Source organism: Nicotiana tomentosiformis, chromosome 7, assembly GCF_000390325.3.
Source record: "Nicotiana tomentosiformis chromosome 7, ASM39032v3, whole genome shotgun sequence".
Classification (NCBI taxonomy): Eukaryota; Viridiplantae; Streptophyta; class Magnoliopsida; order Solanales; family Solanaceae; genus Nicotiana; species Nicotiana tomentosiformis.
The window spans coordinates 51663455-51732500 of record NC_090818.1 but is presented as its reverse complement, the minus strand read 5'-3'; the positions used below and the strand labels follow the sequence as shown (position 1 = coordinate 51732500).

General features: G+C 36.3%; 6 protein-coding genes across 12 annotated transcripts; 2 read left to right on the top strand and 4 right to left on the bottom strand.

The window, feature by feature from the left end:
• The first annotated feature begins 15480 nt into the window (after positions 1 to 15480).
• LOC104098029 (nuclear transcription factor Y subunit B-3-like) lies at positions 15481 to 16530 on the top strand. Its single transcript, XM_009604676.4, has one exon. The coding sequence runs from the start codon at positions 15814 to 15816 to the stop codon at positions 16267 to 16269; it is 456 nt and encodes a 151-aa protein (XP_009602971.1). The 5' UTR covers positions 15481 to 15813; the 3' UTR covers positions 16270 to 16530.
• A 1053-nt stretch (positions 16531 to 17583) lies between these two features.
• On the bottom strand, positions 17584 to 27193 carry LOC104098030 (DEK domain-containing chromatin-associated protein 4). 4 transcript variants are annotated; one of them, XM_009604677.3, is made up of 12 exons: positions 26865 to 27193; positions 25709 to 26458; positions 25555 to 25588; positions 25173 to 25252; positions 21078 to 21137; positions 20773 to 20883; positions 20420 to 20500; positions 20252 to 20332; positions 18869 to 19334; positions 18638 to 18750; positions 18255 to 18285; positions 17584 to 18060 (listed from the first exon to the last, which is right to left on the bottom strand). In XM_009604677.3, the coding sequence occupies exons 2-12, from the start codon at positions 26441 to 26443 to the stop codon at positions 17900 to 17902; spliced, it is 1953 nt and encodes a 650-aa protein (XP_009602972.1). In that variant the 5' UTR covers positions 26444 to 26458; positions 26865 to 27193; the 3' UTR covers positions 17584 to 17899. The 4 variants fall into 4 exon arrangements, with proteins under 4 accessions (XP_009602972.1, XP_009602973.1, XP_033512477.1 ...); XM_009604678.4 differs by having other exon boundaries at positions 26904 to 27033; XM_033656586.2 differs by having other exon boundaries at positions 25709 to 26504; positions 26865 to 27021.
• Positions 27194 to 39937: 12744 nt separating this feature from the next.
• On the top strand, positions 39938 to 42760 carry LOC104098031 (uncharacterized). The gene is made up of 3 exons (XM_009604679.4): positions 39938 to 40385; positions 42000 to 42103; positions 42224 to 42760. Exons 1-3 carry the CDS (start codon positions 40334 to 40336, stop codon positions 42497 to 42499), a joined length of 432 nt encoding a protein of 143 aa, XP_009602974.1. The 5' UTR covers positions 39938 to 40333; the 3' UTR covers positions 42500 to 42760.
• A 933-nt stretch (positions 42761 to 43693) lies between these two features.
• On the bottom strand, positions 43694 to 49635 carry LOC104098033 (cysteine synthase 2). Its single transcript, XM_009604680.4, has 6 exons — positions 49306 to 49635; positions 48126 to 48200; positions 46029 to 46172; positions 44854 to 45243; positions 44541 to 44776; positions 43694 to 44244 (listed from the first exon to the last, which is right to left on the bottom strand). Exons 1-6 carry the CDS (start codon positions 49507 to 49509, stop codon positions 44022 to 44024), a joined length of 1272 nt encoding a protein of 423 aa, XP_009602975.1. The 5' UTR covers positions 49510 to 49635; the 3' UTR covers positions 43694 to 44021.
• A 3212-nt stretch (positions 49636 to 52847) lies between these two features.
• LOC104098034 (uncharacterized) lies at positions 52848 to 55836 on the bottom strand. The gene is made up of 2 exons (XM_009604683.4): positions 54438 to 55836; positions 52848 to 54105 (listed from the first exon to the last, which is right to left on the bottom strand). The coding sequence occupies exons 1-2, from the start codon at positions 54988 to 54990 to the stop codon at positions 54071 to 54073; spliced, it is 588 nt and encodes a 195-aa protein (XP_009602978.1). The 5' UTR covers positions 54991 to 55836; the 3' UTR covers positions 52848 to 54070.
• A 7164-nt stretch (positions 55837 to 63000) lies between these two features.
• Positions 63001 to 67140, bottom strand: LOC104098036 (two-pore potassium channel 1). Of its 4 annotated transcripts, XM_033656589.2 has the most exons (5): positions 66846 to 67140; positions 66627 to 66741; positions 65704 to 65844; positions 63836 to 64764; positions 63001 to 63486 (listed from the first exon to the last, which is right to left on the bottom strand). In XM_033656589.2, exons 4-5 carry the CDS (start codon positions 64732 to 64734, stop codon positions 63324 to 63326), a joined length of 1062 nt encoding a protein of 353 aa, XP_033512480.1. In that variant the 5' UTR covers positions 64735 to 64764; positions 65704 to 65844; positions 66627 to 66741; positions 66846 to 67140; the 3' UTR covers positions 63001 to 63323. The 4 variants fall into 4 exon arrangements, with proteins under 4 accessions (XP_033512480.1, XP_033512481.1, XP_009602982.1 ...); XM_033656590.2 differs by lacking the exon at positions 65704 to 65844 and having other exon boundaries at positions 63836 to 64780; XM_009604687.4 differs by lacking the exon at positions 65704 to 65844 and having other exon boundaries at positions 66846 to 67139.
• Between the last annotated feature and the right edge of the window lie 1906 nt (positions 67141 to 69046).

Here is a 69046-nt window from a genome sequence, read left to right as displayed (position 1 = left end):
GGTGATGATTCTAGTCAAGAGGAGAGGTTCAATGGTTTGTTGACTCGGCAGTTAGTTATGAATTTCTACACACCTCTTCCGTCGTGGCGGTATTTCCAGAGTTGAAACAAGACTTATATATATCATGAGGTGTATTGTGAGCATCAGATTCGTGAGATTTCGGCTATTATGATCAGAGAATGTTATTAGGGTCATGTGAATATTGCGGTGCATGGTGTGAATTCAGCAAAGGTATGCAGTCATGTTCTGGTACATCGTGTGGTGATTGATACGGTGTTCGTATGTGGGAAGCCGGCCTGGAAGATAATTTCATATGTTAGAACTGGGCTCTAAGGTTTATTCGCCTAAATAAAAAAGAATATCTTCATATTTGATTGAGCTAATGTGCTCAACTGTGTTATGATAGCACGATTAGGGGCACGAGGTGTTAAACAGCGACTTCGAACAACTCCAGCGCAGTTCTTAGCACGTTCGAGGACAAACGTATGTTTAACTGGGAGAGAATGTAACGACCTTACCTGTCGTTTTGAGCTCTAGCACGTCGTTCAGCAGTTTGAGGCCATGAGCAACTTCACTTCAGGTATTATGACTTGTACACGTGGTCGGAATTGAAATATCGGAAGTTCAGAGTTGATTTGAAAAGAAAATTCTCATTTCGGAAGCTTTAAGTAGGAAGAATTGACTAAGGTTAGATTTTTGAGTAAACGATCTCGGAATCAGGATTTGAAGGTTCCAACAGGTTCGTATGATGAATTCGGACTTGGGCGTATGTCCGATCGGGTTTTGGATGACCCGGGAGCATTTCGGCGCCTATGGTGGAAGTTGGCATTTTGGAAGAATTTCATAATTTTGGTTGAAGTGCATTTCGATGTTGTCAATGTCCGTTTGGGATTTCGAGTCTGGGAATAGCTCCGTATGGTGATTTTGGTATTGGGAGCGCGTCCGGAAGTGGACTCGGAGGCCCGTAGGTCATTTTGGAGTCATTTGGCTAAAGCTAGAAATCTGAAGGTTTTTGAGAAGTTTGACCGGAAGTGGACTTTTTGATATCGGGGTTGAAATCCGATTTCGGAAGTTGGAGTAGGTCCGTAATGTCAAATGTGACTTGTGTGCAAAATTTGAGGTCAATCGGACATGATTTGATAGGTTTCGACATCGAATGTAGAAGTTTGAAATTTTAAAGTTCATTAAGCTTGGAATGGGGTGCGATTCATGAATTCGATGTTGTTTGATGTGATTTGAGGCCTCGAGCAGGTCCATGTTATGTTATGGGATAGGTTGGTGTGAGTAGACGGGGTATTGGGGGCCTCTGGTGTGTTTCAGGATGGTCTCGGACTATTTTTCTTAGTTTTATGATTGCTGGTTTCTGGTGATCGGGTATGCATCGCGATCGCGGAATGGAGGATGCGATCGCGAAGAGCAAATTACACTAGAGGGGTTAGATGTTCTATGCGATCGCGGAAGTGGACTCGCGATCACGTAAGAGGGAGTTCTGAGCTGGGAAATCACGTCTTTGCGTTCACGAAGTTTGGTCTACGATCGAGTTGTTCTGGATTGTTGTATATCATGAACGTGTGAGAAAGTTTGCATTTGCGAAGAAGAAGCTTTTTGGCAGCTGGTTGTTGGCCTTCGCGATCGCGAAGTGGAAAGGCCTGGGCAGTGTTCTTTTAAAATCGGGGATTTGGCTCCTTTTCACTTCATTTCTTCCATAGAAGGCGATTTTGGAGTGTCATTTTCATCATCTACTATGGGGTAAGTGATTTCTTCTCATTGAGAGTTAAATACATGGTCTATATATGGATTTAGGCATGAAAATTTGTAGAAATTTGTAATTCTGAAGAAAAACCTAGAAATTGGTATTTTTGGAATTTGACCACGAATTTGGGTAAGGAATTGAGAACAAATTATATATTTGAGTTTGTAATGCTTTGGGTAATGTTTATCTTCGAAAATTTTCAGAATCCAGGCACGTGGGCCCGAGGGTGATTTTACCGATTTTTCGGGCGGAGTTGAAAATTGTAGTAAATTGAATTGTTATGAGTAGTAGCATATGGGTTACTAATTTCGTAGTAATTGTACCCAGTGCAGCGGCATTGGATGATGTCGACATGGAGTTTCCACAGGCATTTTATCTCTTGTGAGCTGGTTAGCAGTCGCGTGGTGTTGACGAAGTTCCTACGGAGAATTTCTACTGACTATCCAGGAAGAGGTCGAATATGTGCATATGGCTAGTGATTCAGAGTGTTCGTGAAGTGTTTAATAGAAAGGTTTTGAGGAATTCGGCGGGTTGGTTGTGCAAGATTAGGTCAACGATGGAGAAAGAATCTTGGTGGGTTCCAGAGTTATGTAAAAGGTGACTTTAAGCTAAGTGGGAGACTCCCACCGCCTACGGTTGGATTGCATGGTCATCCATTTGTGAGATTTCTGGTGAACGGCATATTGGTGGGTTATTACAGCTAAGGGAAGAGAATATCAGTGGTAATCCGAGAAAAGGACTTAAGGAATGTATGCTATATTTGGGCCTTATCGATTCATGTTCAGTTTTGGGAAGACTTAGAGTTTCTGCCTCTGGTGGGAGTAATGTACAAGGGGAAAGAATTCAGTCGGCTGCTTTTCGGATAGGGTGTTCACGTGCTAGCAGAGGCACTAGAGTTTGGCTTATATTCGGGGCTAAGTCATAGTGAGTGACTCTCAACAATGGTCCTAGTGGGTTCAAGAGTTTGAGTGAAGTGCCTAAGGACTTGGAATGTTCTATGTTATCATAGGGTATGCGGCGCAGTATTGGAGGAAGGGAAGAAGTAGCTTCAGATCCATCAAGGAATTTCCAGAATGGATATACCAGTTGAAGATGCGAATATGCGCACAAGGAGGGTATGAGATGGTTCGTAGGTTTGGGACAGCGTGGTCTCGTGAAATAAGGTCACTCATGATGAGTGAAAATTTAGGTTCGTGATGTAATGAATTGAGCTATTATTATTTCTAAGTAAAGATAAGGATAAATTGGGAAAAGTCGGGTCGTCAAACGATGGTTGAATTGGCATGATGGTGGCAATGATCAGTTCCTTCAACGCATTGAGTTATGCATGTGATTTGTGGCGGTACGTGCGAGGCTTGACGGCCGCCGTAATTGATTTTATTTGGAGGAATTCAAGTATTATGGCATGTTATGTGTAGATGGATCCCGGAAGATTTATGGTGGTTTAGACCACTACTTGAGATAAGTATTTTTAGCGGATATGAGAATTTAGTCACGTGTTGTAATGGATCTCTTGAAACGAGTTAAGTAAAAGGTTTCTATGTGATGAAGTGTTTACCCTATTAGTAGTTCGCAAGTTAAGATAAAATTCTTGTACTCTTGCGCATTGGCATGACTAAGTGCAATGATCGGCATGAGATTCGGAATTTGAGGATCAAGGTTGCAGTTTGGTGTCGACAAAAATGTGAATAGCTCGGATGAGCGGGAAAGGATTCAGATGGTTAGAGTAAGCTGGTATTGTCTTTAGCGTCACCTGAGATCGGTGTCCTGTGTAAGAGGCTTTGAGTAGTGAATTCGGATTTTGATTTGCTTTACAGCATTCGTGCGGCCGGTGGTGTGGATGTGCAAACTTGTTATCTGGTGCGGAAGGTCGTGGGAGCACGTCCCACGGGAAGATTGTATAAGTGTGACATGTAGTCACTTGATTGATCGAAGATTTGAGCCAAGTATGGGGATTGCGGTACTATTGTTCATGTGAGAATTTATGCCTGGAGGGCGCTCGGATGTTCATGGTTGTTCTCGTGTGTTATGGTAAAAAAGGTTATTATGGATCCTTGAAAGGTTATTAGCCTAGTACGGTGCGATAAGAATCGGCTTGAGGTCTATGGATGGATTTAAATGTGAATGTGGGCTCTATGTCAGGTCGGATGTGTTCATTTCAGCATAACGCTCCTTATGGAAGAGCATTCGGACATTGGATGTTATTTTGTCGTCAGTTATTTCATGTAATAACTATATTGTGCGGTGTGAGTTATAAAACGGCTTGATAAATTTCATATGTGTTTAGGTTCCACGTAGCGATGGTTTTATGTGACCGGGATGGCTCTCGAGATTCAGATCATATATCGCACCTTAGTTGTGCTTGAGTTTTGTAGCGTATGGCGTTGTTTGTCCTCCCAGGGATGGTATTATGCACTTAGCATGCTTATGGCCGATATTCGGGTATTTTGTAGTAATGAGCATTCTAGCTCGATAAGTATTTCCTTATAGATTTTATGTGTGGATCGGGTGGCACGCCGCCACGGGTATGTTGTTTGGATCAGGTTGCGCGCCGCAACAGTGTGATGTTGAGTACAATCCCTTATATTCTATTTTGCGTGTTTTGTGTCCCATTTTCTGAGGAAGGTTCATGACACCTTTTCGGTTGTCTAATTAGTTGCGTGGCTTGAGTAATCCCTTCCAAAGTTCATTTTTCTTATGTATCACGTTCGAGTTGTTAGCTTGTCGGCACATTGTGGCATCACATGAGACTTTTGATCGTGTCTGAGGTGGCTTATTGCTTGAGTAGCTTGTACTGGGTGAGACGAGATTTTTGGATCTGGGATCAGTGCGATCGGATTATATGAATCATATTAAAGAGCAAATACCATTATTTAGTTCATAATGAGGTGATGATTCTAGTCAAGAGGAGAGGTTCAATGGTTTGTTGACTCGGCAGTTAGTTATGAATTTCTACACATCTCTTCCGTCGTGGCGGTATTGCTAGAGTTCAAACAGGACTTATATATATCATGAGGTGTACTGTGAGTATCGGATTCGTGAGATTTCGGCTATTATGATCGGAGAATGTTATTATGGTCATGTGAATATTGCGGTGCATGGTGTGAATTCAGCAAAGGTATGCAGTCATGTTCTGGTACATCGTGTGGTGATTGATACGGTGTTCGTATGTGGGAAGCCGGCCTGGCAGAGAATTCCAGATGTTGGAACTGGGCTCTAAGGCTTATTCGCCTAAATAAAAAAGAATATCTTCAGATTGAATCGAGCTAATGTGCTCAACTGTGTTGCGGTAGCACGGTTAGGGGCACGAGGTGTTAAAGAGTGATTTCGGACAACTCCGGCGCAGTTCTTAGCACGTTCGAGGACGAACGTATATTTAAGTGGGAGAGAATGTAACGACCTTACCAGTTGTTTTCAGCTCTAGCGTGTCGTTCAGCAGTTTGAGGCCATGAGCAACTTCACTTCTGGTATTATGACTTGTACGCGTGGTCGGAATTGATATTTTGGAAGTTCAATGTTAAGTTGAAAAGAAAATTATCATTTCAGAAGCTTTAAGTTGGAAGAATTGACTAAGGTTAGATTTTTGAGTAAACGATCTCGGAATCGGGATTTGAACGTTCCAACAGGTTTGTATGATGAATTCAGAGTTGGACGTATGTCCGGATCGGGTTTTGGATGACCCGGGAGCGTTTTGGCGCCTATGGTGGAAGTTGGCATTTTGGAAGAATTTCATAAATTTGGTTGAAGTGCATTTCGATGTTATCAATGTCCGTTTGGGATTTCGAATCTGGGAATAGCTCCGTATGGTGATTCTGGTATTGGGAGCGCGTCTAGAAGTGGACTCGGAGGCCCGTAGGTCATTTTGGAGTCATTTGGCTAAAGCTAGTAATTTGAAGATTTTTGAGAAGTTTGACCGGAAGTGAACTTTTTGATATCGGGGTCGGAATCCGATTCCGAAAGTTGGAGTAGGTCCGTAATGTCAAATGTGACTTGTATGCAAAATTTGAGGTCAATCGGACATGATTTGATAGGCTTCGACATCGAATGTAGAAGTTTGAAATTTTAAAGTTCATTAAGCTTGGAATGGGGTGCGATTCATGAATTCGATGTTGTTTGATGTGATTTGAGGCCTCGAACAGGTCCATGTTATGTTATGGGATAGGTTGGTGTGATTAGACAGGGTGTGTTTCGGGATGGTCTCGGACCATTTTCCTTAGTTTTATGATTGCTGGTTTCTGGTGTATCGGGTATGCATCGCGATCGCAGAATGGAGGACGCGATCGCGAAGAGAAAATTGGACTGGAGGGGTCAGATGTTCTTTGCGATCGCGGAAGTGGACCCGCGATCGCGTAAGAGGGAGTTCTGAGTTGGGAAATCACGTCTTCGCATTCGCGAAGTTTGGTTTGCGATCGCGTTGTTCTGGATTGTTGTATATCACGAACGCGTGAGAAAGTTCGTGTTCGCGAAGAAGAAGCTTTTCGGCAGCTGGTTGTTGGCCTTCGCGATCGCGAGGTGATTTTCGCGATCGCAAAGTGGAACGGCCCGGGCAGTGTTCTTTTAAAATCGGGGATTTGGCTCTTTTTCACTTCATTTCTTCCATATGAGGCGATTTTGGAGCAATTTTGGAGTGTCATTTTCATCATCTACTATGGGGTAAGTGATTTCTTCTCATTGAGAGTTAAATACATGGTCTATATATGGATTTAGACATGAAAATTTGTAGAAATTTGGAATTTTGAAGAAAAATCTAGAAATTGGTATTTTTAGAATTTGACCACGAATTTGGGTAAGGAATTGAGAACAAATTATATATTTGAGTTTGTAATGCTATGGGTAATGTTTATCTTCAAAAAATTTTAAAATCCGGGCACGTGGGCCCGAGGTTGATTTTACCGATTTTTCGAGCGGAGTTGGAAATTGTAGTAAATTGAATTGTTATGATTAGTAGAGTGTATTTTCATTGGTTTGCACATTGTTTGGCTAGTTTTGGAGCGTTGGGCATCGGTTTGAGGTATTAGAGTGGCGTTGGAGCCGATTATGGAATTTCGGAGCGAGGTAAGTCTCCTTTCTAACCTTGTAAGGGGGAATTAACCCTATATGTGAACTAAATTATTGTGTGCTTCTATTTTTGGAGGCTACGTACGCACGAGGTGACGAGAGTCCGTACATAACTACTAGCTATGCCTATTTCCGGGTAGTTTTAGGCTCACATCATGCCTTGTTGATATTGTTATTGATTTATATTTTTTGTCTGTCTCGAGAGGGAGCGAGATTGAGTTTGCTTATTAAATGTTTTGAAAGGAATTGAAATTCAAGAACTTAAGATTTAAAAGGTTTCATTTGAACTTCGTAATTTCGAAAAGGATTGAGTAATGCTATAATAGCTTAAGAACTTTATGTGTAACCGCATCACATGTATGTTTCGCGAGCGGGGTAATTTTCTTAAAAGGCTACAAGCTGAATTTCCCATATTTTGAAAAGAATCAAGAAAGAGATATCATCTTAATGTTAAATTTATATTTGACCGCATCGCAAGTATGATCCGCGAGCGGGAAGATTCCTTAAATTTATATTTGACCACGTTGCACGTATGATTCGCGAGCGGGGTATTTCCTTCTACCACTCTCATAGGATCGGGCCATTCGCCTCGGTAGGATTTATGTACCACACTCTCGTAGGAGCGGGTTGTTCGTCTCGGCAGATTAATAGATGCATTTATGGTTCGCACCGTTCGACCCTCGGCAATGCACAGTTTACTTTTATGTTGGATCGGGCCGTACGCCTCGGCATTTCCTATATATATATTATCCTCATGGAATCGTGCTTAACGTTTGGCAAGAAACCAGTGTATCTGAGGGTTTTTCCCTGATTTGGATTATGACAACCTCTTTGATGAAATCCACTATATCGATACATATGCTCCGGTTACGGAGGGAACTTGCTAGTTAAGAGCTTGAGTAAATTGTAAAGAGGAAAATTGTACTACGTATTTTATACTTGTTTGTTTTATATATTTACTCTGTCTCATATTCATTCACTTCTTTACTCTACCTGATATTATTGGACCACTAGTAAGTGTCGAAGTCGACCCCTTGTCTTTACTTCTTCAGGGTTAGGCGGAATACTTACTGGGTACGCGTTGATTTACGTACTCATGCTACACTTGCTGCATATTTTTGTGCAGGTACACATATGTTTAGCGGCCTTGTGGGCGCAGAGGCGCGATTATGGCGGGGACTTAGGTGAGCTGCATTCTGTATGACGCACTGCAGCCAGCAGAGTCTCCTTCAGAGTATTGTATTTTCTTTCCTATCCAAGTTGTATTCCGGACAGTTATTGTATTTTATTTTAAATTTCTAGAAAAGGCTCATGCACTTGTAACATCGGGTTCTGGGATGATTATGGGATGTTCACTGTTGGAAATGGAAAACGTGGTTATTTATTCTGTAAATTCATCTTTTACTAGATAAAATTGAGGTAAATTTACGATTTCAAAAATATTAAAATGAGGATTTAAAGTATTTATTGTTGGCTTGCCTGACAGTAGAGTCCAGCGCCATCACGACTTTTATGGATTTTGGGTCGTGACATGATCATTGCATATGCCTGATTGACATTAGGCATAGGACTCATTAACAGAATCTGGCTTCTTGCTTGACTGTATGAGTCATTTAACCCCATCAAGAACTGAAATGGTTTCAATTCCTGCAAATGCACTACAAATTCTTTTGATTTTTCACAATCATAACTAGGGGAGGGAACCAATGCTTCAAATTCTTCCCACAAATCCTTTAATTTTGAAAAATAAACAAACACGGAAGCAGTTCCTTGACTTAAGGTTGCAATTTCTTTATGCAAATTAAAGGATCTTGCACCGTCTATTTTGTTAAATCTTTCATACAAATCATTCCAAACATCTTGAGTACTTGAAGCATACATAATTTTACCTAATAATCCACTAGCTACGGAATTCATGATCCAAGAAAGGACTATTGCATTAACTCTTTTCCAATAATTTCACATTATTTCTGGGAAAAAAAATTTAGTGCAAGAACCATCTATCAACCCCAATATGTTCCTTCCCAATAGAGCTATTCGCATAGATATAAACCAAATAGAGTAGTTTTCAATACCTGCCAATTGGAACGATATGATTTGAATTTTACTTACATCTGAAGGAGACAGAAATAACGGATGATTGTAGTCTATTCCAGGTACTTGATTCACTCCCAATGTAGGAGTTGGAGCTGGTGCATGAGTATGGTGCTCAGTTGTATGATTCAGCAGATCATCGATCGCCATTGTCAACCAAGAATTCATGAACACTAACAGTAATTGGCAAGTAGATTCTGTGGGATTAAGATCGAACCACAAGCTAGAGATTACTAGCTATGCTCTAACACCATGAAATTATATTAAGAAGAAGAAGAACAGAAAGGTACAGACCCAGTAGAGAAGAAGAGGAAGAAGACGGAAGAGAGAAGAAGATGATGAAAAATAAGAAAATATTATTCTTGCATTATTTGTCAAGTGCACATACACATGTGTATATATATTAACACTTGTCTAACTAACTTAACTACCTACTTAATTCTAATTGATTGAGTATAGTAAAATGACTAATCTACCCTCTAATGAGTTATGTAACACCTTTCTCAACCAAAAGCAATGATATAACCAGAAGTTTAATTTAAGATTTTATTTCAAATTTGTCTTCTAATTTATGTGAGTTTAAACTAAGTTTAGGAACTTTTGAATTTTGAATTTTGAATAAAGTGGAAGTGTTTTGAAATACTTTTTTCCTAACATATAAATTAGCAATGACATAGTTAATGCAACTACTTTAATTCAACTAGATTTGCTTTTCTGTTATTTGTGCTTTCGTTACTTATAAATATTTGTGGCTTGGATAGGTGCTATATCTTGTTGTTATTTAATCACCAACAAGGTTTTATTTGGGAGTGATACGAAGTTATTATATCATTTTTTCTTGTTGCACATAGCTCTTAAAATCATACTAATGGCTTTGGGGTTCATAATATAAACAGCTTTAATATGTCTGGAGCAGTAACAAGCACAAACGAAACCATCTTAACATAGGCCATAGTGTATATCAATCAATATGCAAAAAATATCAGCATTATGTCCATCAAAATGAGTTTATTCAACTGAGCGTAAATAGCGATTTATATGTATGAGTGGGCGTTCCGGCAATTCGGATCGAAGAAATGACAATCCAAATCCAATCCAAATAAACTCGGATTGGATCGGATTTTTAAGTTTGGATTCGGATTAATCGGTTTGGATATTTTGAGCTTTTTATTTTAAGCTTATAAGTTGAGATGTTTCTTCTTTCTACGATAATGAATATCCAAATGAAGTATTCATGTTAAATTGCTTAAAAAGTTCCTCATTTCATCGCAATCATCCAAATAAAGTATTCAAGTAATGAAATAATCACCAAGAAAATACAACAAAGACATTAGTAAAATCGATAAGAAGTAGCAATAATAAAATCATGTCCAAGTAGAAAGTATTTTATAGTAACTTAGTAATTAATATTGAATATATGAGATTATGTTTATTGGTTAGGATATTGGACTTGTTACTATTAGCATATGAATAATGGACTAAATATAAAATATAAAATTTGAATTTTCGGATATCCAAATATCTGAAATACCAAATCCAATATCCAATTTGAAATCCAAAAATTTTTAAAATTAAATCTGAAATCCAATCCAAACAAAAAATTCAAACAATTAGGATTTCGGTTTGGATTTCGAGTTTGCCCAAACTATACCCACCCCTAATTATATGTATTAGGGGTAAATCTAGTTTCTTTTAGTAGGTATGGCTGCAAAATTACTTTTCTTTCATCAAATACACTTATATCTTAAATTATATTGTAATCCTCTATATTTTTACAAATAAAAACGTATGTACATGTTAAAATTATTTATTCCAATCCTTTTGGCCTAATACAAGTACTATATATTATTTAAAACTACGCCAAGTGTAAAGATCATACCTGGAAAACTTCAAAAATTAAGATCGTAAATGCAAATTAAGATCGTAAATGCGTTGCTAGAAATTTGAAAGAATAGCTCATGGGGAGTTTCGAAGAGGAAAATACTCATTTAAATTCAATACCAATTCAATAGATATATTACATATAATTTTGGACAAATTATTATCTAATTGTAGCTAATTATATAGGGTGCAAATGGATAGGTTTAATCAAATTTGAATGGGTCAAAATAACCAAGTTAGTCGATATTTCATAACCCGACTCGTCCAATTTTTGCTTGAGTAAGTTAAAATGGGTCAAATAAGTGGTTATAAATTCGAGGAATTTTCAGAAACTACTATTATTTAGTGTCTATTAACTTCTTATAGCTACCATATACAAAATTACTTCCTATAGCTACTATTCAATTGTTACGGTAGTGTATTCGATGTACAGCAGCAAAAAGCGCCTAAAAATCAAGGTAGTCCAGTTGTACGCGCATGTATTCGCATGTATTCGCGCCATGTATTCATGAATACAGGAGCAACTTGAAAGCATGCCTACATTTCTGTATTGTATTATTTATACTGGACTGTACATGCGGAGCTCATCACTACTTTCAGCCCAAAGGTTAGTCTTGTTACTTATTGAGTTGGTTGTACTCATACTACACTCTGCACCTCGTGTGCAGATCCAGGTGCTTTCGGACACGGTGACCGTTAGATCTTAGAGTGCTATCAGTTGGAGACTATCAAGGTAGCTGCCTGGAGTCCGCTGACCTTGACTCCCTTTCTTGTAGTTATTGTATTGTTCTATACTTTCAGACATTGTTTTGTCAATCAGACTTTGTATTCATATTAGATGCTTATGTACTCAGTGACACCGGGTTTTAGGAGTATTTATATATGTAATTGTGAGATTTCTTCCGTTGAATTTAAATATCATGTTTTCAAACTTAAAAGATATGGTGGTTTATTAAGATTGTCGGCTTGCCTAGTATTGAGATAGGCGTCATCACGACAGGTGATATTTTGGGTCGTGACACTAGTAGTCGTACCCGCGCAATGCGCGGTCAATATTAAAAAATATTAATTAAATTGTGATCGGGCTTGTTTGAACATATTAGATCGTATTGCTTTAATAAATTTTAATTTTCATCTTATTTGTCTAAATTCTCTATTAAATTAAAGGGACTTATATAGTCATTGAATAATTTTTTTGTTCTATATCTTTCTTTATTCTATTATCCAATGTTTAGTATTTTTACGAAATTTTTATTAGCATATTACTTTGTTTAATATTTTGTCTGCTCACTTTCTTTTTGTAATATAAGAGAAGATATATATGCTTTATTAATGTTGAAATATTTTTTATTTTAAATTTTATTATGTTGTTGTCAATAATATTATCTGAATTTTGATGAATAAAATATCTATTAAATTAAAGGAACTTATATAGTCATCGAATAATTTTTTTGTTATGTATTTTTCTTTATTATATTATCTAATATTTAATATAATTACATTGTTAACATAAATTTTAGTTAGCATATTGCTTTGTTTAATATTTTTGTCTACTACTTTTTTTTGTAATATAATAGAAGATATATATTTTATTACTCTTGAAATATTATTTTATTTAAAATTTTATGCTAATGTTCTCAATAATATTATCTGAATTTTAATGAATAAAATCTCTCTTAAATTAAAGAGACTTGTATAGTCATTGAATAATATTTTTGTTCTATATTTTTCTTTATTATACTTATACAATATTTAGTATTTTTACATTGTTAATAAAAACTTTTATTAGTATATTACTTTGTTTAATATTTTTGTCTACTACTTTATTTTTGTAATATAATAGAAGATATATATTTTTTATTACTCTTGGAATATTTCTTTATTTTAAATTTTATCCTATGGTTCTCAATAATATTGTCTGAATTTTAATGAATAAAATCTCTGTTAAATTAAAGAGAGTTGTGTAGTCATTGAATAACTTTTTTGTTCTATATTTTTCTTTATTATATTATCCAATATTTAGTATTATTGCATTCTTAATAAAAAAAAAAATTTATTGGCATATTACTTTGTTTAATATTTTTGTCTACTACTTTCTTTTTGTAATATAATTTAAGATATATACTCTTGAAATATATTTTTATTTTAAATTTTATCCTATTGTTATCAATAATATTGTCTGAATTTTAATGAATAAAATATCTATTAAATTAAAGAGACTTGTATAGTCATTGAATAACTTTTTTGTTCTATATTTTTCTTTATTATACTTATCCAATATTTAGTATTTTTACATTGTTAATAGAAATTTTTATTGGCATATTAATTTATTTAATATTTTTGTCGACTACTTTCTTTTTGTAATATAATAGAGGAGAGGGTGGCAGCGGCTAATGAGATTAGGATTATGTTTGGGTAAATGGGTTAAACCATTCACATATAACAATGGAATTGTATTTGCAGGTTCATCAGCAACCATTGAAGCCGAAAGGAGAATAAAAATACGCAACAATTAATTGTAGATGTGTTTATATGTATTCGGGTCCGCATACATTGATTTTTAGTTTGTACAGTGGGTTTCTCTTCTTGTATTTATATGTATTCGATAAGGCATACACTGATTTTTATTTTGTACAGTGATTTTGACTGTTGTATTTATATGTATTTGAGGTCATACAATAATATTTTTAAATACATTGTTAGTTCTATCATTTTGATGTTATTTATCAATTAGTTATGCATTTAATCTAACTGTATTCATCTATATTTTCAACCTAATTGTATCCATCTGTATTTAAAACAATAATACAATGAAATACAGTAAAATACTCTCAATACAAATAGAAAATCAATGAATACAACCAATGAAATATACTCAATAAAGCAGTAATACCATGTTGTAGGAATAAATAAAATATTATGAATACAAAAATAAACTTGAATACATTGAACATAACTGTTAGATACAACAGAATACAAGCACTAGGTTTATTATGAAATATGCAGGCAGTAGGTTACTATTACAGGTTGTATCTGGCATAAATACATGATCTATTCATATACAGAAAATCGAATTTCAAAGTATTTCTGTAGATACTTGTATCAATTCCGAGCAGAACCTCGAACAATGTCATGAAAAAAATATTAAAAAATCGAATTGTATCAGGAAAAAAAAAAAAGCGAGACTGAAACTCTGAAGAATACTTTATTTTTTAGTGTTTAGCGTCTCATAAATTTTCTCATTAATTTGATTGATAATGTTGTGTGTTATAATTGATTTAGGTGAGTTATATTAGGAGTGTATCCCGTTAAATTAGCAGCTTTCCGTTATTAAACAACTGAAGAGACCTATTATTACATTGTATTCATGAATACATGTGAATACAGTGGCTGACAGCTGGACTGCCCTGTTTTTTAGCCAATTTTTGCTACTGTATTCATGAATACAGTAGCTCGAATACACCGAATACATTATCATAACAACTGAAAGGTAGCTACAGAAAGTAACTATGTATATGGTAGCTATATGAAGTTAATAGCCACTAAACAATAGTCATTTCTGAAAAATTCTCTTTATTTTTCTCCAAAGATATTCTGTTATAAAATAAATTTTGAACTCACTTCTTTCATAGTAAGTGAAGCCCATTGGTGAAGTGGTTTCAAATTTTAACGGGTCATGAGTTCCAAACTAAACAGCAACATAATGTGTATTACTACTCTTTTCCTATTTAGATACAATAATTCAGAGAAAGATCACTAAACATATTTATTTCTTTTCCTTAATTAGTTTGTGATTAGATTTTTATTACTGCCTTTTTAGTTAATTAGTTTATGTTGAGCCATTAGAATTTTATTCCATTTACCTTTTTTTCAATTTCCCATCAATTTGTGTTTACATATTATTCTTAGTGACTTAAATTGCTTTTTGCCAATTAATCTAGGTTTTAATTTAGTTACAAGGAAAGTATCACGATGTTAGTTACAGTTGAGTTTAGTTCAATTCTTGTTTGTGATACTTTAATTCTAAATATATTTATTAAATTAATGTTCTAATCCAGAGAGATTTTACTCTCCGGTATCTTCCGAGTTGCCACAATCAAGTTCATCCTCTCAAATTGCTCCTCGTGTAAGAATCTTGAGCCAATTAGAATAACAACCACACTTCTCTACAAAAATAAAGGCAAAGAATAGAGATTTGAATTTTTTAAGACTGATGCAAAAGAAAGAATATTCATCTGATACTATTATCCAAGTGAGCTTGATGAGATCAGAAAAGCATATATCCGAAAAAGTCCTTACTAACCCTGAAATCATTAATTTTCTCGAAGAGATTAGTTTTAATAATATATTTTAATTTTTAATATTAATAACAATTTATTTTGTCAAGTTTTTTGTACATTTGCTTTTTCACATGTTGAACCTGCTTGATGAAAATCTTGGCTCTGCCACAGCAGGTAGGCGCTTGAGTATAATATGTTTATGATTTACAACAACCAAAAGAAAAAATGCTAATGATCCACGTAAGCAATGATAATATCTCCATTGTCCATTAAAAATACCATATCCTAACCGACCATGCCCCACATACGACATAGACGTCTCAGATCTTTCGGCAAAACCAACAAACCAATCATATGCTTCCACGTACTAACCCTCATACCGTTATTTAACCACTATTTCATCCAACGAACCTCATTATATCCTATTTTATCCTATCCTCGGAAGTTAGAACTCTGTCCCCTCACTCTCTACTCTACCTCTCCATCAATCTTTTCTCCATTTTCTTGTTCTGAAGCTTTTTTGTCAGTAGTTCAGAATTCTAACTCAGTTCTCTACAAAGTACACCATTAGAGCTCTTGTTTTGATCGAGAATGACAGACAGATTCGTATAGTTTGAATCTTTGACTAAGTTCAACAACTCTAGTGTCACAATATATACTTTGCCCTATTTCCTTTTTGTTCATTTTTGCAGTAACCGTTGTACTGATCAAGAAGCCTAAGAAGACAACATAGCATAAGCAATTCGAATGGCAGATTCGGACAATGAATCAGGAGGGCAGAGAGAGAGCGAGAGTTCACTAAGAGAGCAAGACAGGTTCCTTCCAATAGCAAATGTGAGCAGAATCATGAAGAAAGCTCTACCAGCAAACGCGAAAATATCAAAGGACGCTAAAGAGATAGTTCAAGAATGTGTTTCTGAATTCATCAGTTTCATTACTGGGGAAGCATCAGATAAGTGCCAGCGTGAGAAGAGGAAGACTATCAACGGTGATGATTTGTTGTGGGCGATGACAACACTTGGTTTTGAAGAATACATTGAGCCACTTAAGATTTATCTGCAGAGGTTCAGGGACTTGGAAGGACAAAAGAGCACCATGGTTGGAATACAAGACAAAGAGAATGGTGGAACAGTGAATATGGGTAGTTATGTTGAGGACTATGGCATGATTATGATGGGTCAGCATCATCAAAGACACGTGTAAGGTACCGGAGTATACAATCAGACGGCTGGAAATGATGCAGGGTCTCGATTTCCTGATGTTGGGAGGCCAAGGTAGCGCTACAGGCTACAACTATTGAAGCCCGTGATCATACTTACTTTTGTTCTACAAATATGTGTGTACATTTTACAATTTGGTGTAAACATGGTAGCAAACAGATTATAAATGCCTACATCATAGTTTCTGTCAGTTGACTTGTAAGTAACCTGATTGTGTAACATTCCTCCTGTGTCAAACCTAAAAGCTCTTCATCAAATATGTATATAGGTTAAGTGTCCACTACATGTCTGGTAGATGAAATGATCTCCAATGTCTTTAAATATAAGGAAACAATCCACAATTTATCTCAAATGTGTTAGTTTGAGTTCACCAAAAGGTTGTATAACTAAAATAACATATTTGTATCATAACGCGTTAGTAATTTTTTACGTTACATATATTTGATTTTAAGCAGCAACCAGGGAAGTTGATAGATCGCATGCCAAGCTACAAAACCTCACTTAAAGTAGTAGTTTGATATAGGACTAATAGAGTAGAATATGTTTTCCACACTGATTGTAGAACTCGCGGATACAAATGAACTGAAAATAAGTCTGTATGAGTATATTTTTTGAAACTGGTAACTTAAGTCCGTATGAGTATATTATGACAACCACTCAAGTAATAGTCCTTGGTTCTTTCTGTCTTCATTTTAACCGGTGATACAAAGATGAGACCAAAAAATGACTGGAAGCTAAAGAACACCAATGACATGGTATTATGGTAACACCTTATACTGACAAAAGCAGAGAACAAAAGAAACGGGGCACTCATCACTAGTTTGGAACTCAACAAATCACAGTGCTATCATCAAACAATAAGAGGCACTAGAGTGATTGTACCTTCTTGTTTAGTGGGTGTTCCACCAGTAAGTGGTACAGCTTGGTCTCACTTGACAGGCCTTCCGTTCTGAAGTTTAAATCTTATTTATTCTCTACGTGGGATGATTCCTTTTCCACCTCACTTGAAACATTTTCAATTCCTAAATCCAAACGCCCACAAATTTTACGTTGTAGGAAAAGTTAAAGGCATAGAAAAACATCACCATGCAATTGGCCACTAGCCAATAGCTGATCTATTAATACAGATTGTTCAAACACTAGTTAGCCTGAGGCAAGATATAGCAAGTTTCTAAAAGATTCCAGGCTTCCTTGACTGGAGCACAATTTAACAGGCAGAGAAACAAGTCATTAAGCAACCAAAAAGAAAAAGGGAAAATTCCTTAACATAAAAAATGGAAATGAAAACAGCCCCGGGTAGCCCCAAATGCATGTTGATTCTAACAATTTATACTTGTAGATTTATAGTACATGATCAGGGCAGTCGATTAAGTTAACAGAAAAATTAAAATTAAAACTACAAATGTGTTTATACAAGCAGTAATCTGGCACTGGGCTTAGGCGCTTATGGCTCTACAATATCCTACTTAAAGAGTTAATCGAAAAACGAGAAATTAAGAATAGATTACAGCTGGTTGAACTCACAAGGCACAAATTCACGAGGAAGAGAAAGGTTGGATATTGATACCGACAGTGTAGGGTAACTTTCCTGTGATTACATTCTACCCATGTTTTCAGGCCTTCACACCTTTGCCAGAAGGCTTTTTTACATCCTTCTCAGCATCGCCTTCCTCTTCCTCATCATCTTCCTCATCAGCTAGTTTAGTCAGCTCGTCCTGGATCATAATCTTTATAGCTGATTTTCTGGGTGTGAGATCTGTATCAAACCTCTTGGCTGCAGAAGAAAAAAATATTGCCATGCATTGGTTAGAAACAAGGTGAGTGCTCTTTTGGCATCCAAATATCTTGCTACTATGACCTAGCATCTTTTTTTATAACTTAACTACCAGACAATAATCAACAAGACCTAGCATCGTTTTTTTATCTTTGTTCACCGAAAAAACTGCCAAAAGAGAAATACACACTTACCAAGTTGCTTCAGAATGTCAGTGAAGGTGGCCTGCAAGCACAAACAAACGCGCTGTTAGCAATTCAGGAAATGCAAAATTTGGAATGTAAAGTACCACTCTGGAAATATTATGACTCAAAATATGCAACGGCCTAAGAGCTTCACTGAGGAATGGGCGGATGAAGAACATTATGCAAGCTTCTAATTAAGCAAATATTTTCCGGGAAAAAGAATGATCTTTGCCTTGTGTTCCATTATAGACCAAGAGTAACCTTGAAAAACTTCTGCATCATAGCAAAAGGGCTACAGAGAAGAATATATAATGACCATGAACCGCAGAAAGTACTACAACATTTATTGTCACAGCAGGAACACGCAACCTAATTACGGTTCAAATGCTCACCGTGTTGAAGTCAACTTCTTTAAGAATTTCACAAATTGCATTTCTGAGTTCATCATCACTTGGTCTCAATTTATCTTCTTTGCTCTTGTCTTTTCCCTTTACAATCTTTTTCCCTGCACAAATAGAAAAGCTCGCAAAGCAGAAAAGCACGTTAAAAAATACCTTCGATAATCATCATGACAAAACCAACCATCCTTGAACACCTCATAACAACCCATAAAAGATTCTCACCAGTATTTTCCTTGGAAGTAGACTTCTTTGGTATTGAAGATTTTTCTTTAACTACTTCAGCTTTTTTCTTCTTTGCAGACACCACTTTTGGACTTGCATCAGTACTAGCATTGTGCTTTGAGCTCTTTGGTGATTTTGAAGGGGTCTTTTTGGGAGCAGGACTAGGCAGTTTAGCGACTGCAGGTTTCTTGGTCTTAGCTTTCCCGGCAGGTTCTTTCTTTGTTGAAGATTTGTTTGAACTTTGCTTATGCTTTTTCCTGTCCTCCTCAGACTCATTTTCAGATTCACTCTCCTTCTCACTTTCAGCTTGCTCTGACATCTCAGCGTCAGATTTCTCAGGAACACCATTAGCCTTTTCCTCTTCAGATTCCTCCTCATGGTCATCTTCTTGCTCAGATTCATCTTCTGACTCATGCACAGTCTTCTTCTCAGCCATTTGAGATGCAGTTTCAGTTTTCTTTCCACTCTGTAAATACACCAGCAACAAAGACCGTGAAAGAAAAATCCCACAAAACTCACTCAAATAAAATACTGATGTAAATGCACAGCTCTCTGTAGATGATTGACGTTAAAGTATATGTAGCATTAATCCAGACAGCAAAATTTTAGCTAATTGTTTGATAACTTTCTCTCTTCTTTTTCACTTAGGAAAAAAGATCCTCTATACAAATCAGTCTTTCTGAAAGCGAAAAACGCAAAAAAAAAAAAAAAAAAAAAAGGTGAATGGGTCCATGGGACTTGAGGCGAAAAGCCAGAAGTGAAGCACACAATTTATGAAGTTAAAAATACCACATTTACGAATATAGTACTACAATTATCAAATTGCATTAGAAAAGAAGAAAAAAACTCATTTCAGCATTCAACAATCCTACTCCTCAAAGTTGAGATTCAAATAACAGACTGTTTAGGTTTGGGATCATTTAGAGCGTCATAATTCGAAGCAAACACTTCTCTGAAGCGCATGGCTTCACTTGAGAAGCGGTAACTCATCGCTTTGCATCGTTTTAAGCAACAAAGCGATGGCTTTAACTGAGTCAAATCAGATTATAACTCTGGACAATTCCCAGAAAAAGTCACTTTAAAACACCAGGAAAACTTTGCAAACAATTTGGCAACTACTACACTGTTAAGTCATATGGCATATTAACCCTTAGATCATAGGATGTGGATGCAGAAACTCAAGTTGAGAATAAAAGGTGAGAACATGTAAAACTAAAACCAAAAAGTTTGTGCAATAAATTTACAGTAATTAATTTTTTAATCAAATTTTGTCATGAAATATAATAAAGTCCACAGATAAAAGTTGCCAGTTGCAAGCAAAAAATTCTCTCTTAGTTGGTCTTGCACTGCTAAATCTCAGTTAAATGTTAATAAGAGAAATACCTTAGTTGAACCTTTCGAGCTAACAGATGCCGAGGAGGGACTTTTTTTGCTCTCTCTTTTACGCTTTTTTCCTTTACTTGACTGTTCATTTGACCAGAGAAGTGTCAGCACACTATAAACAAACAGAACAAGTCACATATGCTTTTACAACAATCAGAAGTCACCAACCTGTTCCTTCTCAGCAAGCAACTCAGAAGTCATAGCATGAGGAGCTTCCAAAAAGTCCAACAACTTTGTCACCATGTCTTCCTGATGCATATAAAACTCCTAATTAGTTAAAACACTTGCGAGAAAGACTAAATACAAGATGCAATCTTCATACAATGAAATAGGCGAGTCAATTTTCATAGGCAATTTTCAAAAGCAAATTATCAACTACCTATTTGGCCTTCACTCAGTAAAATAATTTTTCCCCTTTTTGATATGTAATTCACTGGGGTAAGGCAAATTGCATGTGATGAATTAAAGAACTATTTAAGTGAAATAAAAAGGTCTAACATGCAGCTACAAAATGAACTCACCTTTCTTGATGTAGCTTTGGAAACAGGTATATCTAGTACATCACAGAATTCCAACAGCTTCTCTTTTACGTACTTGTCAAGCTTTTCCTTTACTTTCATCTTTTGCTTTTCCTGCAATATACAATGATCTAACGTTTAGCATTTCTAAAAGCATAATGATAAGATAATGACTGAGATACATAAACAATCAGTATGAGCAAGCAAAAAGAGGTTTATGCTCAAGTTTACCAGACCACCATCCCAGGGATGGAAAGGCAATGGGATAGTCATTTACTAGTATAGGCACCAAACATGGATGTCAATACCTCATTTTCATGCCACACAAAGCCAGAAAACCGTGAAATATTGCTCTTGATCTGAGCTGCCTGCAAAGGACAAGAACTATAAGCAAAACGAATAAAATGTTGAAACTAGTAAGACGAGATCATAATTGAATAGCACTCTAGCGGATGTGAGCTGGCTGACTAGTTCCATAAGTGGGGAACTAGTAACATGCAGATAGTCCTAATTAAGTTATCAGTAGAAGAATCACGCTATGTGCTTCAAATCATCATCATTACCAGACAAAAAGAAGGGGAAATTCCGAGTATAAGAAAATGGTAGAGCAATCCCCCAAACTTTAGAATCCAATGTAGACAAGCATACTCTGGTAATAATTACTCACGGATCTTTTTTCAAATAAGGAATATATCTCTTCTTGAGAATAAAGCTTTAACTGCATGCTGGCAAAGAAAATAAAAGTACCTTATATTGTTATCTAAATAGAAGAAATCATATGGCACTTATGTGGCATGATGTGACTCCTTAGAAACTAGAAAAAAATGAACAAACCATTTCTTTTCTAAGAAATACAAACTTGTTCATAGACTAGCTGCAAATGATCTCAAAATTCTTTGCACCACTTCACTTCTCACATTGCTTCTGAGTTGCGAAAGAAGAAAAGTAGACTAACAATGTTGCTCAGACGAAATCCAAAATGCTTTAAAATACAACAAGATTTGTTCTTACATAAAATGATGCAAGTGAAATCTTCAAGATAAATGGTGAAATAATTGTAACTTCTTCTCAATGATTATATATACATATTCTATCTTCCTTTCAAGGGTAAAATATAGGAAGAGAAGAAGAAAGATGACTTTTTTGGGGAACAATTAACATCAAGTAAAACCAATCCATTTAGACTATCACATGATATAAGTGAATCAGAAAGAGCAGACTTCAAAGTTCCCCTACAGGAATTATACTTTCTACTTTTTGAAGGATATAGCCTCATCATTTTTATACGACGGTGGTGTCCGAGTGAGCTTGCTCACACCTTGATTAATTACACCGGATACCTACTATCTCACACCAACACATATCAAATTATTCTACCCACCAAGGCTTAGACAAAGGGAAGAAATCGCCTAGTGTTTTTTTGCTTCCACTGAAATTTGAACTGAGACCTCATGGTTGTCTCCCACTTTATTGACCACTAGGTCACGCCCTTGGGTGGGATATAGCATCATCATAAACAAGAGAAACTCAAGTTTTGCACTGCACTCAACGTCAACACGACATACCGAAGTTCCAAAAAATTTAAAGCTTCTTTTAAGTTTATCTTATCCGGTAAGTAAAATGTCACAGACAAGTTCATATCTTAGTTGCTCACACTTTTCACTTTCAGTACCCGCCCGTGTCGACACGACATCGACACTAGTGTAGGTGTAGAATCCATATTGCATCTGGTCAATCGATTTGGGTACTTTGACCAACCAAAAGCTACAAGGAAATTCTAGACAAGATGCACTTTGATTTTTAAAATCAAAACAAAAATTAGGGTAGATTTGACATGGATATGCCGCTATTGGGGAAGGCCTTGAATGATCCTACAGTTCTTGCTTCTTTTTCATTTTTTTGAGTGAGAGAAGCAGAGAGCTTCAGAAAAGGGCTTGGGGAAGATGACCAATCGATGATGGGAATTTTGGAAAGTGCACGAGTAATAAAATGGATTAAGTGAAAGCTTGACATGTTTGCCAAGTCTTCAAGAATTTTATTTCCATAGATTTATCCAAAATTATAAAAATGAATATTTAATTGTAGATGAAAGATAGTTGTGCAAAAGTTATTTCTTACAGTACTGATATGGCCCATAATTTAGGTATATTTTTATAACTCTATTTTCGATATTTGAATTATTTTTAGCCTCACATGTACTCATACCTGTATTTGTACCCCCTAATCTTAATATTTAGATCATGAAGAATGCAACTTCTAGGTTCACACCCGTATCGGACACCCGCACAAGTCCGAGCAACTTAGGTTTCATAAGGCCAATAAAGATTCACAGTCACAGACGTCGGTTGATAGATATTTTTTCAGACTATCTACTTGCAAGAAATATTCATGTAACGATCCAATACGTTGTTTTGAGTTTTAGTACCCTATTTCTTCTTTTGAAACTTCTCGTAGGTTTGTATGATGTTTTGGGACTTGCATGTATGGGTGGTTGGATCTCGAGGAGCTCAATTAGGAAAAAAACATGCACCAGATAGCGAGCAAGCACACCACACCTGGTGCCAAGAGCGTTAGGAAATACAAGGAATCTGCCCGTGTCTGTGTAGTTTTTGTTTTTTTTGTATAAATAGCTTTGCTTCATATGTTGGTCCATTCACCATTTTTGGATCTTAGAAGCTCGAATTTGAGGAGTCTTGAGCTAGATCTACATCTTCAACATTGAGGTAAGTGATACTAAGTTGAATCTATGATTATATCATAAATATATCATAATTTTGTCTTAAAAACATGATCTTAAGGTGAAATCAAGTGAAATTTTGAAGAAAATGTAGATTTGGACTCATTAGAATGAAAATGTAGATTTTGAATAATGAATTGAATGCCTAAATGAACTTAGAATGAAAATCTAAGATTAGATTTGGACTCATTAGGTTATGGGTCAACGGGATTGACTTTGATTTTCAAGGTTTGACCGTGTAGGCTTGGGTTTGATTGTAAGTTTGACGTTCGACCTAACCTTAGATTTTGATTGATTTAATGAGCCCAATAGCTTTGGTTGGCATCCTTGAACACTCTTCTGACTAGATTGAGGTCGTTCGGTGGATTTGGACTGAGGCAAAGGTGTTCTTCAGGAGTAGAGACTTGCTTGGATCGAGATAAGTTAAGACTTTGACCTTAATGAGGAAAGTTTTCCCAAATTGTCTTATTTGTTATGTGCTAAGCGCTTGGGGATAATGTATATTCAAGGTAACAAGCGTATTTCCATGATTGGGTAAATGATAAGATTCGTGTGCTTTACTTGTTGTATGACTACTTGAGCATTTTATTCATGCAAGTATAATGTTATAGGCATCATTCATATGCTAGTTTAACATTATAGACTTCGTGTACTTTTTTAACATGATTGAATTGTTTAGTCCTACAGTATTTTTTTAGCACCTATTTAGTGTATATTGTTCTCATTATCTATTTGAGACTCCTTATGAGAGCCGTCAAGCTATTAGGATGTGTGGATTCACGTTCCTATTGAGGTATCAGTTATGACATGTGACTTCATGTTCCTGTAGGGTGTAAAGGACTTACGTTATTGTTGCGTGTGAATATGGACCCTCATAAGTTGTCCAACCATGTTTCTTTTTTGGGGGTGCATGATATTGGTTGAGGTGAGCATAAAGGTGGAAGCTTTATTCTATTTTAGTGGTCCTTTGCGACTAATTATGTATTCTTATATGGTAAATTTGTGCATATCACGTATATATGTGATTAGATGCATTCTACATATGTATTGGACTTGCTAGAGTGAAAGCATGCCTCATAATGTCTGCTTGACTGAGCATATCCTTGATTCCTACCGAGACAAAGAAGGTTCTTCGAGGCCTTAATTATGGTATTAGATTTGGGATGGCACAAGAGATCGAGACGGGGACTACTTTTAGTAGGTTGTGGAGATAGCTAGTAGAATGGAGCATATCCGCCAACAGGAGAGAGGTGCGTAAAGCCAAGAAGCCTCTACTTTTAGTCACTCGTAACATTTAGTTTCTTTTACAAATAGCAAAGCTACAATAATAGATATTAGTGTCAAGGTTTAGTGTTAGGAACAAGTTTAATAATTGCATAGATTTAGGAGAAAAAATGGGAATTTTGAAAGATGCAATTGGTAAAATAGCCATGTTTAACATATTTTAACAATAGAGTAATCAAAATATACGCTGAAAAACTTATAAGGCTTTCTTTAATGTACTCATAAGATAAAAGTTAAATAGAACTGGTAAAGATACATATTCATTGTCAAGCAGAGAATTTAAGGGAAATGACTAGTTCTTCACTAGGAAAACCAAGGGTAAGAGAAACAATACAATTCAGAGACAAATCTTACAAAGAAAAGAACTAAGTCAGGACGTCACCTTTCCGCGCCTTCTAAAGAGAATTGTGTGCAGCAATTTGAATGTTTCTTCAGTCTTCCTTTTGGATAATTTGTATGCAACTGAAGTTAAAATAAAAAAATAAAATAAAGATGTTGAGTCGCAGACTATGTTAATTTGCAGCTATATGAAATCCAGTGAGGTCAGGGACCAAACTGAGACTTTACAATAGAGATATCACACTAGAAAAGATAATATCATTGACCATTATCAAAGTTTATTACATATATGGTTTTCCTCACATGAAAATCCCAAGAAATAGATTAGGATAATCTGAGCACAAAGAAAAGAAAGCAAGCCTGAAATAACATCAAGTAACTCGTTCAGAGCCAATTAAAACCCAGGGAATTGGCAAGTAAAATACCATTAGGAATATCTTTCAGTGCAGTTCCACGACCCTGCAGAGCACAGAAAACATGAATTCATATCACAACCAACAATAAACTTGCAGTGTGAGCCTAAAATCTGGATAAGCAAAAAAGGAAGACACAATAAATATCATTAACAGTATAACATACCTTTTCAATGCGGAATTCCTTGATGGATTCTCTGTCAATAGATGCAACAAGCCTTTCAACAGATTTGCGTTCACGTACAGGACGGTCAATTGTTGAGGGTGCAGGAGTTTTTGGCTCTATTTCCTTCTCCTTCTTCTTTACAACCTCTCGTTTCCTTTTCTTGTCTTTCTCCCCCTTCGACTTAACACTCTTCTTAGACCCTTCTTCATCCTTACGCTCTTCATTGCTTTCTTTATCCTTTTTCTCTCCACCTGCCTCCTTTTCAACCTCCTCATCATCCTTATTATCTGGCTCTTCAGCCGTATCTTCTTCCATCGTGTCGCTCTTGGGTTCCTGCTTCTCTTCCTCCCCTTTAATTTCCTGGTCAGCTTTCTCTTCTTCTTCAACTTTATTGCTTTCGTTCACCTCTTCCTCCACTTCAATTTCCTGGTCAGCTTTCTCATCTTCTTCAGCTTTGTTGCTTTTGTTCACCTCTTCTTTTCTTTCTTCTGCCTCTTTTTCTTCTTTGCTTTCTTTCACCTCTTCTTCTACATTGGTTTCTTTTGCCTCTTTTCTGTCTATATCCATCTTTTCAGCATCGTCTTTATCAGTCTCTTTGCTCTCTGCTTGCACTTCCTTACTTCCATCCTTTTCCACGTTCGAGTCCTTGGTAATAGCTTCACTCTTATCTTCCACTGCCACATTCCCATTAGCAGGCGCCTCCGCTACCTCAGTAACTGTCTCTCCTTCTCCCATAACTAAAATTCAACTCTAATATTCGAAAGATGAAAACTTTTAGCAAGTAGCAGGAACTAAACTGCATATGAATATGCAAAATTGTAACAGGCAAAACATATAAGCAATTGGCAGTATTTTTGTCGTAATTTACAGCAATTGGCATAACTAGTGCAGCTTAATATTAAGCTAGAAAACACAAAGCAACATTGTCTAGAATTAAGTGCAAATTATATCTTCGAAGTATTTTAGCACACTGAAGCGAAAAAGAAAAAGAAAAAAGAATAAAGATCCAACTTTTTTAATGAAATCTACGAAACCCTAAGCTGCAAAAACTAAATCTCTTAACACAAATAAAACATATCGAGGTACAAATATAGAACAAAAGCACGATTTTTTGTGAAATATGCATAAAATTGATGTACAATTAAAGAGTACTTACAGAGATTTGCGAACTCTAATTAGGGATTTTAGTGCTCACCTCACCGAGTTACACTCTCATTAACTGAGTTTCTCTTCTTTTTCTCTCTCTCTTCGTTTCAACGCTTTCACACACAAACACACACACAGTAGGGAGCACTTTTTGTGTTTTGTGTACTAAAATGCGTTGCGGACTCCAATTCCGGATTTAAAACCGGTTAAATGCCATGTCGGATAAGTGTGACAGAGCCACTGTTCTATCACTGGACTTTTAATTGAACGGTGTATGATCGGTTTGTAGATGGCATCTTGTGGGGAACGGTGGAGATTGCATATTCGTTTTGGACCTGCAAATGTCTTTTTACGCTACATTGCTTTAATTATCGTTGACTACCAAACTACCTTCCATCTTTTCCTCTTTCATTTTTTCTTTTTTTTTCTTTTCATTTTTGGTCTTTTTCCCGCGACACTTTCCCTCCAAAAAGACTCTTGATTTTTGAACAAATTTCAGAACACACAAGGGGCTGTTTGGTTATAGGGCTTAAGGAGGCTATTCAATATAAAATTTGAGATTAAATTGATACAATATTTGATTGTAGGTATTAATTAAAATTAAATTTATACCGAAATCATAAGATTATCTATCCTATATAAAAAGTTAGTTATCTTTGTTATAGTCTCAGCTAGGGGTGAGCATCGGTCGGTTCGGTTGTGAGTTAGTTATGCAAATTGGAGTTATGTAGGCATTTGGACAATATTTGTAATATATTTAAATTAGAAATACTAAGGACCCGTTTGTCCATAGAAAGATTTTTTTCTTCTGAAACTCATCTTTAAAATATTGTTTGGTCATATATTCGTATTGAATTTTCATTTTTTTTTTTAAAGATGAGTTTTAACTTTGAAAAAGAGTGGTAAATTCACTTTTTCAAGTAAAAAAAAAAATCTATTTTACTCATAAAAACTGTAATATTTTTTCAAGTGAAATTCATATCCAAACAAAATTTCAAATTCTAAATATCTTTTTTCAGCCTAACTCCAAAAACTAAATTTTTCAAAAATTATATTTTTTTATGTCCAAGTGCCTACAAAGTATATGAACTCGAAGTTAGAAACGAATTGTTGGAAGTTTTAAGTTGTGTGTTAACATGAACTTCACTAAGAGTTTTTAAGTTGTTTGTAAATATTTTTTCCTTTTTTTTCAAAAAAATACTTTTCAAAGCAATATTTGGTTATACAATTAACTCAATTTTTGAATATGAGTTTCAAATTTGATTTTCAAATAAATAATGTTTCAATCTCATAAATTTATAATATTTTTTTAAGTGAAATGCATGTTCAAATACAATTTTAGTTTTTAAATATTCTTTTTAATTTAATTGCAAAAACTATTTTTTTCCAAATATGATACTTTTTTATGTCCAAACGCGTACTACTAATAAGTGGGGATTTTGACTATTTATTAGCACCTTTTAACTTTTGTTTTAGTCCAAAAGTATTGAATTGTGCTCTCGGAACTAATGAAATTATACAAAATTCAGGAATGCTGAAAGTTGGACTCCCAAGATGAAATCTGACTAAAAAAGGAGTCGTCTAAGCAAAAGGCAATAAAGGGACACAGAAGCATAAAATGTGCGGTCCGCAGAAGAAATTGCGGACCGCAGAATTCCATCTGCGGCCGCAACCAAAGAGGAAAAAATCTGTAGATAATTGTGCAAATTGCGGATCGCACATGAATTGTGAGGCCGCAAAAGCTGGGCTAGGATTCAAGATCAGAGAGTATGAAAATTTCCTAGTCCATGACCTCAGTGAATTGCGGACCGCACAATATTTGTGCGGACGCAGAAGATTGCCTTGCGGCCACAACCCTAACATTGCGGACCGCAGAAGAATGTCTTGCGGACGCAGTTCTGAATCTGCGGACCGCAAAAAAGTTGTTTCGCGGCCGCAGAACTCCTGCTCCTGTCAGATGAAGAAATCTGCGGACCGCACATGGAATTGTGCGGCCGCAGAACCTCCCGAGGGATATTTTTGTCCGAGTTTTTAGGCTTGTATAAATAGACGAGTTTCACAAAATTAGGTCAGGTTTGAACATTAGCAATTACTATAGCCGTTTTTCTTTGTCATTTTTTGGAAGTTTACTTTGCTTTGGTGTATTTTACAATAGATTTAATCATTTTAAACTTTTATTATGAGTTTAATTAGTCTTTCTTCTTCATTTTCTTCAAACCAAAGTATGAGTAGCTACATTTTTACTAGGGTTGTAACCCAACCCTAGTGTGTAAACCTTATGGGTATTTAAATTAGTGCTTGTTTATGATTGAGCGTTTATTATTTAGCTTAGTTCATGCTTTAATTTGAGAAATTAATGGTTGCAAACATTAGTTCATGCCTATTTGACTTGGTCTCTTCTTAAGAAAGAAAGACCTAGTCTAAGATTACTTGGCTAACAAGGAATTGGGTCAATTGAGAGATTGTTTTACCCAATTAAAGGGTTCAACCTATAGATAGTCATTACCCGACTTGAGCTTTTATCAATTATTTTGTGTGATACTCATTTGGTCTTGAGAAAGCCAGATTGGATAAAACCACTATCTGACCGGGAGGTATTGAGTGGATAATTTAGAGTTAATAGCTATAATACACCACAGTCAACAGAACAAGTATTAAAGTCTTTATCTCATTAGGCAAACACCTAAGTAATGGTCATAGCCCTAGGCTTTTTAACAATTTGAAAAAAAACCCCAAAACAGTTATCTCTAGTCTTATTCTTTATTTTGCAATCAATAGAGTAAAATTAGAAATAGAAACCCAATCTTTTTGTGAAAGTGCAATCTAGATAGTTCAATCACGCGCATTGAAATATATATCCTTAACTCCCATCTTAGCTCCCTGTGGATTCGACCCTGACTCTTAGTTGGGCTTCTATAATTGCAACCTACCATTTCATACTTCTTTTGAGGTGTGCATTTGGACGCGGTCAACTACAACTCAGGACATTGGGCTTTTAACTGAAACATATTCAAGTGGCAAATAAGGTAGCCGAATCCCTACCACATCCCAACTCCTTCCTTCTTTCCTAATCTTCTTCTTTCACTGATTACCCCAACACCATGAATCCGTCACCTTTTCCCCCAATTTCAACACATTCCTCAGGACCTACCAGATTCTCTAGCTATGCAATTAGACTTACCACCCCACATTCCACAAAACTCCTCCTTTCTCCAAACACTCATCACCACTTCACCAAATGATTTACTTCCCCCACCCCCACACACTCAATCTACTCTACTTGATATTGATTTGGACAATGAATCGGACAATTCACATGACTCAGAAGATTTTATTCCACTCTCTGCAAATGAAAAGGCTCGACTTTATTCCCTTTGGAAATTTTCTATTATCATCAAATTTTTTGGCAAGGCCACTGGGCATCAACTTATAAAAACTAAACTACAATCCCTTTGGCAACCAACTAAACCACTACATCTCATTGATCTAGGTTCTGCTTTTTTACTTTTTTAAATTCACCGAGAAAAATAATATGTTACATACTCTACACAACGGACCATGGTTTATAGAGGACGATATACCCACATTTGTATCGAAGCTCCACTCGAAAAACCTTTAAAACCCCATATCTATATTGGTAATCATAAGCAAACAATTCTCTACGAGGGCTTAAATCTTCTTTGTATTCGATGTGGGCATTTCGGCCACAATGCAAGAGTCTGTCCCTATCATGTTCCAGGTAATACTCCCACTATTCATTCTATACCATCCACTTCAAACACAACCATTTCTCCGCCCAAATCCACCAACCACCCATCACTAATTCTCCTTGGCATACAGTGAAATTCCCTCAAAAAAGTAAAAACTCGCACCAAACATTTCAGCACAACAACAACTTTTGATATACAAACCCAACAAAAATCGATTGAACAATGCACCACCGGCGAGCACACAACCTCTTTCAATGCAGTGGAGACACCCATACGCAGCCCAGGTACGTTCTCTAACCCTCCTCATCCAATCATTGTCTCGTCTAAACCCCCGATTTTTTAATTCCGACACTCTCTCTTTTCTTCAAATTAACGAGGACTCAAAAGAAATAAATCAACACCATTAGCTATCTCTTAATCCTCCGCCTACTACAATTCCTTCTTTAATTAATAATAAATCTATGGATTCTACAATCCGCAACCCTATACATCAAGCCCAAAACCTAGTTGTGTCGGCCCAACTTCAACTACCAGCCACCCCATCCACAAACTCGGCCTCTCCCACAGCTAGCAAGCCACCCCCATCTTTGATTACTGAGAGCCCATATCGAATCCCACAACATATAAAAACATTCCCACATGCAGACCGTATACACAACCAACATCTCTTAGCCACGCCTCTCTCTGCAATTCCAAATGATTTCATAACACCAGTGAAACCTTTTTTTATTGACTCACCTCTAGTAAATTCCATGCACCATTTATCACCTTCCCCTCATTCTTCTAGTCACCAACACGTCAATAACTCTGATGACTCACCCAGCCCACCCCCTACAGACCCTACCTACACTGCTGATACACACAGCCACTCATCGAATCTTCCTTCATCAAATAATAATAATATTCTCACTACTCATTCCCTTCATAAAACCAATTCCCATACAACGTCCACCATCACTACATTTACATAAACACAATTCAACCTCTACTCCCTTGATACTTCTGAGAATATCACAAGCCATCTCCTATCCAATACTATCTCCCATTGACAATCTCACCCCACTTACCCGCCATTGTATGTAACCCAAACGACCTCAGACCTTCCTCCACGATCATGGCTAGAACAAGGTCTCCAAGACAAAGCTATCCTCTTCTGTCTCGCAATCAACGAACATGAGATAATAATAGTACTCCAAAATCCATATTACCTAGCACATATAGTTTTGGAGGGAATGCGACTGGGGATGGATGCATTTGGACGCTCCCATTGGGCAATGAACTCCCCCCCACCTCACACACTTCTTCCAATATTGGAAAATCCCTTACTACCACCCCCAATCTTCGGCAAACCTTCACACCCTGGACCTTTTATCAAAACCTCACCATTCTAGTAGACTTCTTGATACCAACACCCAGCCCAATGACCCCACTGTTATACCCACCCAGTCCCTTGAATCCTTCTGCATCATTACCTCTAGAACTAAACGTCGCGACATAATAACAAGACCTAGCAACAACTTTGTTAGAATCGAGAAAAACGAGAACCACCCAAGCAATACTAGACACACTCCAAAGCTTTGTTCTAAAGGAGCCATACGCAAAAAATAATCGACTCAAATGTCCAACAAACATGACCAAATGTTCCCTCACCATACACCCCACTCTAAATCCAGCAATAGGAAAATACTCGATAGTTCTCATCCCCACTCTCCTGCATGAGAACACTTACCCGCATAACATGCAACTGGCACTAATTCCATGTGCGACAAGCCATGCTCTCCCTGAAACTTCAGAGAAAACCATCCCAACTCAACCAGAGATGAACTTTATGCTTTGGAATTGTCGTGGAGCCCATAATAATGAGTTTCGTCATAATTTTCATTTACTACTAGACTATCATGGTTCGGCTTTAGTTGTATTATTTGGAACTCATATGCATGATCATACTGTGTTATTGATTTTCATTTCATTTACTTTTATGAAATACCGGCTACTGGTCAAGAGGGTGGTACTGTTATACTCTGGCACGATAATTTACTAGCCGTTGAAAACATTGCTATGACTGAACAAGAGGTACATGTCATGATCCAGGTATTTTCCAACCCTTAAAAGTGGTTTTTTATGCTATTTATGCCAGTCCACACCACCATACACGATAATTATTGTGGCAAAATCTTATGTATTTAGCCAATACGTATAAAGGCCCTTGGCTCGTTGGGGGAGATTTTAATAAAATCTCATGCTCTACAGAAAATTTAGCGTCCGACCAATAAATAACCCTCCTTCAAATTTGTTTGCTGACTGTTTAAACTATTGCCATTTAGTTGATCTTGGTTTTATAGGTTGTAAATACGCTTGGACAAATAAGCGTCAATATTGTTGCAATGTATTAGAAAGGCTTGACGGGATACTTGCTACATATGATTGGCTAAATTTATTTCCTGAAGCATCTGTTCGCCACTTGCCTAGAACACATCCTCATCATAATCCTTTACTTCTATCCTTCCACTCCCAGCACACCCCAACCAATAAACCCTTTCGATTTAAAACTATCTGAACTTCTCACCCTGAGTTTATCCATATTTTTTCCCACAACTGGCATCGTCCATCTAATTTATTAGAAACTATTGACTCTTTTACAAAATATGTTAGTGAATGGAATAAAACTACCTTTGGTAAATTATTTCATAGAAAAAAATACATGTTAGCCCGTTTGGATGGCATTCAATCCGGTCTTAACTACCCTACCAGTAGATTTTTACAGAACCTCGAAACTAATCTCTTACAAGATTATAATGCTATTCTACGCCAAGAAGAAGAATTCTAGAAATTTAAATCCCGTATCCATTGGTTAGAAGAAGGTGATGCTAATACAAAAAGTTTTCACCTTTCTACTCTCCAACGCCGTAGGCGAAACTACATATCTGCCCTAAAATATAAAACTGGTAACCGGTGTTTCGATGCTTAAAAATTCAAACTACTATTTTTCACTATTATGACAGTATTTTCACTATTGACTTACCTCACCCTCATTGAGTCTTTTTAGTAACTTTCATACTTGTTTTGCCCCCGATAAATATTCTGAACTACTTCAACCTTTGACTGACAAAGAAGTCCTCATTACGTTGAAGTCTTTCAAGTCGTTCAAAGCCCAGGTCCCGATGGTTTACACTTCTATTTCTACCAATATTTATGGGTTGACATCGATCCAAAAGTATTAGCTTTTTGCAATAATGTTTTTACTGACTTTGAAATACATGCAAATATAAATAAAACTTATCTTTGGCTTATTCCTAAGGTGCGACATGCCTCCATGATCACTCAATATCGACCCATCGGTTTATGCTCCACTATTTATAAAATCATTACTAAAATCATAGTTCATCGTATTAAGCCTAAACTTGTTAATATTATAAGCCCCACACAATCTAGCTTTCAACAAAATCGTTATGCAACGGACAATGCAATTATTGTCCGAAAAATCATCTCATACTTTAAACGCAAAACTGGCAAGACGGGCTATATGCTTCTTAAACTTGACCTTAAAAAACATTTGACCGACTAGAATGGTCTTTTATTCGACAAGCACTTCACTATTTCAATTTTCCGCCAAATATCATAAAGCTTATAATGTCATGTGTTAGCACATCCTCCATTTATATTCTAATAAACGATACTCATACACCATTTTTTAGCCCCTCAAGAGGAATAAGGCAATGTGACTCTCTCTCCCCCTGTTTATTTATCTTATGCATGGAATTACTCACTAGAAAAATTGACATGTCCGTTGACTATCAACTCTAGAAATCAATTTGAATCGCTCGAAATGGCCCAGCCATCTCACATTTTGTAACGACCCGACCGGTCGTTTTGGGAATTTATGCTCCTTTCTACTATTTGAAGTCTTGAATACCTTCATATGGTATATTATGACTTGTGTGAATTGTCAGTTTTGGTTTTCAGGTATTTCGGAGTTAGTTTGGAAGAATAAAATTCAAGGCTTTAAAGCATAGGTTAAAATAGTGACTGGATATCGACTTATATATAAACGACCCCGAAATAGAGTTTTGATGATTCCAATAGCTCCGTATGATGATTTTGTACTTCGGAACATGTCCGAAAAATTATTTGGAAGATCATAGCTAAATTAGGCTTGAAATGGCTAAAATAGAAATTTAAGCCTGGAAGTTTGATCGGGGAGTTGACTTTTTGATATTGGGGTCGAAATCCAATTCTGGAAATTGGAATAGGTCCGTTATGTCATTTATGACTTGTGTACAAAATTTGAGGTCAGTCGGACTTGATTCGATAGGTTTCAGCATCGAATATAGAAGTTAGAATTTCTTAGTTTTATTAAGCTTGAATTGGGGCATGATTCATAGTTTTAGCATTGTTTGATATGATTTGAGGCTTTAACTAAGTTCGTATGATATTTTAGGACTTGTTGGTATATTTGGTTGAGGTCCCGAGGGGCTCGGGTGAGTTTCGGGGGTGGTTTCAGACCATTTCTAGGCCATTTTTAATTGTTGATTTCTATCTACAGAGGTGTGCATTGCGATCGCGAACATTTGGTCGCGTTCGCGAAGAGCAAATAGCAGTTTGGGGCCTTGTAAAATGCGATCGCGGAAGCTCTTTCGCCATCGCGTAGAACAAAATCTCTTCTGCACTGACTCGAAGTTTAAAGCTTATATCTCGCAATGTATAAGGAATTTGGAGATAATCCAAAAATAAAAGTTGTATCCCTTGATGTCTAGTTCTCAGAAAGTCAAACCATTTGTCATTTGGAGTTTCGTATAAAAAGTTATGACTATTATACTAGAGGCTGTCTAGAAGAGTTGGGGAGTTTGTTCTTCACGATCGCGAGTGGTTTTCCGCGATCGCGAAGGGCAAATTTTGGGCTGGAAATTTTTGTGCTTCGCGATCGCGAAGAGTAAATGCCTGGACAAATGCTATATTTTGAGGTTTCGGCTATTTTAATACATTTGGAGCTATGAAGCTCGGATTGAAGCGATTTTTGAGGCGATTTTCACCATATGGATTGAGGTAAGTGATTCTAACTCGGTTTTGGTTAAATTATATGAATCTATTATTGTTTTTATCAACATATTAGTGCTTTGGGTTAAAAATAGTAGAAAATTTCATAGACTTTAATTTAAAGATTTGAGGGTCGAGTTGATGTCGGGATTTGATAAAATTGGTATGGTTGGACTCATGGTTGGATGAGCGTTCATATTTTGTAACTTTTGTCGGGTTCCGAGACGTGGTCCCCACATGCGATTTTTGAGTTGATTTCAGGTTTTTATTAGAAAAAATAGTATTTTCTTATGGAATTAATTACAATAATTGATATTGACTTAATCAAATTAATTGTGGCTTCGAGCCATTTAGAAGTTGATACGCGCAAAATAGAATTTCTAGAGCAGTGTTTAGCTTGCTTGACATTGGATTCATCTTGTTCGAGGTAAGTAACTTTTCTAATCTTGGAGTTGAGGGTATGAATCATGAATATACGTATTATGTGAATTGTTTGGAGGTGACGCACATGCTAGGTGACGGGCGTGTGGGCGTGCACTATAGAAATTATGACGTAATTGGTTCCGTGAAATTTTGTAGTCAAATAATCTTGACATTTTCTATGTAGTTTTATGTGTTAAAGAAATTGAGTTGAGAATCATATTAAAAATTATGCTGAGGTTATGTGCCAGTATATTAAGACCCATAGAGGTCATATTGCTATCGAATTATTTATTTAAAATAAAATTTCATACTCAGTCGTGTTCATTCTTTTCATATCATCTCTCAGTCTCTGTTGCTATTTATTGATTCATCATATCATTATTTTGGGCTAGTTTCATGATATTGTGAGCTCGAGAGACTGGAGAGATTGATGACTGAGTGAGGCCGAGGACCTGATTGTGAAAATAATTATGGGATCGGGATGCACACCGCATCATACCATATTGGCTTTACATACTTTATTATTATATGGATCGGGGCTGCCCGCCTGCAGCAGGCCTTATAGGCTTTATTATGGCACGTGAGTTGTCCGTGCAGATACAGATATTAATACTATAGCATGTGAGTTGTCCGTGCAGATTATAGCGCTTGGGTTGAAGGAGCCCCTCCGGAGTCTGTACACACCCCTAGTGAGTGCAGGTACCTACTTAGTGCGAGTGCCGAGTGCCGAGCGATTGGGATGACTGAGTGACTATGAGGACTGAGCGACTGTGAGGACTGAGTGATTGGGAGGACTGAGTAAAATGATACTCTGAGAGTATATATATAATTTTATCACTGAGTTGCATCGCATTGACATACACATTTGATATACAGACATAGGGATGCATTTTCCTCATGCTATACGGTATCACGTCATTCATGACTTCTCACACATATTGGCATATGGTCATAGTGATGCATTTTTCACTAGTTACCTGGAAAGAAAATAAAACATCTTATCATTGTTGAAATGATTTTTGGGAAAAATTATTGTTTTCAAACTTAAATTATTGTTTTCAAACTTACTTATATTTTTGGTAAATAATTTGGATTTTTACTGACACACCAAAAATGCAGAATTATTTTCAGAAATCATGATTAAGCAGAGCATTTTATCTCTGAGTTAATTCTTTGTTACTTGCTTTATGTTATTATGAACTGTTATTGGTTATTAGTGGTGGACCCGACCTCGGTACAAGCTCGTCACTGCTTTCAACCTAATGTTAGATATTTGATGCTGATGTTGCTGTGATCGACGAGAGCTGGATTTGAAGACGTACCTGCGTTCTAGTTATAATTGCCTCCTATTCATGGTAGCCCTTGATTTATAAAAATTTGTTTATGTACATTTCGAACAAATGGTGTATTTATTTCATACCAGCTTTGTAATTTCTAATTTTAGAAGCTCGTGATTTGTATTACCAGTCATTGGGGAGTGAATTAGAGTGAGTTAAATATTAATTGAATCGGATTATTGTTATTGGACATACCTAGCGGGCGAGGTTAGGTGCCATTACGGCTAGTTGGATTTTGGGTCATGACACATTTGTGTTTGCATATGATATTATTCTTACCGCTACAATATCGACAAAAAGTTGTCATACGATTATTGATGTCCTTAATGATTTTAATACTGCCTCGTGTCGCAACTTTGAGAAATCAAAATTCTTCTTTACTAAAATTCGAATGAAGCACGATAAGAATTTTATCCTAACTTCCTTCAATATGCGTGAAGGCACTACTTTGGCAAGTATCTAGAGTTTTCCATCTTCACTACACACATCTCCAAATGGGATTTTCAATTCCTCATCAACAAATTTAAATCTCGAATGACGGGCTGGAAAACAAAGTTCCCTACGACAGCAGGTCGCACCACATTATTTAACTCTACCCTTAATAGCCTACCCAATCATCTTATGCAATACATTCAATTACCTAAATCAGTTGTTAAACAGTTAGAACGTGACCAACACAACTTCCTATGGGGAACCACTCCTATAAAGAAAAAAATGCACCTCCAAAAATGGAGTAAAGTCACTACCCCTAAAACTCAGGGTGGTCTGGGAATTCAGTCGATCCAACTTAAAAATAAATCTCTTTTTTGCTAGTCAAGCATGGCGACTTCTACAAAATCCCTCAGCCCTTTGGGCACACACTCTTATGTCTAAATATTTGTGTTCCCGGGCAAATCCCTATTCGCATATTATTTGAAAAAATCTAACTACTGATTGGCTCCTTTGTCAACATGGTCTCAAATGGATAATAGGTGACAGTAAGCGTATTAATTTTTGGACGGACTTCTGGCTTGCAGCAAATATGCCACTACGTAACCTCATTTCAGCCCCACTCCCACTCCAATCTCTTTCTACAACTGTTAGCATCTATCTCCCATATCACCAATGAGACTTCTCAATATTACCGTTTGAATTACCTATCAACATCAGAGAACGCATCCGCGCAATCTATATACCCACTTTTACTCAACCCAACGATTCGATCGTTTGGTCCCTTACACCTCACGGGAAATTCACCACCAAATCACTTTACCATACACTTCTCTCTCCACCTACTGAACCTTATTTTAAATGGCTTTGGAAATTACCTCTCCCCCCTAAGATAAAACACTTTCTATGTCTATGTTGTCATAATAGACTACCCATCAACGCCTGTCACCTTGGAATCATTCCAAATGACACCTGCACCATTTGTTCATCATGCCCTGAAACTATCCCTCATTTGCTTTTCCACTGTACCGATGCTATCCGTCTTTGGTCGGAATTTTCCATGCACAGCCACATCTCTAACCTTAATTATCAATCCTCTTCACCCATATTTTGGTTACAACGCTTTATAAACCACGCTACTACGCAAAATACTTTCTAAATTATAAACCACGCTACTACGCAAAATACTTTCTAACTCCCTAATTTTATTGTTATACCTTTCTGCCTCTGGCATATCTGGCTAAACAGAAACGCCTCCCTTTTTCGATCTCACAAAACACCTTTAACCTCGGCATATGTTCTTAAAAAGGCAGCTGAATACTATCATGTTGCCTTACCACATAATCAACCTCCTACCCGAATTCCTATGCACATCAAATGGCACCCTCCCCTAACAAACTTTTATAAATTAAATTGTGATGGGGTTGCTAAGTTAATCTCACATCAAGGGGGCTTCGACGAAGTAATTAGGGACTCACAAGGATCTTGGATCATTGGATATGCGGGCTCATGTTTCACTTCTTCCAGTATATACATTAAGTTTCTTGGACTCCATGGGCTTAAAATACCCTTTCTTCATGAACTTAAGCCCGTGGAAGTTAACATAGATGCTCATGCAGTACTTTCTCTCTTACAAAACAGCTCCCATCCTTTATTTGCTAATCTACTTATGGATTGCAGGTACCTTATGCGACATCTGGATGATCCCATCATACTACATACGTACAGGGAGCAAAACAGGGTGGCTGATATACTCGCCAATTTTGGTTGCACCATGGACAACTTTGAAGACTTTCTTACTTACACAACTTCGCCCTCTACAGTACAAACGACTTTGGAAGAAGATCACTTAGGAATGCTTTTTGTTAGACACATTGTACCTACTACTGACTGTGTCATGCGTCAACCCGTCGCCTCTTTTTGTACAACCCATCTTAGGGAACTAGTTAGTTCTAGCTCCACCCCCCTCCACACGTTTTGTAACGACCTACCACGAGGTCGTCCCCGTAGTTCTTCTACTCTTTGAAGGCCAGTGTTGTCATGTGCCTAGTCTAAACTTAGCTCCTTGTACTATGTCATCGTAAACTTAATATAAATAGTTTCTTTTGGACCAAAACAAAAAAGGACATTGGGCTTTTCTTTTTTGTCCTGAACAGTGAACTTAGTCTCTAAAAACATCAATTTTGTAGAGCAGGAAGAAACGTTACAAACCCAACTATGTTTTCAGTGAACTCCTTTTTCCTTTGGCTTTGGGTCGAAGTCAAACACTGGAGATAAGGCTAACATTGTCATTTCGAGTTGATACTATCTTTTATTTTTGAGTCGCCACGTGTTAAGGATAGTGGTTTTTAGCAAACAGTATTAGGGTTTCGGATTCTCCGTTTTACTTCGCTGACACTATACCTTCTTTTTCAAATCGAGAAAGATTCGATTTTGATGTGAATGATAGATTATTAAAGCTGCGTCTTTGCTTCATTTCTGAGAGAGAATCGAATCGAGCTTCGTCGTTGCAGTGTGAAATCGATGGTCATCGTCTGCACCAATAAATGGACCTTTCTTCAGTGCAATCCACTCCTTCCATCCAAGATGACGAGTGGGGTAAATTAAATTATTCATCTTTTTTCATTTTAATTCTGAACTTTTTTTTTCCAAATGATGGATCAGTGTTAATTGGATATATGTTTTTCATTTTAATCAGATTATTTAATTGATGTTAAGGAGGGTTCTTATATGTTGCTGAATACAGCATAGAGATGTGATTAATTTTTTCCGGTTAATTTCTTTGAAAGCGTTTTTAAAATTATTGTTAAGGTGTTAATTATTCTGACAGTTTACTTGAAGGTGGGTTTAACTTGTTCGAATCAATGTTTTGTGGATAATGATATGCCTTTAGCTTTGATTTGATGAATTGGCTACATGGATTAGCAAGCCCAGAATAATTGTCCCATTTGGTTGGAATAAAACACAACCTTTTGTGTGTGTGTAATTAACCTAACAGTTATATTTGCTGTTTCATCAGTCTGTTTTTATTTTTCTTGAAACAAGTTGACATTTGTCATGCTGATGTGGAAAATAAGATAGTAGTAGAATTTTTGCTTTAATGATGAGGTCATAGACCGGAAATGTCATTTTTTATATGCAAAATTACTGATATATGATGGTAATTGAATTAGAAAAAATGTCAAGAGGGTTCAAACCTTTGGTACTTTTTTTCTCTTCATACTGTATTCTGAAGGGTTCAATGTTTGGTACTTACGTCTGGCTGACTAGAGGAGTGACCTGATTAATTTTTATCCACAATTCCTCATCCTACTTCTGTTTATTCATTGTATAGTTCACTAAAAGGTATATTTTTTGTTTTTTGATTATATTGGGGATAGGGGAAGGGAAACGACAAGATGAAAGGTCAGGTAGCCAACCAACTGAGCTACTAAGATCCCCCTAGAAAGGTAGATTTAACTGATATGCGTCTTTAAGATGCTTAGGTGTGTATTGATCCTTTCAAGAGTTTGGAATTTTATACTTTGTTGTGTTTGCTGCCAATTTTAGAAGGAATGTGGAATATGACTGAGGGCATGAATCACAGGTTCGACACCTGATTGTTGCACAAAGCCTAATATTTAAGCGAGAGCGGTCGAAGATGAAATAGTGGACTTCTAGGTGATGAAAAAAGATTATTAGATGAACAGAAAAAAACATAAATTCATTCTCAAAAAAAGAAAAAGATAGCATAAATGATCTGGAGCTATGGCTGTACTTACTGTGCTAAAGCTTTTGTTGTGCAGGAGAAAGATGTCTATCTTTTTCATTGTAGATTACAACTTTTTGATTCATAAAAATTTGGTTTACAGGATGTATAGACCTTTGTCCTGGATTTAGTGTTTTTTCCCTTTGTGTAAATGCTTGATTGCCATCCCGGATTGTTTTTAGTACCTGTTTCTCTTTTGGTAAGACATTTTCATCAGTTTGCTACTTTGTGTGCACTCCTGTTTGAATATGTACGTGTCTGTGCATGGTTAAAATTTGAAGTACTTATTCTCAGCCATTTCGTTTCTTTGCTAATATATCCGGCTCCACATCTGGATTTAAGATTTTGTTTAGTTAAAATGTGCTGGAAGTTACACTTTTAGCATGTTTTGACTTCATAATGTACATCGAAGCTTTTAGATGTAATGTGAACTAACATATTGATTTGACGTTTTTGACCACCAGACACTGAAGGATATGTAATTCCAAGCTTGGAACTTGAAGATCCTGGCCAAAATAGTACTAGTAATTTTGTTGAAGTTGAAGAGTCAAAGACATCTTCCGCTGAGGTTAGCTCTTAGGATTTTTTGCTGTCCACTCAGAAGCAATTTTTGTATGTCAAAACTTTTCCAAGCTTGCTATCTCTTTCAAGTTTGAATTGATCTCCTTGCTTAATTATTTTTTCGCAGTCCAAGAAAGAGGAGAATATATACCTTGGACCTCACGGTGCTCCTCCTTCACAATCAAAGCAACAAGAGCTCAATCCGGCTAATAATCGCAGGCAGAAGTTAAGACAGAAACTGAAGGAAGCTGACAGGAGATACAGTGGAAGTGGTCGCGAGAATAAGGTCGAACACCTGAGAGAGCTTGTGGGTGGAAAAATGCCGACAGGATCAAAGGGCTCCCAGAGAGAGTGGCTTGACCCTCATTGCGATGAGAATATGTTTGAAAGGAGGCATCTTTAGCGGATCTGTTGTATAAAATACATCCATAAGTTTTCACATACTGAGGAAAATCCCTCCCCCTTTCAACACCTTCAGTAAGTTTTCCTTTCAGAGGGGAAAGAAAGCTTTGACAGAAGATTTATGTATTTTGAAATAATTCCCCTGTTCAACCTATGTTGGGGGGCTAATATCACCAGTCTTGTGGCTGTGCTCTTGTTTGATCTCTCTATCCGTCTCTTTCATCATATTTGGTTTATGAATGCATGATGGTAAACTTGTCTACATTATGCTCCAAAGTTTGTTGGAATAGAAATATTATTGGAGCGAGCGGATGTTGTGTGACTGGGTAAAAGCTTCTGTTTCTTTGCTTTGGTTTTAAATCAACGTGAAGGGATAAAATGTAAAGATTTCACCTTGGAACCTTGCAAACCTTGAAACAGAATAATGTGGGAACTTCTTATGGTTTATTTTTTGCTGCCAAGGACAGATCCTTGGTGTTGGATAGTAGCTGTTGTATTTTAACTCTTTATGGAAAAAGATTTATTACGAAACCCCGTGTTTTCCCCATGATTTAGTTGCTTCATTACTGCAGTGTTTGATATGTTAACTGCCTTGTCCGTCCTCCATTAATTCTTACACCATTGGCGAGAATCTAAAGAAAAAAAATTAGAGGGACTTGATTCAAGATAAAATTCTTTAATTGGGTCCATAAAGCTCTTACCAAATTAAATTGTTCGAATCTATTCAACAGTCCAAAAGTACCATCTTTTGTGGTCTTTGCAACTGGAAACACATGAAATTAAAATCAGTTATATCCACTGTCTTGTGACCTCCTAATTACTTTGGGTTTGTATGAACCAGAGATACTAAATAAGAAGCTAAAAAGTAAAATATCTTTTACAAAAACATTGCAAAAATAGGTTAAAACGATTGCTTACACCAGTTCGTGCACTTAATCATTAATCATAGGCTAAATGATTCCAGGAGAGCAATGCACCCAAGGGTGTGGCGTGAAAACACTAGGTGATTTTTTCTCATCTGTCCAAGCCTTAGTGGATAGAGTTACCTAATACCTGTTGTGAGGTTCACGCAAGTGGTTCCGGCACTACTTTTGTTAAAAAAAAAAAAAAACCAGTAGAGCAGTTTCATTTGTTCCTTCAATTTATGAATCCGAACTTCAGCCTTTAGAGGGGACAGATGAGAATAGCAAAACTATTGTGATTGCAACTGCCTTAACTTAATTTCTGGATCATCGAATATGATCCATGCAAGTACACACACAGGCCTGTCTTTACTTCTTTGTCATATACAAACGAAGGGTATAGAGTTAAATTGTCAAAAACAATTCTCTAGCAGAGTATATACAACATTAGCTCGGCTTCTAAATAGTACTATATCTGACTCAAGGTTGCTCCCACATTTGAAATGAAAAACTTCATCCCTGATATGAAACTAAGTGCTGTCATTAAATTAAATAATTTTAGTCCCCCAACTTGTTTGGAACTAAGACGTAATTGTTTTTTACTCATGAACCAACTATAAATCAACTGAGACCAAGGAACTCCAAACCAGTTGCTGACGGTGTCAACCCATGTTCAGATAGGTATTGAGCATTGTAGAATTTACTCAGATGTCTCATACCACTGTCACACAAGATTGTCACAATTGTATGCCCTGGACCTAGTGCCTTGGCCACTCGGACAGCTCCAACACAATTCATAGCTGAAGAACTTCCAACAAATAGGCCATCATTTTTCAACAGATACCTGATGAGTCATATGACCAGTTAACTTCAACACACGTTCATGTAGATAATTCTTTGCAGAAAAAACTAATCAAATACTGAAAGAGCTGTTATTTAAGGTAAGCAAAATGGTGCTAGATTTTGGTAGATTCGGGCAAAATCTTATCATTTCGTTTGACGTGTTCACCTTTATTTGTCAGAGAAGCCTAAAAAGGGTTAGGTAACACTTTTTAACACACTAATCTGCAAATTAACATCTGTATAACTAGAAAATACTATAATGAGTAGTTGACCAAACTCCAAAGAGCAAGAACGAACCTGGACATTTCAACAGTTTCCATGTCTGTGCCTCGGAAAGCTCCATCAAGTTTTGCCAGCTTAAAATTTTCAGTTATTCTATTTATTCCAATTCCTTCTGTTATTGTATCAAATGGGTTTTTCAGTCTCCGTCCTTCAGCCTCCTCTCGCGTGTACATCACTCCTCTTGTTACTTTGTTGAATAAACCAGAGCCAGGAGGATCAATAAGAAAGCACCTGACATTAGAGTTTTTTTCCTGTTGATCATACAGGAGTTAAATAATACATCTCATAGCAGTGGAAAATGAAGAAACTTTAGAACTTAAGAACCAACCTTCAAAAACTGGGAAACACCAGCAATAGTGCCACCTGTACCTGCAGCAGCAATAAAAGCATCCAACTTGCCACCTGTCTGTTCCCAAATCTCTGGCCCAGTGCCCTCATAATGTGACCTGAAATTTGCAAGGTTTTCAAACTGATCCGCGAAGAATCCACCCTTGTAGTCAGGCGAGAACTTCATATTCTGCTTTTCCTCACTGATTGAGTGACCATTGATTTGACTAGAATCATTGCCATTGATTTGGTTTTCTTTTCTGCAGATTGATGCTAATTCACTTGCTTCCAGTGCCCTTCTTCTTGCAATATTAACAAAATGGTCTCGGTGTGTGATAGAAACTGGTCTGACCCTTTCAACAGCAGCTCCTAGTGCTTCCAGTATTTGTGACTGAAGAGTAGAGTAGATAAAATTTCAATCAGTAGCAATAGTCTATTTTCTTTAGAAAAAGCAACTTATGCTGTAATTAATATTCTCTTTTATGACTATCCTTCCATCAGAAGTTCCATAGCGATAGAAGAAGGATGGGACGATGAGGAAACAGTTGGAATTATCATTAAGCACTGACATAGGCCAGCTGATGAAGATCGTTAGAGCTTGCAATCCAGAGTCTGAGGTCTCAACCCCTAACATTGTTCTAGTAGTTATCCCGCATGCTCAGGGAGTGCCAACACTAAGTCTTACGTAATTCAGTAAAATACAAATCTAGAGTGAAAACAAGAGCATTAAGCGGTGTGTTTGGTGTGAAGGAAAATGTTTTTCAGAAAAACATTTTCTTGGAAAATAAGTGATTTTCTTACTTATTTTTTGGTGTTTGGTTAGGTTAGCAGAAAATATTTTTGAAAAAATATATACTTTAGGCAAACACTATGGAAGACGAATAGGTAAGGGCGAGGGAGGGTGGTAGGTCGGGAATAGGTAAGGGCGAGGGAGGGTGGTAGGTCGGGGTCTAGGGGCCGGAGTGGCGATGGTGAGGGTGGGGGGATGGGGTGGGGGTGGGAATAGGGTGTGGAAGGTTGAAAAAGAGTTATGAAAAATGTTTGTCCTCCTTTTGGTATGTAAATCATTTTCCTCCAATTTGAGGAAAATGAGTTCACGAGAAAAATGTTTTCCAAAACATTTAAGCCAAACAAACATGGAAAAATTGAAAACCAAACACACCCTAAATGTTTAACCTTTTCGAGAGCAGCATCATCTGGAATAACCACATGGCATCTGCACCCATAAGCAGGTGCTACTGTTGCAAGACTAATGGCTGTGCTTCCTGCACTTCCCTCTGTAACTACTCCACCTTCAGCTAATGCTCCTGATTCCAGGGCCTGTGATTGATATTCCACTGTTAACAGAAGAAAATGTATTTAAACATACCCAAGTTTATTGAACCTTGTTAATCGTAAAGAAGCAATTTAATTGTAAATACACTGAGCAAATTTACAGAAAAATAAACACATGAAGCAAATCCCTGAGTTTAGCTTTCATCTTCACTAAAACCTTCTCATCCCAATCACTACAAGAACTCTTAAACCTTAAACTGGCACGAGTGCTTTTCTTAACCTAATACCATGAATAAGCTGATGGATATTTAGGTTTAAACAAAGAAAAGGAATTGACTTGCTAATTTTAAATTTCTAAAACAAATGTATGTACTACATTTGACAACAAATTATCCGTATGAAAAATATTCTTGAAGTTTGGTCACTGTTAAAGGATAGGATGATAATTTCAGTCTGTAGCAACTAAGCCACCATTTCTTAATCACACAAAGCAATCTTGAATCAATACTTTCTCCACCCTTGCAAATTGTTCCTGAGGTAAAAACAGATATATGCACAAACAGAAAAAATAACTCTGTGATTCACCAACATTATACAACACAAACAGAAGAAAACAACTCTGCAATCCACCAACATTCTACAACTCCACCTTCTAGGCCCCCCCCCCAAGGAACCATTTCATATCGCTCCCACGCACAAAGCATGAATATCATTGGCAGATCAAGAATGCAAACTAAGGCAAGTTAACCAATGAACTTGAGGATTGTAAGAGTTTCAAAATAACCTAAATATGTTCTGCAAGTGAACAACTGTAGGTTTGATTGTTTCCTTTGATTTTTTGATTCTCTATTGTAGAAGTTCGGGCATTTTCCTACTTTCAGTAAAGCTTGATGTTAAATTCATATACTTTTGCGTAAATGATGCTCGGCTGTTAAGAAGCTGACACATGCAGATTATACTGGTAACAACAACAACAACAACATATCATGCAGATTATACTGGTAGATGCTGATAAAAGAATTCCATTTCTTTCCAAAATGCAAATTATTTAGCCATTTCCCTTCCAAATTATGTCATAAATGTCTTTACCAGGGGTGTTAGCATGTGCAAGAACTGTTTGACTTCAACTCCTAGAATGGGAAGATCTTCTTTGACATTCCATACATATTGGAATGATGAAAGTAGCTTCCACAAAAGGATGCCTTCTATGGTATTAGACTTCCCCTAGATATTTCCCAGGCAAACATCTGGTTGTCGACATAGAGCACCCTTTTTTGCCTGCTCCGATACAGAAGAAAGACATGGCATTTAACAATCTTTTTTAGCTAGGTGCAAAGCATGGGGTCTAAATGGATTGCCAACAGCTCCAGATGAACTATTGACGAGTTTGAGGTAAGGAAGTGCCTTAACCTTAAGTAGGAAGCCAATAGAAGTAATCTTTTGCCTTTATTTAGGAGATATATGCATAACCACCTTAGTTGACTTAATAAGTAACAGATCTACCCCTGGTACTTCCATGGCAAATGTCTGGTTGTTGACATGACGTCACTCAATTTGCCCACTCCAATTGACCAGAAAAGCATGCCCATGTCAATCCGTCTTAGCTAGGTGTTAGATGTGGAGAGTACATATGCATTCATCCAAGGGCATAAACCACTTAGATCATCCTCTACCCCTACAACTGAACCAGTTCATAACTGGTCAGTAAAAGCTCGCTTTCTTTGCTGCCAACATTCAATTGAGGTTAAAAAAGAACAAAGATATCTTTAGAAAAATCACAAAGGAGTACTGGAATGTTATTGAAGCCATTAAAGACAATAAATCTCTTCAAAAATTGGACAAATTCTGAAAACTAGATCAAACTGTAAAAGATATTTTAGAACCAAAAGAATTTGAAAGATTGGTTAAAACCGTAAAAGATACAGTTTAAGCAGGTATTTAGCTATAACGAGCTAATACAATACTGGCTCAGAAAAAGGAATACGAACGGAATATCACCTCTTCAATAATCTTCACGGCTACCCTGTCTTTAACACTCCCTCCAGGATTCAAGAACTCTGCTTTCCCCAAAATCTAAACAGGAGTTGCTATCAATTAGCCATATTCATCTACATATGCAAATGTAATATATATCCAACTACAAATAACTCCTATATGAGCTTTGCAAAGCATAACCGATCCAAGCTCGAATAAAGGAGAGGGAATAGGTTAACGGTGAATATAAAAGTAAGTTAACTATTACACCTCCTCTTAAATACAAAATTCCTAAATAGAACCAACAATTACGCTCAGTCCGAAACAAGTTGGGGTCGGCTATATGAACTCCATTTAAACTCATTCATGCCATTATAATGCAAATAAAAATAAAAAGTAGTATTAAAGTCCCCTACATTTTCTACATGTATACGTATCTGAAAGGCTAAACCACTCCTAGAAAGCATAGAAGCCACAGTTCTACGAGCCAGTTTGGATTAGCTGATTGTAAATAGCTTATATGCTTGTAGTGTTGAAAAGCAACTGATTTTCTAAATAAGCATTTACGTGTTTGGATAGACGTGCTAAAACTGATAATAAGCAATTGATATGTTTGGTAGAAAAGTGCTTATAAGCTGTTCTTTTGTTCAAAAGACTAAAATACCCTTAAATTTTTTACAAAAGAATATGAATTAAAAAGTTTCTTCGTAGAGAAAATGATAAATAACGAATATGGAATGAAGAGAAAATTAAAAAATTTACTTTGGGAAAAATATTTTATAAATTAAAAATTATTATTAAGGAAAACTAGTAAAAGTTTTGGTCAAACTAAAAGTGCTTATAAGCTAAAAAGTCATAAGTTTGGGCGATGATTTTAGCTTATAAGCACTTGACTAAGCATTTGGATATTTACCAAATGCGTTGAAAAAGACAAAAAGTGCTTATAAGTTAGTTTGACCAGATTATGAGCTTAGCCAAACATACTCTTACATAAAAAAGTAATCTAACTATTATACCTCCTTAAAACAAAATTCCTGAATAGAACCAAGAAAAAATACTAATTATATAACCAAATCGAACTAATTTGGAATTCAGGATACCATTCATATCTAACAAAGTAACAACTAACAATTTTTTTTTACTCAAACATATAGCTAGCGATACACGCGTATGTATTATTGGAATTGATAGATAGAGAATATACTTCACAGCCAGTTGCGTCAGACAGGCTATTGATTCTGATTAATGGGGTATTGCCAATGGCGGCGATAAGTCCATTTCTACGTCTTTGAAGTTTCTTCTTTTGCGAAGACGTTTGTTGAGTGATTTTCGTTTTACAGAGGAAATAAGAAAGTATGGCTACGGAGAGCAGTGTGGCGACGGTGCCTGCAGTTCTCACCGGCGCCATCGCGGAGATTCTCCCACACAATCCGGTCTGACTGAACCGGAAGTATATGGGCGGTGAAAGGGCGAAGGAAGGTTATGAAATTTTTTATCAATTGCGCTGACACCACCTAAGTTTCTTTGTTCTTCTCTTTTTCCCAGTCAACTTTTTAGAAACGCTAGCAAAGGGGCTTTTTTTTTTTATTTATTTATTTATATATATATAAAAATATAAATTTGGTTTCTTATCGTTGTATGTTATTCCCTTTGGCATTCAATTAGGACCGTTTGGCAATGAGTTTTGCCAAAATAAATTTGGAATTATTTGGCAAACACATGTTTGGCCATAGATTTTGCCCACATTTTGACAAAATTTTAAATCCCAAATCCAAAATCCCAAAATCACCTCAATTGGTGATTTTGGGCCAAAACATGACCACTATATTTTTTAAAATTTTTAAATATTACCCTAAACTTTTATAGTTTGTAAAAGAGCCCATATTTATTACGACCAACTAAATATTTGATGAATATGCTCCCTTATCAGCTCAATCCTTTGTGCATCTTACTTTTGCTTCTGATTTGTAGGCTAAATGACTTTCTGAATACTCATATCAGTTAACTTTTTCTTTTTAATTAGGAGCCGTAATTCTCTAATGGGATTTCATTGTAATTAATGATTTATATAGTTCATTATAAAAATGATAATTTTATACCAAACTTATTTATGTTCAGGACTATGGTTTGTGATAATAGTACTATTGGGTATTTGTGATGGTTTTTAGAACTTGTGGGGCATAAGTCATGTTTCATGTTTTTTCAACTAAAAAGTGAAATATGTTTTGAAAAATCATGTCGAAACACATTTTCATCTTCAAACCAAACTTCACCAAAATCAGATTTTTCAAAACAAATTTGGGACTCTATGGCCAAACGCTAGCTTAGTATCAAATTGAGCCGCATAAGTCCTATTAATGAAAAATATGTTTCGTACCAAAAAAAAAAAAATCATTCTCATTTCTTTCTCAATGCTCGAATATGAGAAATTGATGGAATTGAAAAGAAACCATTGAAGAGAAGATTCTAGAAAACTTGAACGAGAAGAAATGATTTCATTGATTCCCTCTTTTGTGCTACTATGTATCGTGTGTGTGTATATATATATATATATATATATATATATATATATATATATATATATATATATATATATATATAACTCAACTGAGAAATAAAAATGTCTAGTGCTAATGCTACGTGTCAAACTCCTATTGGCCTAGCTGTAACAAACTAAAACTGAAAAGAGTCGTATAGCAAAATATAGACTAGTATAATTAAATACACATGTGATCCTGTACAACTGTTTGTGTGCATGCTCCTGCTTATCTAGAACCTTCCACATGCACCAGACTTCATCAAGTAGAATTAATCAAAATTAGTTGGCCAAGTTTAAATCACCTTTGCCTCTATCAAACACTTCCCCACGGCTGTGTATCGGCTCAAATTCATCACTGGCAATACCCCCCTCAAGTTGGAGGGCGGGGCACGAACTCCCAACTTGCAGAGAATAGAGCGGTGAAGAGGGCCGGCAAGAGCTTTGGTTAAAATATCAGCAAGCTGGCCGGAAGAGGGAACGAACGACAATGAAACCAAACCATCCAAGAGCTTTTGACGGACGAAATGACAATCAAGCTCGAAATGCTTTGTCTGCTCATGAAAAATGGGATTCTTCGCAATATGGATAGCCGTCTTATTATCACAGTGCACTGGAACAGGTAAAGAAGGAACAACAGAAATGTCACCAAGAAGACGAAATAGCCAACTGAGCTCCGCAACAAGGCGTCGAATAGAACGGTATTTAGCCTCTGCCGATGACAAAGATACAATTGCCTGCTTTTTGGATTTCCAATAAATTGGACAACCACTGAGGCTAATAAAGAACCCACTAACGGAACGCCGAGTATCAATACAAGATGCCCAATCAGAATCGCAATAGGCAACCAGCTGAAAAGAAGGATCTTTAGACATAAAATGCCTAAATCCGGATCGGCCTGAACATAGCGAAGTGTGTGAAGCGCAGCCTGAAAATGATCCTGGGTAGGAGATTGCATAAATTGACTCAAAGATTGCACAACAAAAGACAAATCTGGGCTAAAATGGGTTAAAAAGTTAAGCTTGCCCACCAAACACCGATATGTCGACGCATCAGAAAGAGGAACACCAGTAGCAGAGGTAAGTTTGAGGAATGAGTCCAGAGGAGCAGAGACTGGTCTGGAATGAAGACAGTTAAACTCTGACAATAACTCAATAGCAAATTTTCGCTGGAGACATTGAGGCCATCAGGCTCGCGAAATAATTCCATCCCAAGGAAATAGTGAGCAAATCCCAGATCCTTGATACGAAATTCAGAATCCAAAAACTGCTTAAGGTCAAGTATCTCAGTGGGATTGTTCCCTGTGAGAAGAATATCATCTACATAAGCAGCGATAAGCGTAGAAAAAGATCCCTGGTGCTTGTAAAACAGAGAGTAATCATTTAGCGACATAATAAAACCCCGAGACACAAGGGTAGTAGAGAGGCGAGCGTACCATTGGCGTGAAGCCTGCTTAAGGCCATATAAGGACTTGCGGAGTCGACAAACATGACGAGGAGAAGGAACAGACAGTCCAGGAGGTGTCCTTATGAACACCTCTTCATCCAAATCACCGTGAAGACAAATGTTATTGACATCCAACTGAAATAGAGGCCAATCGCGCTTAATAGCGACATTGAGAATGCACCGGATAGTAGTCATCTTAACTACAGGTGAGAACGTCTCTGTGTAGTCAATACCCTCTCTCTGAATGTCATCCCAAATTACCAATCGAGCTTTTAGATGCTCAACAGAACCATCAGACTTAGTCTTAACCTTGTAAATCCATTTGTAGGGCAAAGGCTTCTTTCCAGGAGGGAGCTCAACCAAATTCCAAGTTCTATTAGTCTCTAGAGCTTCGAATTCTTTGGCCATTGCATCCTGCCAACCTGGATGAAGAGCTGCCTGATGGTACGTGGAAGGTTCTTGGATATGGGTAAGGGTGCTGAGGATATTCTGATTTGTGGTGGATAAAGCAGTAAAAAAAAAGGAATGTAAACAAGAAACAACAAGAGAAGGAGATGGAGAAGCTATGTTGCACATATATTCACTTAAGTACTTAGGTGTATGCCTTACTCTGATGGACCTCCGTAGTGTTGGACTTGCGGCAACGTGAGCAGGAGAAGTAGTAGGTGGAGAAGGTATAGAAATAGACGATGATGAGGTGAGAGGTAATGCAGTAGATGTAGGAGAGGATGATACAATATATTCGAAAGAAATAGGAGTAGGTGAAACAGAAATAGAAGAGGAATTCAAAGGAGACGAGGTAAGAACTGGATGTGGAAAAGGAGAAACATTAGGACGAGTGTAAATAGAAGAAATGACAGATGAAATAGGAAGAGGAGAATGAAAAGGGAATATGTGTTCATGAAACTTAATATTTCTGGAAACAAAGAATTGCTTCGATTGTAAGCTCATGACTTTGTAGCCTTTCTTTCCAAAAGGATAACCAAGGAATACACAATGTGTGGCTATAGGATCTAATTTATTTCTCCCATGAGAGAGTGTAGAAGCAAAACACAAGCAACCAAACGATTTTAGGAAGGAGTAATCTGGTGGTTTATCAAATAATTTCTGGTAAGGAGAAACATTACCCAAAATTCTTGAAGGAAATCGGTTGATAAGGAATGTAGTTGTTAACAGACAGTCGCTCCAAAATTTGGGAGGTAAATTGGACTAAAATAATAAAGCCCGACATGTTTCAAGTAGGTATTTATGCTTGCGTTCAACCACACTATTTTGTTGTGGTGTCGCCACACAAGAGGTTTCATGAAGAACACCAAGAGAGGAGAAAAATTGAGAATATGTAGTCCCTGACCCAAGCTCACATGCATTATCAGATCGGACTTTCTTGATTTTGGCATTAAATTGTCGCTCTACCATGGCAAAGAATGCTTTGAGGACAGGAAAAACATTTGACTTAGTGGATAACAAAAATGTCCAGGTACATCTTGTAAAATCATTAACAATTGTCAAGAAGTAACGATGACCATTATAAGTGGGCCTAAAATATGGGCCCCAAGTGTCTATGTGAATGAGGTCAAATTTTTGTTTAGAAGTTATAGAGCTAGATGGAAAAAGGAGTTTTGTTTGTCTGGCTTTTGGGCAAATTACACATACTTCATTTTGTTCATAATTCAATTTGTGAGGTATTCCAGTAATGTTAACCATAGCAGGGTATGGTAAATGACCCAAATGTTGAAGCCACAATTTACTCAAAGTACTACAATTCATAAAACAAACAATTTTATTCATGAAATTAGCTTTAGTCACCACGTCGCTAAAAAACCGTCCATCAAAAGGACTTACATTGAAAACATATGAAAGTAGAGATTGTAAGGAACTACATGGGAGACTAGGTATAGCAAAAGTAGTGGAAGTGACACTGACATTAGAAAGACTAGAACTAGAACTGGGAGCTGCATTGTCCAACACATAGAGTCCATCAGTGGTCTCACCAAACACCTGTAGCCTCTTCAGAGAAGGGGCCTGTACGTAATAACCAAATTTGCTAAAAATCAGTAAACAACCAAGTTGAGTGCACAATTGTTTTACAGAGATCAAGCTGTGTTTAAAACTTGGTACATATAGAACATTTATTAAAATTAGATTAGGAGGAATAAGCAATTTTTCAATGCCAATAACTTTAACTTTGTATCCATTTGCTAGGTTAACATATACATGTCTAGACAATTCTTTGGTGTCATGAAGAAGTGAAATATCATAAGTCATATGTTGTGTGGCCCATGTATCAAGTATCCAGGGATTATTAGGGAGTTTACTGAGGTGAGAGGAAAAGGCATACAAGGCAGCTATCATACCAGCCATGTTAGTAGTCACATTAGCCTCAAAATCCGAAGAAACTCCTTGACATGCATGAAGATTTTGAAGTAAATGAATTAGTTTATCACACTGCTCCTTTGAGAAGCCTTGCAACATACTCATGGGATTCACATTCAGGTTAGTCTCAGAAGAACCTCCTTCTTCAATTCCAAATGCTGCATTTGCACTCCCCTGTGCATTTCCATAAGTCCTCTTATGCTTAGTGAACTTGAAATAGGGAGAAAATTTGTGCAACTTAAAACACTTTTCAATCAAATATCCCGATTTCTTACAATAATTGCAAAACATTCCACCTTTACGATTCTCAAAATTGCCTTTCTGGACATTACCTCTGTTTTTCCACTTTGCATTTTGAAACTTCGTACCTGCTGCATTGAATGAAGAGGTTTGTCCTAAAAAATGTATAGAAGCATGAACTTCACGTTGCTTTTCTTCATGCAACAGAATAGAGTAAGCCTCATTTGGAGTAGGCAAAGGCTTCATCATAAGAATGTTTCTTCTAATAGATGTATAAGCCTCATTTAATCCCATCAACAACTAAATTAGCTTCTGATTTTCCGTCGCCTTCAAATTCCTTGTCTTAGCTCCACATTTATACTCACATCCACAAATTTCGAAAATGTTAAGAAACTTCAATTCGTCCCAAATTCATTTAATTCTAGTAAAGTAAGTTGCTATAGCATTAGTTCTTTGCGTAATACTACTAAGTTCCTTTTGCAATTGAAACAATTGAGTTCCGTTTGACTGTCCATACCTTGTCTCTAGTTCTTCCCAAATCTCCTTTGCTGTAAAGGAGTACAAAACAATGTCACTTATATCTTTGCTTAAGGAGTTAGGAAGCCATTGGATTACAACATCGTTGCACCGATTCCAGTTCTCAAACTGAGCTGATTTCTCATCTGGTATTTTGATACAACCGTTTATGAAACCTAATTTGTTCCTCATAGATAAAGCTATCAACACACTTTTCCTCTAAGCTCCATAGCGGGAACCATCAAAAACTTGAGATACAATAGTCAAACCATGGTGATCAGTAGAACTCAGAAAATATGGATTAGAATAATCCATAGCACTAGCTGGAGAAGTCATGTTTGATGGGGAAGAAATCATTTATGTTGTGCTGCCCATTCTCAGTGAAAATTGAACGAAAGAGAATTAAAAAAAAAAATCGAACAAAGATTATTGAAGAGAAGAACAACGGACTCGTAGAATCAATAGGAATCAGAAATGGATTAGAAGAGAATTGATTCACGTAATCTCGATCTCCATCGCTGCTTTGATACCATGATGGAATTGAAAAGAAACCATTGAAGAGAAGATTCTAGAAAACTTGAACGAGAAGAAATGATTTCATTGATTTCCTTTTTTGTGCTACTATGTATCGTGTATATATATACAACTCAACTGAGAAATAAAAATGTCTAGTGCTAATGCTCCGTGTCAAACTCCTATTGGCCTATCTGCAACAAACTAAAACTAAAAAAGAGTCGTATAGCAAAATATAGACTAGTATAATTAAATACACATGTGATCCTGTATAGCTGTTTGTGTGCATGCTCCTGCTTATCTAGAACCTTTCACGTGCACCAGACTTCATCAAGTAGAATTAATCAAAATTAGTTGGCCAAGTTTAAATCTCCTTTGCCTCTAACAAACACTTCCCCGCGGCTGTGTATCGGCTCAGATTCATCACTGGCAATAGAAATTTGATAAGCCAACAAATTAATTTTAGATTATGCAGCTAACTAAGGGTAGCTTTGATATTTTGTTAATCTTAGGTTTGTATATTAAAAATCTTACCATATTTTAAAAATATATTAAACAAAAATGTCTAATGATTTGATTGGAAGTGGAAGGGTAGAGTTAAATAATACAATGATCTTCTCTGCCCTTTTTTTTGGCGAGTTGCTAGTAAAATGGTTGTAAAGATATTTTGAAGAGAAAAACTTGTACAAGTCTCTCTAATTCAAGTGAGAACTCAATGATCTTGTTTTTGTTTAATTGTATACTACAGATAAAACTATGAAGATCTTGCGATAATTATTGTACATAAAACCTTCTTGTAGTGTTATGAACGCATATAATTTTTTTTAGGTCCTTATTTAAAATATATCCATAACTATTAAAGTTTAATCGCCTTAATATTTATTATAGTCTGAAGTTTTAAGCTTTGCCAAAATCTAACAATTCTAATCTAGGAAAAATGAAAAAAATAGAATATTTTGCGCTGATGTTGACTTTTTATCCCGGTAACAGAAGTTTCGAAAATAGTTCGGCGCCCGGTTTAGAGACAAAATCCTGATGATCACCAGAATTTTCAGTCTTAATACTGAAAAATTCTGGTAATCCTTATGATTTTGCCACAAATCCTAACGGATCACCAGATTTTTTAACATTATGGCTAAATTCCTGATGCTTCAAAATTTTGGCAATTACCAAAATCGCTTTCCAAAATTTTGAACAGTATGTTTTAAAATCCTGGCCGAAGATTATTTTTCCAAAAAATAAAAATATTTGGTACAAAATTTAAATGGCGGTCCTAAAAAGATTCATCCAACGTAATTATCTAACTAATCTACTGCGTGACGGTTGTCAAAGATCTAGATATGTACTGGAGATAAGCCCAACCTAGAGCCAATCTGGGCTTTAACAACAATGAGTCTCGAAAGAAGTTAGGATGGACCCAAGAAAAGTTTTGATTATTTTTCACTACGTAGCATAACGGAGCATTTTCATATATGCCCGTTTTGGTGTCACTATTGAAGTTATACTTGCATTGCACAAAAATTTACAAAGTGTATCCCCTCAGGTATAAAATAGTTCAATCTTTTCAATGCAACTTCAGAAATCAAATCTAAAGTTATTCTATCTTTCAAATGCAACTTCAAAAATTCGAATGTGGAGTAGTTCAATCTCTTTAATGCTTACTTCAGAAATCAAATATGAAATTCTTTTATCTTTCAAATGCAACTTTAGAAATTCGAATCTTAAGTAGTTCAATGTATTGAATGCAATTTCAGACTTCAAATTTTAAGTTCTGAAACATAAATTTGTTTTTCGAATTTCAATAATTCGATATACGATTCAATGCCCAAATCTACTCCAAATGAGCTCAAATTCGAAACATAACTTTCAAATATTATAAATAAATATCTCAACCATAAAATTATCACAACAACAACAAATTTAACAAACACATCTTGCAACAAAGAAGAAAAAAAAATATAAGCATAAAAAAGAAGAAACAACAATAACAAAGAAGTGAAAAATGTATGTATGAAGTTATACAAAAATTGGGTATGAGTCAAACTTTTCCTAAAAAGTGGATACAAATTCAATGAGTGACGCAAAATTGGACGCCATATAATATTTTTGCAACGTAACATGCTAAAATTCATCATTTGACGTAATATATCAAAATTACATTAAAAATATTAAATGATGAAAAACTTATCATATAAAAGTATTTATAATGGATTGAATATTGTCAACCATATATGAGTGCATTTTAACTTTTCATAGAGCAAAAGCTACACAACTTTTGGTAGGGAAATAATTTCACGAAACGAAAAGAAAAAAGTGAGGAAACATTTTTTTTTACGTTCGTATATAACTATATATAAAAGAAGATTCGTAATAAGATACAAATTGTTCTCTTTACGCTGAGTCGTAGTGACGCTTTTTTTAATGAATAATTGAAGATTTTCTTTTTATCAATTTTTGGCAATGTCATATATATATAAACAAAGAGAACTTTTAGGCTTTTGCACAAAAAATTTATTCTTGAATTTGTAAAAAATATTTATACAATTAAGTTGAGTTGGATCAAACATTCAACGTGTAAAATCATTGCTGATAAAACTAAAAATTCTAAATGAAGATGCAAGAGTGTTTAACTCATAAAGCCAAAGGGGGAAAAGAAGAGATGCTTTGCATACTCCGAAATCAAGAGGAATATGGTGGGGCTAGTGGTTTACCCAGATACAAACAACAAAGTGACTGAAAAAAGGAGATTGGAATAAGATTATTCCCATAAGGAATATAACTTTATAGGCAATAGATTATGAATCAGGTCCAGCTCCATCTGATTACATAAATAAAATAAAACATTAATCAGTGCTACCAGACATTTAAGTAGGCCGACAAACCTGTAAATCTGCTGATGCCTGAAACAAATCAAATACCCCTTTCAGTTACCATTTTACCCTTGCGTTACCTAATATTTCAATAGCATTTGAGAATTGATTTAAAGTATTTCTCCTTCGTTAAAATCTTGACCATAACTACTGAAAGCTGCATCTTTAAAAATTACTTTTGGGGACAAATTTTGAAAACAAATAAAGTATAACTAACGGGCGTAGTTAAAAGTATAAGCAATTATATTGTATCATCAAATTTAATGTTATTCCGTAAAAAAAGTGAATGTTATTTACGAACTGTGGATGCAACAAAGAGTCATGATAATTTTTATGACATTAAGTGATATTGTTAAATAAAATTCTAAATAAGTCTTTTTCAAAACTAAGAACACTCCCGAGTAATCACCTACGGTCAACTTAAGGTAACCAAAGTTGCTTTTCTTTATGCTTCATCCATCTAATTTCATATGACATACTGTACCTTACATTTGAAAAGGTACACAATTTTAAACCTACTTTTTGAAAAAACAATTTCATAACTATAATTTTTTTATGAATCCTAGCAAATTCTATATACGAATTATACATCTAAATTTTTTAAAAAAGATTTAAATTTTGAGATATATATTACAGCAAATTACTAGATCAAAATGGTCTTGATATGCTTAACGTCAATACCTTTTTACTAACTAGTATGTCACCAAGTTAGAAGCCAGATATCAAAGGGTTGTGGTGACGAATATGATCTCCTCACTCGGTAACTAAAGATATCAGTTGGGAGACGTGCAATAAAAAGATTTTGATAAAAAATACTTTCCTCCTCTAAATATTATGCGGCACGAATATGAATTAGTTGGGACCTAAAACAATTATCGCACACTTGGTGGAAATAAAAAAAGAAACGAAAAGTTGGAAGAATAAAATGGGTAATTTGGGAAAAAGAATTATGACATCATAAAATAAAACTATGACACTGTAAAAAAAATATATTGTCCTCAAGATATAGTCCTCATAAAAAACTTTTTACGGCAGAGAATCTTTGCAGAGAGAGAGAAACTCATAAACCACTCTATTATTCCACTCCTTTTTACCCCAATCCCCTCTTCCTCCTATTTCTTTTTCTCTACAAAAAGGTCTCATACAACTCATCATCACTAGAAACGTTACTACAATGGAAATCCAACAACTTGTTCTCAAGTTCAAATTTCACATCTTATTCGCATCCATTTTTTCTATTTTCATCATTATTCTCATTTATCTTGCACCTCGTTTTATCGATGTTATCAAGTACTTTTGGCCTCTCTTACTCTCCACTGCTCTTTTCCTCGTCGCCGTCGTCCTCTTTGGCCGGATTTCTCCGCCGGTAGCTGAGGCTGAGAAACCGGGTGAAGATATATTGGATTTCGTGGCGGGTCAACCCGATGAATTACAACCTCATCTACATGAATTACATGAACATGGAGAAGAAGAAGAAGGTGAAAGCAGTACTAGTAAAGTAGAGTGAAGGGAATTTAATTACTGGTTATTTCTGCAATTTTTATTATTTTAGACACTTTTTTGGATCTGTTTTTCTTCTTCTTTATCCTCGATCTCCATAACTCCATTTTCTAATCAGTTTGTAGCTAATGAAATTGACAGGTGGTGAATTGTGTATATTCTTCAGTATATTGTTACAACTTGCATTATTGGCCTGCACCTTTGGAGCTTCCCCCCCCCCCCCCCCCCCCTCCTTTTTTTTTTTTTTTTTCTTTCACAAAACCAACAATAAAAAGAGAGGATACATTTAAAGTATCATTTTGTATTGAAAGTATAGCGGTTGGGACTCCATGATAGTGCAACTCTCCTATAGTAGTACTTCTATTCTAATTCACCTCTGGTTTACATTGAAAAAAGAATTTAGGAGGTAAAATTTGGATTATATTAACCCTTTCGTGAGCCAAAATATGGGAAGATGAATGAGAGAAAAGGAGAATGAAACTGTCCCGTTAATTAGGTAAGGCTTTTCAATATTCTTTATGTATTTTATTCGCATCCAATTTGAATCCGAATTAGTCAAATCAATGAATTTTGAGTATCGGATAATTAAAGAAAAATTTGTGATTGAAGTTTGCTTCTCCAAACTTAGAATTGAGGAGATTTACTGACTATCCCTCAAACTATCCAAAGCAATTTCAGAGTAGTAAGATTGGACGTCTTATCTATCTCACGAGTCACGACTTTACAACCGGTTAAACAAAAAATAATTTTTGTGGTCAAAGCAAATTATAGCATAAGTTAGCTTTCTAATAATCAATTTTATTTTATTTTTTCTAATATAGATGAATAAGTAATAATAGAAACAAAATATTGAGAGAATAAGGAAAGAGAAATCTTATTGATCCTTTCTGAAGAGGGGAGAACAAGATTCTTCAATTAGCGAAAAATAAAGTATCTTCGTGAATTTCTTGATGATTATATAAAAAATGGTAAGTGGGGTTTGTATATGTAACTACTTTGACCTGCTTAATTCTTCCCCGTTACTAATATTTATTACATTGATTGCTTTGTTACTTGGGTAATATGTAACGATTATGGTAATAACAGTCAATTGCGCACAATCAAGGATTATGTCAATTTCTTTCCATATTCGTGGCTATTAATGAGTCTTCTTTCCTTGCAATCTTTAATTATTCATCCCGCGCCTATTTCTTTTTGCCAGTTGTCAAGTGCGGTATCCTTGTAAGTAATCCCTCGGGTGTTTTGCCCATACTTCTCCGAAGTCCGAATATTCATTCCTCTTTATTGTTCCAACTCTCATAACATCTGTCAGCACATCATTAGCCCCGGTGGCGAATCTATTTTTCTACCGATACACAACCCTCGTACCCGAAAAGAGAAATTGTAAAAACGAAACAAATCGTTTTCATTAGCTTGTTCAATCTCGAAAATGTTACTGCTTTACATTGAATTGTGCGGCTTACCGTAGAATGCACTACAGGCAAATCAGGAAAAAGAAAAGCGAGAAAGTCATAACCTAATTTCCATAATGAGATAAAAGCATTTGTGACACATTTTAGTGAACAAAAACTCTGTTTTTTAAAACTATTTCACCAGCTAAATAGATTATGATTAAATTATTATTGTTATTAAATTGCCCAGTGACTGGACAATACCATCGGTAAACTCCCTTCTCTTTATCTTTGAATAATTAATACTGGTAGACTAGTAGTACCCTTTAGATTGAATATTGTTTTGCGTGTTATGGTAGTACTTCATTTTATAACATGTGACTTTCCTAACTGCAGATTCACAGTCGGTAACTTTAGTTAGTTAACCCAGTGAACTAGTTAATGCAACAAATTTACCTCAAAAAGCAAGACTGGATTGCTTATTTTTTAGATATCCGCATCCGTAAATTATAACGAGGGGGCCGCATATCTGTTGCGGTTTGTTTCTTTCTTTTTCAAATTGATCTTTGCGTGAAATTAACTTCAGAACAGTAGTAAGAATTATTATCCCGTAATCAAAGTTCTAAGTCACAAAAATAATCTCCTGTGGTTTGACCCTTTTCTAAACTTCACGAGTTAATAAATTGAGCTATCTTTTGATTGGTCCTATGTAACTACCATCAATCTTAGAAAAAACGAAAAGAATTAGGAAAACAACAATATTAGGCATTTTGGTTGGATTCCTAAAGTGAATTACTGACCACCGACCAATACCATTTTCGTTTTTCTTCTCAAAGACAAATACTAGTGGGTTCACCTAATTTGTCTCGATACTAAACACCTACGCAGTACTAAAGGATTCCATTTAAAATGGGCTGGGTCCACCATCACACTTATTAAAGAGATGGACCTTCAAACCTTAGTACGATTGACACTGCTTAAAACTTCTGTTAGCCATCATAATCTCTTTCAACCTCTGTCCGACTAGGGTCCACAATGACATACTTTCGGCCTCCCTAAAAATTCCCGATCTCAATGATAATGAAATTTGATTGAGAATTTGAGAGAAACAAAGTTCAAGATTAATCAGTTGCAAATGATGGAACGCTTAAACTCCGAGGGATGGTGAGATCCTACAACTCAACTCTGATATGTGGCGGGATAGGTGAGATCCTACCACTCTGATAATGGTGAAATTTTTAGTATGGACCACTTTCCACTTAAATGGATCCAACGCAACACGAATCTATATTAATCGAGCTAATTTTGGATTCTAGATGGTTTTAAAAAATAAAATTAAAAGGAATACTTACATCTCGAATAGGAAAATTCGTCATCAATAATTGTGCAGTAGAAATCAGATGGCTTTCACGTTACACGAGAGGGAAAAAAAAAGTTAACAAACTTTAAGGAGAAATTACAGCAAACATTTTACAAACCATAAGGAGGAATTATAGCTAACTTTTTACAAACTATGAGGAGGAACTATCTTTGGCATACAGTAACCAACTAAATTGTGTAAAGTACAAGGCATTTACATGTGTACAGAGGGAATTGAGAAGATTACATGGAGATTCCGGGAAGTGTGAATTTCACTCTAGTACTAAACTGAGTGGGATTTACTGCATCACTTTTGTCAGACATTCTAGAAATATGATTTAACCGGTTCAAGTAGTATCTGAATTTTATGTAATACAGTGGAAGTTTCAAAAGAAAAGACTCATCCCAGAAATCTCACTGAAGCTCATAGACATTGGCGGAAAGGTTGCTTAATACACTAATTTAGGTCGTGGAGCGATCACCTTCCTGTCCAAGACGATTGGGCAAGTATCAGATCTGCAGTTGATAAAGTTCCAGATTGATCAACATCAAGACTTTCGAACTCCTTCAATACAGCTGCAATGTCATGTTGGTTGATCTTCCCCATCTCCTTGAGTTTATAGATAACAAATTCAGCAGCCCTTGGGAATTGACAAACAAAAGGAAGATTAGAACTATTTGAATTTTGAAATACACTTCGAGACTACAATGAGAAAAAAGAAAAATACATGCTAGGATCGAGAGCTCGGACAATGTGAAATTAAACCAAAAAAATGTTCAATGACAAAAACAACAAGGAGTCAAAAGAATTAAGAGCTTCGATCAACTTGACCTACGTCCATAGACAAGAAGTACAAGAAGTACAATTTACCACACCCAAAGTGCCCAAGGAGAGAGTACAAAATTAGAGTAAATACTCTAATCAAGTGAATCAAGAAGGGTCTTTGCAAACTAATTATAGGAACAGGCTTTAAAGTTAAATGAACTTACCCTACAACCCCATCATCATCAAGATCAGCTTCCTCCAAATCAACATTTGTCGTCCTTCTTGAAAGAACACACTTCACAAGCTCCTTCTGTCTCTTTTCCGTGTTAAATTCAGCAACATAAAGGAAGAACTGACCCAAACAAATGGTGCTTGACAAAATCCAAAATATAGCAAAAACGCGCCCTGCTTTGGTTGAAAAGCTTTTGTCTCCATATCCTAATGTTGTAATGGTAGAACAGACACAATAAAAGGCATCTAAGGTATCTAACCGTTCAACTCTAGCCAGGAACACTGTCCCAGCAACTACGAGCACTATAAGGAAGCCCGCTACCATGAAGCACTTGTACCTTACTTTGTTTGTTTCAATCTCCTCCAGTATTTCACTTGGACCAACTTTATGACGCATATGCAGTGCTTTGATTAATAGTGTTTCTTGCTTCTCCACTAAGTAGTCTGCTCCTTTGCTTAGAATCATTCCAACAAGTGCCATTCCAGAGAACACAAAGACACAAGCGAGCAGTTTAGTAGTTGCACTGTCAGGCACAATATCCCCATATCCAACCGTGGTCATTGTCACAACACAAAAGTAAACAGAATCAAGAATCCCATCTATTTTCTTTCCCTTGATCTTGTTTCTAACCAAATAAAAGCAAATGGTACCAATACCCAAGTATATAACCAAGTAAATAATAACTTTCTTAATACTAGGGTGGAGTTTATCCAAAAGCGATTTAGAACGTGGAAGTGATTGGTCATTTTTTATTTCATTCATTTCTACAGGAGCAAATTCGCCCAGAGGAGCACTTTTACATCGGCGAAATCTTTTTTTCTTAGGATCAACCGTATGATGCGTCTGATGCAGTTGATCCAACAAGGGCTGGATTTTGTCTCTGTTAGTCATTCCAGCAAGCCTGTAGTGATTTAAGTAATCCTGCAAGAAATTGTGGCTGCTTAAGAGTGTAGAAGTCCTTTAATTTCGTAAATCATAACTGATATGTTAATTCTTTTTCTTAGACTCGTCTTCAAATACCAAAACACTAACACAGACAGTTTTCTCATGTTTTTCAAATGCAAACAGTACCTTGCCTGTCAATTATTAGAGTAGTTCTTATTCTATGATGCATCTAGAATCTAAATGCATGCCACAAGCCAAGTAAAGAATTTGCTAGCATCACATTTTCTGCAAAAGATTGGTTCTTGTATTGACTCGCAAACTACCATATTGCAAGTTTGCAACTTATACTTGGCATCCTGAGGCCTATGATAATAGCAGGTGCAAGATTCTCGTGGATGCTCTGGATACATTGGATTTATAAGTTGGGTCTTCCTAGTTGCCACATCATATATAAGCTCAGGACACCTTATCGTTAAACTAGGTAGTGGAGGCAGATTGTTCTAGTTGAAGGAAACATTGATCAGATAAACAAAGTTAAGCATTTTCTTAATGGTCACATGTTTCTTCTTGCCCCCAACATATGAAGTCTCAACTACAACTGAAAGAACTCCACGTGATTTTCCTGATCTAGCTGGTTCAGCCAAGGGGTTCCTGATCATATGGAACTCACCTGTCAAACATTTGGGAGTTATCACCTAAATTAGGTTCTCATTGTTCAGATTTAAGTGATCAATTTAACCTAGTAGCTGAAAAATAATGAAGCTAATTCGTGCTGCAAGGCTTTTCCTTATAAGCTACTTTCCTTTACATCCCCCGTACCAGTAAATCATCATATAGAAACAGATTCTGAAGCAAATTAGTGTTTGAAGAACTTCAAGTACCATACAATATTGGCCAAAGTTAAGCACTCCTCTTGCTCAAATTCCAACAGGTGGGGTTAACAATTATAGGAACATTTTGGACATGGGTTCATACTCATCGGTGAATAGAGTTAGGATTCAGAGACGACAAAATTTTGGGTTGTGGCTGCTGAGAAAATCCTCTTAACCTAGGTTGCTAGTCACATAGAGCGAAGATGCATGATACCGCTGATTTCTCTTTATTATTGACAAAGTTCTGCACAGTAAGAACACAAGCATGGACTTGATTAGTCTCTCTTATACTTCACCTAGACACAAATAATGAAATGCATTTAGATACCTAATCTAAATGCATATGTAGTCAAGTTTCGCATTGACGAAAAACATTATACATATAATCCAAGTGGTCACTGTATTAAGTTGGACTCATCTTGTCTGTAGCAGAGACATACACGATGCATTTCATTCTGTTATTAGCACGTCAGTAGAACTAAAATCAAGGGGTTCCTTCGGCAATATTCGTTTTTTCTCTCGGATGCAAGAGATTGAGTTTGATTTCTTTATATCTCTCATCCCTTCTACTATATTGTGTTGGACACGTGCTAATCATATCTGCAAAATGATTTGTCGCTTGCAGAATCAAGAGCTCTTGCTTCCAACGCCAGAGTAAGAGAAATAACCTATATGTCCTGGATTGACAAACTTGTTCTTGCAACTACAACATAAAATTGGAAACCACAACGAATCTAAAATACTTTCAAAAGCAAGTAACCTTTCAGGACCTCTTGAAGTTGGTCCAATTCTCTACGTGAGACTTAAATAGATAAGCATTAATTCCAGTAAAATCCTACAGTCACAACTCATTGTTTTCCTCCATATTCTTACTATAATTAGTGAAAGAAAATTACATCCAGCCAACAACAAATAGTAATTAAAGATAAAAGTAGCTTTCCTTGGCCAAATTGGTAATTCAGCCACCAAAATTGCTAAATAAATACTAAAATTCAAACTCTATAGAGGCTGAATAAACTAGCTTACCAAACAGGACAAAAATTCACTCTAACTCCCCCAGCTGGTCCAGCCCACCACTGCTGCCGCTAAATCGCAAATTGCCATGTTTTCGATATTTTGTATGAGTATTTATGTTGCCTTCCTACAAATTTATACAGTATAACAAGAGGAAAAAAAAACATACATTCAAAGCTATTTATATAACGAAAGACTGAGCTTAGACATATTTAATTGTAATCGAATTACCAAAAAAAGAAAGTTGTTTCGGTCCTCTCTGTGGCTCGAATCTTTTTTGACAACGTAATTACTTCTGCTACAAGTGAGCTACTTGGCATGGAGGCGTGAAGACAGGTCTTACACTTGTTACCATCAATTGGAGTTTTAAATTCCAGGCTTTCCCCTTTCTTCCAATCAAATTGCTATCACTTTCAGCTTCTTATAGGAGATGTCGTCATTTGGCGTTTACATGTTTTTTCCTACCAGGGAGGTAACAGTTTTAATCCAGAAGATCCTTAAGTTTGGGGTAAGGCTATAATTTACAAACCAATTGACTACTCTAGAATTGCTCATTTGGCACTAACAAAAATATACTACTATGTTTTCCACGTGTCCAATCTAAATAACAATCGCCACTTGAGTTTTCTTCCCCGATTTCTTTTTGCTTAATGATACTTTTTACTTTTTAAATTTTGCATTGATTCTCTTTGTTTGCCCGATAATTGGTACAGTTGAATTTATACGTGGTTTCTAGACAAGTGAATTAATTTGATCCTGAAATAATATAACAATTTGAAAAATATATAATACTTAGCCTTAAAATATAGATGAAGCAGCAGAGATGATAGTTCCTAGAGCGAAGCTTCCGGACACAGCAATGATGAGATCAAAAGTTAAGTAAATAAAATTGCATTGAGCTTTGTATAGAATGCAGAGTAGGTTTTGCCAGAAAATTCGTGCCCTTCCAAATATTACTGAGCTTATTATTTATAGCTATGGAGAAGGTACTAGGATTGTGCGCTTCTTTAATGTCAATTATGAGGAGCATTGATGAAGACGAAACAGTGAACATAAATGCCAAATTCTCTGTAACGGGCCGTTGCTGTCAATAATGTGGAATATTCCTTATTAAATACTACCGGGCGCAGAGCATTTAATGCCTTTATGAACGTTATCTCTTCCGGTGACACACGGGATAGCTGCGTCCGATTTTTGGTTATCCCCGTCTTGAGTTCCACGCGTCCCCTTCTTGGGTGGCTACATGCCATAACATATTTTACCTAATACAGATAGTCCCTCTGCTTTCCGGTGACATAACTTTGTGTTACCGGAAAGTTGGTAGAAACACTCTTTTGGCGGGAATTACTATAATTCCTTTCGAAAGCCACTGACGGTTGATTAAATGCCTGTCACTCCGCATTTAATACCCCGAACACGTGTCTTCCCATAATTTAGCGTGTCTTTTCCCGGTTATCGAGGTAATCCTGGCCAAGGATTTAGCCGCCAAAACTTTACTTATACGTATCAACTTCCCCCCTTTATTCCAACTTTCTTCATCTAATTTCGCCTATTGTGTCTTCATCTTCTTCAAACAAAAAACACTTTCTCTGTTTTGATGGCTTCTTCCTCAAAACGTACTGGTTCTTCAAAAGACAAAAACAAAACCGACGACTTTGTCGCTCCAACCGTGGACTCCATCATACCAAAAAGACTCAATATCGCAAAGGATTTTGAGGAGAAATTCCCTTCTGCTAACCCTCGTACATGGGCCGTTAGTAGGTACCCTTCTTCCATCCGTCCTTCCAGTATTCCCGCTGTGAAAAAAGATTGTCGTTGCCATGAATTGGATATCATTGCTCCTGATCTATCAGAGCGAGTGACCCTTCCCAAGGAAGGTTTTACATACTTTTACACGTATCCCTTTACTTTGGGTGCGTTTTCTTTGAGTGGAGAGCTCGATTCCATGATTGTGGAATTTTGCCTCCGCTAACAGGTGTGTTTGGCACAGGTAAGTCCTTCTGTGTGGAGGACGGTTGCCTGTCTTCGACGTTTGCGCCAAGAAACTGGAGAAGAGCTAATATTAGCTCACATGATGAATCTCTACTCCCCCAAGATTTTCCGGGGGATGAGGGAGGGTATGATAAATCTCTGCAAACGAGGTCACCATACTTTGTTGACTAGCATGGATGATGACAGTGACCGTGGGTGGACGGAACGGTTTGCTGCAGTTGACACTAACAATATTATTCCAGCAACAGCTTCATCCTTTCCGGCCGCTTGGAACCGCACTCGTAATATCTCTAATATATCTTCTTTCATTAAGTACTCTTCTATGGCCGTATTTTCATTCTTTGTATGTTTCAGCAACTCGATGGGTCCCACCGGTGGTGAAAGACTTAGACCGGTGGGTTCAAAAATTTTGGACGTCACGACACCCGAAACTTGCTTGT

Coding starts and splice junctions, on each gene's coding strand:
- LOC104098029 (XM_009604676.4), top strand. CDS start 15,814: ATGGCAGATTCGGACAATGAATCAGGAGGGCAGAGAGAGAGCGAGAGT.
- LOC104098030 (XM_009604677.3), bottom strand. CDS start 26,443: ATGGGAGAAGGAGAGACAGTTACTGAGGTAGCGGAGGCGCCTGCTAAT. Junction 20,501..20,772: donor CCAAAGCTACATCAAGAAAG/GTGAGTTCATTT, acceptor TATATGCATCAG/GAAGACATGGTGACAAAGTT. Junction 19,335..20,251: donor GCTCGAAAGGTTCAACTAAG/GTATTTCTCTTA, acceptor GTGTATTTACAG/AGTGGAAAGAAAACTGAAAC.
- LOC104098031 (XM_009604679.4), top strand. CDS start 40,334: ATGGACCTTTCTTCAGTGCAATCCACTCCTTCCATCCAAGATGACGAG. Junction 40,386..41,999: donor CATCCAAGATGACGAGTGGG/GTAAATTAAATT, acceptor TTTGACCACCAG/ACACTGAAGGATATGTAATT. Junction 42,104..42,223: donor CAAAGACATCTTCCGCTGAG/GTTAGCTCTTAG, acceptor ATTTTTTCGCAG/TCCAAGAAAGAGGAGAATAT.
- LOC104098033 (XM_009604680.4), bottom strand. CDS start 49,509: ATGGCGCCGGTGAGAACTGCAGGCACCGTCGCCACACTGCTCTCCGTA. Junction 45,244..46,028: donor ATGATGCTGCTCTCGAAAAG/GTTAAACATTTA, acceptor TCTACTCTTCAG/TCACAAATACTGGAAGCACT. Junction 44,245..44,540: donor GAAACTGTTGAAATGTCCAG/GTTCGTTCTTGC, acceptor ATGACTCATCAG/GTATCTGTTGAAAAATGATG.
- LOC104098034 (XM_009604683.4), bottom strand. CDS start 54,990: ATGGGATTAAATGAGGCTTATACATCTATTAGAAGAAACATTCTTATG. Junction 54,106..54,437: donor TGTGACTACTAACATGGCTG/GTATGATAGCTG, acceptor TATTACGTACAG/GCCCCTTCTCTGAAGAGGCT.
- LOC104098036 (XM_033656588.2), bottom strand. Junction 63,487..63,835: donor GATGATGATGGGGTTGTAGG/GTAAGTTCATTT, acceptor TCAATTCCCAAG/GGCTGCTGAATTTGTTATCT.